This window comes from Camelus dromedarius, chromosome X (genome assembly GCF_036321535.1).
Source record: "Camelus dromedarius isolate mCamDro1 chromosome X, mCamDro1.pat, whole genome shotgun sequence".
Taxonomy (NCBI): Eukaryota; Metazoa; Chordata; class Mammalia; order Artiodactyla; family Camelidae; genus Camelus; species Camelus dromedarius.
The window spans coordinates 24,876,956-24,948,577 of NC_087472.1; the positions used below are offsets into that span (position 1 = coordinate 24,876,956).

Sequence of the window (71,622 nt, forward strand, 5' to 3'; positions counted from 1 at the left end):
TCATCTATAGCCAACCCAGCAGAGGCACCAGGCTTTGGTGCAGGGTTCTTGCGGCTGTAAAGGATACCATGTGACTAAGAACCTGGCGAAAGACTTTAAAGCAACTACGGTCAGTGAACTCAGAAGCACCAACTTTAAACATAAAGGACCATACTTTATTTGTTCTTTTCTCCGAGAGGCCATAATTAACTGGTAAGAATTGCAGGCTACTCTTGGCGCCAAAGCCAAGAATAAAGCAACATCACACCGCAAAAAACAAACTGCGTTTAAAGGCTAAGCCTCCAGGGGGAGAAAGCTCCTGGAGGAATGCCTGGAAAGCGGCAAAGCCTCCGGAGTCACTAGCTCAAAGTACAATAGTGGCTTTGCTGAGCAAGGTCGCCTTGACCGCTGGCAGCTAGCACAGTCGCCCACAGCTGCAGCCGGCCCTCCAAAGGTACCAAACGCAGGAGACACAAAAAGCCAATGTTTCCACCCGATCGATGTGTTCCTGTTCCCAAAACGCTGACCCACAAGTCCAAAGGCGCGCCGGTCGGGCCCAGATCCTCCTCCTTCCGTCCCGCTTTGGCTCTGGCCCGCCCGGTCCTCCTGGCCGAGGATCCTAAGGATAGAAACCGCCAGTCCCCGCGCCTTTAACAATACCCAGGGCGGGTGGAGAGGGGAGGGAGAGCTAACCACGTCTAGTTAAGTTTCGTTTTTATTAAAAACTTCACGTGACTGCCCGACTCTTGACTCAGCGATTTCTCTAAACAGCCTCCTTTAATTTGTTGGTTTGTCATCACCGCCTTCACCTTTTTTTGTATAGTCCTCCCTACCAGTTTTGAACTTTAATACGTTCTCCGCATTCGATAAAAGGAACAAACGAATCGCTTGTCAAATTCATCTAACCAATTCATTTCAAGCTTGCAAAATGGTAAGATCGGGGTTTTAGATAATCACTTGACACAGTTTCCTCCCTCATTCCCCGCGGAAGCAACTGCCACACATTTTTTCAAAAGGATCTTAAAAGGGCCCTCCCACCCCACTCTTTTCCCTGAGTTCTGGATTATTAAAGACATATTATTAAGCAAATGGAAGAATTAGACAAAGAGTTGATAAACAGAGGTCCCCCCCACAGGCCCACCCCAGTAGTGACAATTCTGAAACGTTTTGTGCGAATTGAATTTTTAGAACTCAAAACTTGACTTTTGTTTTTAAAAGTTTAATATTTATGATAAAATAATACACCTTTATTAGAGAAAATGTGGACGGTCAGACAATTCAAAAGACAAAAAGGAAACTATTTACAATCTCAACACTCAGAAACAATTCCTGTTAATAATTTGGTGTCTTACCATCCAGTCTTTTTATTATGTATTTTAAAAAACCATTGTCATAATACAATTTTGTTTTCAACTTCTTTTCCCGTTTCAGTGTTAGCACTTTCCCATTTGTATTAAGAACAAAACTTTTAATGACCGTTTGATAGTCCATTGTATGAATGTAACCTGGTTCACTTAATCCTCCATTTTGAGACATTCAGGTTCAACATTTTCTATTGAGCAAACTATTTGAAATAGCCCTCTGGTAAATTCTTTCTGTGAAGTGAGGCATCCTTTGAAATGCAAATAGCCACTCCCAGATCAAATCTACTTTTATAAGCGTACGGGTGGAAAACTTTCCCCTTCTAGGTTCTTTGGCTGATCTAATAATTAAATTGGCATAAGGCAGATTAACAGGAGAAAAACAAATTTAATTACATTTAATTACCTATGTATAGAAGCCCCACAAAGACATGAAGAGTCCCCCACAGTCAGGTCCTTGAGGCTTGTGTACCTTCCTGAGCTCAGGAAAAGGTGGCAGGGGTTTTGGGCTTCAAAAGGGAGGAAGACAATTCACAGGAAGATGAGAAGAGCAGATGTTTAGTAAACAAATGTCTGCCATGCCATGCACATAAGTCTTTCTGATAGAAAACATTCTCTCTGGTAATAGCTCTCTTCCTGGTACAGGCCGCCTGTCTCAATTCTTCTAGAGAGTTAAGGGGGAGGAAAAAAAGCTCTTTCTGAGACTGCTGGGTTTGAATTGCCTTCAGCTCCAAACAATCCACACGCCAAAGTGGCACATTTTGGGGTGATGTGTTCTGCTTCCTCTCAGAAGTTTTTGAACTCTCATTCTTTGGGTTTGCTTAAGGGAAAGCACACCTGCACTATTTTTTTTTTTTTTTTTTTTTAGTTTGGGAGTTGTTTGAGGTTTTTCTACAAATGTATGTTTGAAAAACCCCCAAAACTATTTTCTAAGCATCTTTGGTGTTTTTTCCAAAGTGCTTTTCGACACCATATATCCATAAGTACCTGATGGGAGAAGAGTGATTTAACTCTCTTTTCACTCATTCCTTTCCACCGAGTAGAGAAGAGAAGCTTGGAGAGAATGGGCAAGCCCCAGCACAGCAATCTGGGCTGGGGAGGAGGGGCCGCTGGGCTGAGCAGAGGGCACTAGAGGGAAGGAAAAGAGGGTACTTGCCCCCAAGTGTTTATAGGCTGCCTGGTCAAAACAAAATCAAACCTGTGTGCGATATTGGGCAGGCCGATTCTAAGTCACATGGTGTCTTGTTCTTTCATAGCCCTACCCCAGCATCTGGCCTAGCGATTAGCACAGGGAAGAGTATAAATCATTCCTTCAACAACAGTTACTGAGGATCTCTGAATATCAACTATGTACCAGGCACTATTCTTGGTGCTTAGGACATATCAGTGAGCAGGAAAGACACAAATCCTGCACTTCGTGTCTTAGTATTTTGAAGGCAGAAGACAGACCCTCAATAATAAACATAATAATAAATTATATTTTATGTTAGGAGGAGATAAGTGCTGTGAAAAAGTGGACAGGAAAAGGGAGCTTGAAAGTGTGTGTGTGTGTGTGTGTAGGGGGGTGTTTCAGTATTAAATAGAGTAGTCTGGTTAGGCTTTGTTAAGAAAGTGACATGTAAGCAAAAACCTGAAAGAAGTGACAGAGTTGGCCAAAAGGACAGCTGAGGGAAGAATGTTCCAGGCAGACGAAACAGCCCGTGTTAAGGCCCTGGGGTGGGACTGGACCTGAAAAACAGCAAAGCAGCTAACACGGTGGAGCGGAGAATTTGAATATTGCTGGAATGATATTTCATAAACAGCCAGACACTCCATTACAAAGCAAGAAGTTAGCAAGTTTGCAAAGATCCCTACCCATATGGCAAATTGAAGGTATGAATGCCTGAGCAGATGCTGAGCTGGAAAGAAGTTATCAGATAAAGATGGTTCTAGGTAAATTTCCTGGAACTTGACTGTGGAAGGGAGGGGCGGTGGAGAGGGCGTGTAAAATAGAACGGGGAAGCCTCCAACTGCCCGCAAACCCTCCAACTGCCCGCAAACCGTTGTCCAGACTTGCAGCTTTCTAGAGAGCTGGACAAGAAACTGGCATGTAGTCATATTCTGGGACTTTTAACTGGGAAAGGAAGCAAACAAACCAACCAAAAACCAAAAACAACATTTTTCCATCAGAATCTTATAAATGCCAACTTTAGGGGCTCTTTTTCCCTGAAACTGGCCAGTCTTTCATACAGGGGCTATTGTATTAGTTTTCTGTTGCTGCTTTAACAGATCACTACAAACTTGGTGGCTTAAAACAACACAAATTTATTATCTTAGAGTTCTGAAAGTCAGAAGTCTGAAAATCAAAGTGTCAGCAGGGCTGTGTTCCTTCCAGAGGCTCTAGGGGAGATTAGTTTCCTTGCCTTTCCTAATTTATATAAGCTGCCTACATCCCTTATCGCGTGGTTCCTTTCCTTTGATAATGTCACTGTCCTTCGTATTTTCTTTCCCTGCAAATTCCCTCCTCTAATCACTACTGAGGCACAAGGGATTTCTGAAAGCTGTGGGGTCCAAGTTGATAGAGCGCCTAGAAGTCACCGTATCTAACTTTTCTTCCAGTGCTGAAACGCGTTCAGCTTCTTTATAAACACTTCCAGTGACTTGAAACAAGTCACTATGGGTTATTACTTTTTAAGGTCTTAGAAATGCTTCCTTTCTACTGAACTGAATCCTGGCTCTGAGGGACTTCAACCTAATCTTCCTCTTTTCTCTCCAGAGCTCCACGAGGTGCTGTCCCCGCCGCTCTTCCCCGTTTCAGGACTTCCATTCTCCAGCCTGAGCTGTCCCCGGAGGGGAGATTTTACAGTTCCTCTCCATCCTGGTCTCCCTTTCCTGGAGGAGCTCTAGTTTAATGTCTCGAAACTGTGGTACCCAGAACTGGAACTGTGATTCCAGTCACCTCCTTTGACTCAAGTTTTCTACCGAAGTGGCCCAAGCTTGAACTTCACACCTTTTTTCTTTTAAGAGTCACACTGTTGACTCATATTGAGTTTGTCAGTAATAAGAAACTGCAGATCTTTTTCATATAAGTTTTCGCCAAGTATGATCTCTTCCATCCTGTTCTTGTGAAATAGACTGAAAAACAAAACTAAATGAAAAGCCGGCTCTATGTTTACCTCTGTTTAGTTTATATCTCACTGGTTGGGGCCCACTATTCCAGTCTGTTGCACATAGTTAGCAGTCTTGATGCACTTCAGTCTGAATCATCAGAACAGTTCAGTCTCCTAGATTTGGATCATTTAAAAAGTTTATGTTCACTTTGTTTTCAGGAAAATCTTCCTATCGTTTAAAACAATTTTCTTTTTTTTCCCCATACTTATACTCACATCTATTGCATCGGAAATTAGCATTGTCCTTTGGTGTGAATCATTAGTTTAACACTAAACAAGTCTTGGGTTTCTTTTTTTTTCTTTCTTTAGAGCAGAGGACCATAATTGCTTTTCCTATGTCTGACTTATAACAACTACAGATTAATTTTCTGCCAAAAGTATATTTTAAGCAAGTAAAAAGTGGACCACAGACTTTTCTAGACATAATTTCATTTACAACAGAGTTTCGCAAAATGTAGCCCACAGACCTCATACATCTGACTCATCTGCCTATTTTCTAAAAATGCAGATCCTTGGACCCCAATCAGACTCTCAGATTTTCTGGTAGTGAGGCTCAGAAATGGTGATTTGACATAAACCACAGGTTATTGCTATGTACATCAGTGTTTAAGAATCCTGCTTTAGGACTTCAACGCAGTGATGCAGTGGGTCTCAACCCTAGCTGTACATTAGAACCACTCACAGACCTCTTAAAACCTCTGACGCCCAGACCACACCTCTTATTAAGTCAGAATCTCTGCGGGTGGGATCCTGGCATCTGTACGTTTAAAAAAGTTCCCAGGTGATGCTAATGTGCAGTCGTTATTGAGAAACACTGATTTGTATGTTCCACAGTATAGATTTGAGGGTTAAATAATATTTAACAACTGGTCAATTCTCAAAAAATCCTTTGAGCCCATAAAATGTCACCTGTTTGGACTTTGAATTACTTGTGCTGGAGTGAAAAACGAACTTGTCATTGTGAGGAGACACGAGGTGCCTCTTACTCAGCACTAAGAATTCCAATAGTTTTCAGACATCATTAGTATTCAGATGAGGAAGGCTGATGAGCACACTCTGGGCAGCCCCAGGTTGGGCACTGTGGCAGCCCTGGAGAAAAATACACTAGTAGGGGGCACCCTCCTCAAGGAACTTAGCCTAGTTGGAGAGTTGAAATGAGCCTGGGAAAAGCTAGAGTGAAAAGCCATACAAAACCTCATGATAATGAAGCACTGAATTGTAGGACACAGGTTAAATGTTAGTTTAGAAGCTCAGCAGAGAAGGAGGTTGATGAGGTCTGCAGGTATGGTTTGAGCTGCATCTTGAAAATATTTCAGGATTTGAACTGGTGGTAGAACAAATGGATAGCTTCTTGGATGAAGGATATTAATTCAGATGACGTCAAGCGCAAGCAACAAATTTCCCCAACTACCAGTGACTTCAATTTCCAAGGACATTAATTATCCCACTTAACAAGAAGTTCAGAGGTGGGCAGTCCCAGGGTCTCTGTAGCAACTCAGTGATATCATCAATATTTTGGTCTTTTTGCTCTGACATCCTCAGTGCAACAGTGTTCTCTTCCCTCATGGTTTCAAGATGGCTGCCACAGCACCAGACATCACATCCTAACTCCAGTACCTCAAGCAAGAGGTTTATGGAGCCTTTTCCCACGTTCAGCTCATTTCGTGAGAGGAATAATCTCTCCCAAAAGCTCCCACAGAGTAGTCCTCCTCATGTGTCATTAGCCAAAACTAGGTCACTTGGTCATCCCTATATCCATCACTAGTAAAGGCTTGCATGAGTGGCTTAGAGCAATTGTGACTCATCTCTTGGGGCTGAGCACATTGTCACCTGTAAGGTAATCAAGGTTCTGCCACTAAGGAAGTAGGGGTACTCTGTTAGACAACAAACTGTGTCTGCCACAGATGTAATGTAAATGAAAACTTATGCAGCAATAAGTAGACTGCCCATGTTAGAGCAGAGAATGTTAATGTGAAGGTAAAATTGGCTTGATAGAGAGGAACTAGACTGTGGAGGCCTTAAAGGCCAAGCAGAAACATCTAGTTAATAGAGTCAGAAAGAGAGAGCTAGTGAAGGGTTTCGAGAAGGAGAAGGATGTGGTAAAAGCAATATGTGAGGAAGATCACTGTGACATTGGTGTGTAGAATGGATTGGAGTCAAGGAGGCCAGCTAGACAATGAGGGCCTGGTCTAGGAGGGAGTTGAGTGCTGTGGATGGATCCCAGAGAAATAGTCAAAGAAATGTCAGCAGAACTTGGTGAGTGGCTAGTTTGGGGTATGGAGGAGTTGGATTAAATATAATGTTAAGACATTAAAGATAATGTCTAGAAATCTTTGGGGGGACAAAGGAAATGGGGAGGGACACCTGACTTGGAGAACAAGAGAAATGATGAGTTTGGTTTAGGAGAAATGAAGTTTGAGGTGACAGCGAACTCTTTGAGTGGATATGTCCAATGGGCAGATGGATTTCAGAGATCACAACAGCACCAAGTGCTAGACACTTTGCACAACAGTGTAAAGGTTGGGAACGTGGACACTGGAACTGGATTGCCAGGGCTGGAACTTGACTCTACCACTTACCAGACATGTGACCATGGGCAATGCTATGATTGAATGTTTGTGTCCCCACCCCACCCCCAGTTCATATGTTGAAGCTCCAATGCCCTAAGCAGTGATGTTTGGAGCTGGGGCCTATGGAAGGTGAACAGGTCACAAGGGTGGAGCTCTCATGAATGGGTTTAGTGAGAAGAAACACGAGAGAGATGCTCTCTCTGCCACGTGAGGGCACAGAGCAACAGTCCCTGGCAAATAGGACATGCTAGCTATTACTATTTGGGGGGGGTGTCACCTGTTAGAGGTGACCCTAGAGGTGCCATGGACATGCTTGTCAAGTGTTCTCATTTCAGCTGCTCTTTTTAGAGCAAAATACATCAGAATCCTTCATTATCAGACAGGCTTATCTTGGAAACCCAGAAAGAACCTAAGATTTTAGACTGTTACGGCTGAAACTGACCATGCAATTTTCTAGCCCAAAGTTTCTTGTCATTTTTTAGCCACAGAGCTCCTTATTCAAACAAAATGTCACACAAAACCCCACAATCTAAAACAGAGAAAACTAGAGCCATTCTGGTTGGTGTGGCATGAAAGGCAGGATGTCCTACCCACGGAATCTCTTCCTCACGTGCTCTGAGAACCCTCCCCTGGGCCCAGGGACCCTACGGGACACACTTTGAGAAAGACTGATGTAGTTCAAAGCCTTCGACAGTAGAGGAAAGTGTGATTAAGTGGCTAAAGAGAGTCTGTGGCCTGAACAGGCCACAGAGTGAGGAGTGGCCAAACTGGGATCAGAAACCAGCTTTCCTGGGTTTTATGCTGAGGAGAGTGAGTGACTGTTAGGTGTGCACCCGGTGCTGGATGCGGCCAAATGCGAGACCCTCAGTGGGCCCCTGGGACATCCATCACCTAGGTTTTATCTGGATGGTTGGTGTCTCCATCCTGGTTCACGGGTCTCCACGTGGGTGTGTCTACCCCTGGAAGCCACCCTGGCTCTCAGAAATCACTGTGTCTGGGGAGCAAGGGTGGGGAAATATGGATGGAAAGGAAGAGGTGGAATCAAGTGAAGTGGGTTTTTTTTTTACCTCTATTAAATCCCTCATGGAGGGGTTGGCCAGATAGATGCACTGTCTTCCTTAAAGCCTGCTATAAAGCCAGCAAGGACTTTTGTGAGGAGTCAGCTGGAAAAGGGAATAAACAACATCTGGAAGAGTGACGTTGCTAGGAAACTTACACATTTCAGTTCATAAGAGTGCTAAGGTCTCCATGTAATCAGTTCTGTACCAGAACTGGACCCTGAGTGTTTCCCTGGCTTTTCTCACTGACATGAAGCTTTAATGAACGGGGCCTTTTAGAACACAGGGTTTGAGTCAACTGAGAATAGAGCACCAGGACAGAAATATAGAGGTAAGAGTTCTAGTCCCAGCTCTGATGCCTACTTGGCCAAGTAACTTGGCCTCCCTGGGCAAAATGAAAGGGTTGAATCAGACAAGAGCTCTTTGGATTTTCAGTGTCCCTCACGTCACATCAGGAGTCTGAGGTAGGTGGCTGCCATCTTAAGCCAAAGAGCAGGCTGCAGCCTTCTCAGTGACACTTGAAGCACCAGGTTATTGTTCTCATCAATAGAGTCATTAAGAGGAGGTAAGAATTTCTGAATTTGAACCTGGCCCTCCGAACTCTTACTGCAAATGGAGGGAAGGATGGGACATTTCCTCAGTGACAATCATCTCATGGCTTCATGGGTCCTAATGTCCTGGAATCACTCTCCTTCATAATCTATTGAGTTGAAAGAGGATATGGAGATTCCAGTGAAAAGGTGAGTAAGGCTGGCATGCAAGACTGTGTGTGTGTGTGTGTGTGTGTGTGTGTGAGAGAGAGAGAGAGAGATTGAGACTCAGAAAGAAAGAGAGTGAAAGAGGGACATGTAGACCGGGAGAAAGTGAGGAAGCCGCAGAAGCGGAAGTTAGACGTTAGGCAGTGGTCAGCTGACTAGTGTCGTGGAGAGAGGCATACATCCTACCACTTTTCCTGATGTGACACAGATGGAAAACACCTGGGGAATAGGCTGCCGGGGAGACCATTCCGCCAGCTCAGCAGTTAGGTCATATGATCTCCAAAAACCAAGAACCTATTCTTAGATCTGCCATTCATTTGTGGATTCAATAAACATTTACTGAGCACTTAATTATGAGTGTAGATTAGTGAAAAAAATGGCCATGTTCTCTGCCCTAAAGAAGCTCACGGGCTACTCTGGGATCTGGGCTGCTGCACAGACAATTACAGAGTGATGAACACCATGAGGAGGAGAGTCCGGGGTACCAGGGGCGCACACTGGTGAAACCCCACTAATTCAGCCTAATTCAGTTAAAGGAGATTTCTTGAGAGGAAGTCATGTCACCTGAAAGAGAATCAGGAGCCAGCCTATTGGAGGAGGTGGGAGGAGAAGGAATGTTCTGGGCAGAAGTAGGACCACAGGTTATTTTATTGTTTTTAATTTTTATTATGTTTAAAAATGCTTTATTTAGTATATTATTTAATTATTTTATTTTGGTGGAGGGGGAGGTAATTAGGCTTATCTATTTTTAGAGGAGGTGTTGGGGATGGAACCCAGGACCTCATGCATGCTAAGCATGCACTCTACCCCTTGAGCTATGCCCTTCCCTTAGACTATAGGTTATTTTAATTTTCCTCTCTGTGTTTAGCCATGTTTTACAATTGTTCTTCATCGGATATATACACATTTATATAGAAAGAATTTTAAAATCTGAAGGCTCTCCGTGGCCCTCCCTTAATCAGTGAGCACCAGTGAAAACCTCTGAGGTCTCTGACGCACTGGCGGGGAGAAGGGAATGCTACAATCACTACTACTACTAACAGTAACGGGAGTGCTTGTCGAGCGCTCACGACACATCAGCGCTTTCCCCATACCTCATTTAATCCTTACAATAATCCTAAGTGATGGGTACTATTCTCATCTCCATCTTATGGATGAGGGGGCTGAGGTCCAGCGGTCACGCAAATGACCAGTAGTGAGCAGCAGGGGCCAGAATCATCTTCATCTGTGTGTGGAGAGGACGCACACAGAGCATGAAATGACTTTCCCCAGGCTGCATGACAATCTGATGGCTGAGTGGGTTCCAGAAATCCACTTCAGCATCACAGCGGCCAGACTCCACTCTGCTCCAGCCACACCAGTGATGCTTTTCTTGTGGCACCGTTCCACTTTTCAAAAGGGCCACATAAATCTAAATGATTTATTAAAATTTGTTTACATAAATGGTGTTGTTTTGTGATGCAGTTCCTGTGTTAACCACAGGGCGATGCTGCAGACAGAGCTAGGGATTTGTTTTGGGCGGAGGGGGTTTAGATCACTGGTATTTTTATAAATTATGCTACATCTACACAATTAAAGGTTATGCAGCTATTCAGAAGGATGAGGTAAAGCTATATGACTTTTAAGGACCATCTTCAAGATACATATCCCGAACAGCAAACCACTAAACCATCTGTAGAGCATGCTTGTATTTCTCTAATTAAAACCAGAATATAAATGTGTCTGCAGGTACATGCATAATTTTTTCATGAGAGTTTAAAAAAAGAGACCTTTACCAGTTATTACTTTGAGGAGTGGGACTGTGGTCCAGGGTAGGGGAAAGTGTATTTCCTTTAGATTTTATACTTTTAAAAATTATTTGATTTTTAAAAACTTGATTTGCATTCATTCATTTAAAAACATTATTACACAAACAATTCACTTGCTGTAAAAGTTGAAATACTGCGGAAGTTAATGAAAGTCCCCTCTCCCCCACCTCTTAGTCCCGTTCTGCAGAGGACGGGTCACCCGGTTTGGGGCCTCTTTACTCAAAACAGCAAAGATCAGGATCATCTGGGAAGTTGCCAGAAATGCAGTGCTCACACCCCACCCCAGACTTGCGCAAACTCCATAGTGGGGCCCAGTCATCTGTGTTTTCAAAAGCCTTTTTGGTGGTTTTCACGCAGGCCCCAAGTTGAGAACTGCTAGCAGGTTCGACCAGGTCCTCTAAGGGGAGGTCCAGAAGACTCCTGCTGGGGAAAACAAGTAACTCCCAAGGGCATGTTTCCATGCACCCAGTGTGCTCTAGCTCAGCCTTTGGGCCCACTGTGACTTCTCTCCTGGGGCTGAGTGATGACCACACTGTCACAGGTTGGAGGCTTACCCGGAAAAGGGGGCCATGCTAGAGGGAGAACGCAAAAAGGAGTGTAGGCAACACTTTTTGCACAACTGTATGATGTGCAGACAAAAAAATGCTGCCTGCCATTTCAGTAAACAAAGAATGTTGCCCACCCCCAACATCAAGCCTTCAGCCACTGCCGCTGCCCCGACAGTGAGCCTGAGGGGACTCAGGATGGAGAAAAACAGGACACTGGCCCTAGGTGGTTAAGATGCATATCTGACGAGTAATTTCAACTAGTAGAGCTTCTTGCATCTTTCCATACACAGAAAAACACTAAAATCTTTAACCTGAGATGTCTTTTTTTTTTGATTAGCAATTATCTTTTGATGTTCGACTACGTGATTTTTTTTCCAGTGAAAACTCCCATTTATCCTGGCTCGTCCCTGACCTCTTTGGAGGAGTTCCTCAGTAAGGTCCCTGAAAAAAACAGAACTCACAACTTTGAGGTTGTGAGTTTTTCTTCAGTTGAGAGATGGCCGGTAGGTGACACTAATACTTCATTCGCTTATTTGATGTGCATTTATCCTTTTTCCATTCTAAATCTGTATTTTTATTTTCATTTCCTTTCTCTGACCCATATATTTTATTGTCTATCATTTACCAACTCCGAGAGGGTCATTATTTCTCATACCACTCAGCGTATTCACATTTAAGGACGTGTTTGCCAGTGACTCCCGGCTCCCTGGCCAAAAAGTCCTGAGCTCTCCAAGCTCCTCAGAAGGGTCATAACCTACCTAGGGCGGTAGGAGGCTGGGGCGGGGGCTGAGGGGTCTTGCACAGAGGGGAGGTAGGAGGTACTGAAGGACAGGAAGCAGTAAAAGCACTCGGTTTACAGCAGGATCAACAACCCAGTCCACAGATGTGAAGCTCAGATCCCAGGGGATCTTACAGAGTTCCTCACATACGGCACCCAGTCCCACAGCCCCATCTGTGTCTCCGGAAGAAGAGCCTGGGGCAAGTTCCTTGGACTGGGCAGGATGGATGGAGACGGTGCCGACGAAAGGGAGTAGTTCTCGCAGTGTTTGTGGGGGTGGAACATAAAACAATTTTGAATTTGGAAGCTCAGAACAAACTAAGATTTGAAAATGTTTTGCCTATTACTTCTGACAAAATAACCCATTTACTTACCTTGACTGGGACACAGTCCTTTAGAAGACAGAACGAGGTTTTGGAGGTTAAACCAGCCTTTGTTTTTGTCAGGGAAAAAGGCAGTGACAGTGAGGGGGGGGTGGCATTTAGCTTATAAGGCTGCTGTTACCTCACTGTGTTCTGTTTTTTCATTTGATGACCTCTGCAAGAACTTAAGGACAACAATTTGTTAAATGGGGTATTTGACTAATTGGAACCACTTTGTTTCCTTCTATTTTAAGCAAATATGCATTTACTTTTATAGAATCCTAGAACTGTAAAGCTGGGGCCACCTTTGAGATCACCTCTGGCCCATTAATATTGCCCTGGGGAGTGCTGAGAAAACTCCAATGCCCAGGCCCCACTCCATCCAACTGAATCAGACTCTCAAGGGGTGGCACCAAGGGGCATCTCTAGTTTCAGTGCCCTACAAGTGATCCCAATGTGCAGCCAGAATTAAGAAACAGCTCTAGTCATACTAGGTGATTTTATAGATAAAGAAACAGAAGCTCAAAGTGACTTGCCCAAGGTCACGCTGCCAGTAAGCAGTATTTTCTGCCCAACTCTTGTGACGGCCCATCTTTCCACTATGCATTTTTGTCTCTTCTTCTAGAACTTAGGGTTTCACTGAACATTAAAGTTATGCAGTTTACAACTGAGGGAGAAGGGACAGAGTCCTTTCAGTAAGAAACGGGGGCGCGGGGGGGCAACTCCTGAGTGCTGAACTCAATCATGGGTTCTCCAGGACATAGCTCCTGTCAAGCCTTATGGATAGTGAGGCAGTCAAATGACCTTGTTTCCTTGTTTTGCTAAAGGCCATGCCTAATCCTGTAGTGTATGTTAGTCCCTCGTAGAGCAAGTCACTTGCTCATGACTCAGTTTCACCCGTGACAGAACACATTCATTGCTAAGTGTTCTCACTTTCAGGAATTAATCACACTAAAGCAGATGATAGTGGGGGTAGATCAGTGGGTCTTAATATTTGAGCCAGGGAGGGTGTTAGGGTGAGGAGTCACAGGTCCCATTTAAGAGCTAGTAAAAGCTATATAAATTTCCCCAGAAAAATACAAATACATAAATTTTGCATGTAATTTCTTGGGATTCACAAACTGTACCCCCTCCCCCATCCCAGGCCCCCAGTTCATCTACTGACACCAGGTTAAGATCTCCTGGACTAGATGATTTAGAAGCTCTATTTTAGTGTTTCTCAAAGTGTAGTCCAGGGATCATAAAAATAGAATCACTTGTGGTGCTTGTTTAATAAAAACAGATTCCAAGGACTGCCATAGACCTATTGTTTCAGAATCTCTGGGGAATGAGGTTGAGGATTCTATATGTTATTAAAAATCCCCAGATGATTCTATTGGAAACATTTGAGAATCAGTGCTTTATCCCAATTTGAGATTTTTCATTTTTGAATGCTTTCATTTGTTGAGTATTTTAGGTTTCATCTGTTCAACCGTCAACGATACCAAATAGCATATTTAGTATGAACTCTAATTAAAGAATATTTACAAGTGTATAGGGAAAGGAAAAACAACTGAAATGGATACATAGATAACAGTGTTCTCTCTCTCTGGGTAGCAGGAAAAGGGATGATCTTTTGTTTTTTTTCCCCCCCTCTGTCCTATTTTATTTCTCTCTTCCTCATTTTGTTTCTTTCTGTATTTAAAGAAGACTCTTCCTCTTTCTGAGTTCAATTTCCCCATCTGAAAAATAGGGTGTTGTAACTAGTGAATTTCAAGGCCAAGCCCTGCTCTGGCGTTCAGTAACTCCATATTACCCTCTAGCTCCCTTGTCCATTTAATGGCATGAACTGCACGGCCAACTACAGTGTTTGGAGAATCGAATCATGTTTTATTTCTGTAGGTATTACGTGGTGATGCCTAGCAACCGTTTTTACTCCGGCCAAAGTATTTTCTTCCTCGAGGAGTCGGAACTGAAATGATCTCCACTACCTACCCACCTTCAAAAGTTCATCCTCTCTCTTTTGCTTCAGAAAAGGCCGTCCGCGTACATCTCTTAGGAGCGTAGGAATGATTGTGAACCAAAAAGCCAGGGCGTGGTCGCCCCGCCCACCGGGCCCTGCATCACCACCCCTCTGGCCGCTTTCAAACGCGGAGATTGGCTGAAGGTAAGAAAGAGCCCCGCCCCTGGTCTTATGACCCGTGCTGAAGCGCCGAGTCCTGGCTTTTGCAGCGTTGTGGTTGGTGGTCAGCGGCGTTCTGACTCCGGTTCCCGCGAGCCATTTCCCCGGTGTCGCTGCTCTCGTCGCGGCCGCCGCCTGCTCTGCGGAATCATGGTGTGCTTCCGCCTCTCCCCGGCTCCGGGCTCCGGGCTTTTTCTGCTCTGCCTCGTCCTGGGTGAGTTGTCGGGCCCTCCTGCTTAGTCCCTCCGTTTGGGCCCGGGGCGCACAGTTCAGAGGCCACAACCTGAAAGACTGGTCCAGGGGGAGGGGGTTGAGAGGCTGAACGACTGACACTGGGCGTTGGCGCTTGGCCCGAGGGACGAGCAGTGACCTAGAGAAGGCCTGACCGAGGGATGGCGGGGGGAGAAGGGCCCATGAGAGTAAGAAGGGGCAAGTAAGGGGGGTGGACGCCCAGGGAGTAGGTAAGGAAGAGCGAGGAGTGGAGCAGATCGGGGTAGAAAGTAACTGGGGGGAGATGCTTAGGAGTGATGAGAGTAGAAGGACGGTACGTGCAGATTCCAGGGTGGCACATACAATTAGGAGGGTCCTAGTCCTAGGATCAGGGAAGAGTTTTGAAGATGGTGGAAAACTACGGGGCGGGAGAGAAAACTGGGGAGGGAAGAGACTGCCTGCGTGGAGAAGCTTGGGGGAGGGGATCAGCAGATAGGAGTACAGTCTGAGGGGCAGTGAGAGGGTTGGGTGGGGGTGGTGTGCAGATTTGTGGCTGTGGAGGAAGGGTGAGGAACGATGCTGGATTTGAGCTTGGTACTTGGAATTTTGAGGGGGAAGGGATCTAAGGTGGCTGGGGCAGTTTCCAGGCGAAAGAACTTGGACCCAACCTCTGGAGACTAAAGGGATGAGTAGGAACTTTGGTGGGGTGTGAATATCTGGCTTGGAGGTGCTGAGGACGTCGGTTTTCTATCAGTTTTGTTACTTCCTCCCAGCTCGATACTGACGAAAAAGTCCCCAGAGGTTGAGGTTTCAGGGGTGGTGTATCTGAGACTCGTATACTGCCTCTTGGCTTTCCTTCAGAAGCTCCTTTTCTTCTTTCCTCTCACACGACTAGCCTGTTACCTCCATTACCTCGTTTTCAGGGGAGGAGGGTAGGTAACTTCCTAAGGATTGGGTTGTTACCAGATCCTAAGAATGGCTGGATGAAGGTTGGCTGGTGGTGCTACGTGTGCCCTACCCCCCATCCCCAAGCATTGGATCCCTGAGGCCTTTTATGCCTGAAAGGTGAACTTTGGCCAGAATGTCTCTTCCTGACCTGATAAATCCTGTGCTTGTTGCTACCAGACTCTTTTGTTTGTGACCTAGTAAGAGCACAGGAGGAGGAGACCTAGATGGGAGTGGAGAGGAAATAGATACGTTAGGGGCCTGATGAGAAGGCAATGAGAGGTACACATTGTGTAATTCACATTTCAGTCGAATCAAATCAACACCCTGGAATGGGGGATTCTCAATATTTGGCACTATTTGGACAGATTTTGGGTTGTCACAGTTGGGGATTGCTTTTGGCATCTAGTGGGAAGAGGCCAGGTGTGCCTCTGTAAACGCCCTACTGTTCACAGGACAGCACCCCGCCCCAAATAAAGAATTATCCACCTCAAAATGTCAGTAAGTGCCAAAGTTGAGAAAACCTGCCCCAGAGCCGTAGCATTGGAAGGGATCTTGATGATCTAGTGATTCTTAAGGATCATTTCTGGGCGGGGGTGGGGGGGTGTCTGTCAGATCAAAACTATTTTTGGAATAATATTAAGACATTGTCTTTTTCACTCTCATCCTCTTATCAGTACAGTGGAGTTTTCCAGAGGCTGCAGAAGTGTGTGATGACATCACCACTCTGATGGCTCTGATGTGTTTTATTCATTTCTCAGCTTTAATTTCTGGTACTGCAAATACCAATAGATGTAACTCACATAAACCACAGCTCTTTGAGGTCCTCAGTGGATAAGAGAGTAAATAGGTCCTAACGCCAAAACATTGCGAGTCTCGCTGTGCACACGGTGCAGGGTGCAGGAAACTCTTCCGAAGCCCTTCTGAAAGGGGGCCACGGAGGCTTTGCTTGAACAATTCGAAGCCTTCACTCCCCTGTGAAGCACTCGCTGAGGGCCAAACGACCCTAAGAGAGGATTGTTTACAACGAAAAGCACCTTATCAGTGACTAGAACAGATCTGACCAAGGCATCTGTTAATCAGTAGTTCAGTGCCAATTGGATCTGTACAAACACAACACTTACTGTTTAGAGAAAGTGAAAAAAAATCATTGTCCTACTTGTTGCCTTTCATGTCAATTTTTTTTGTTTTTTAATGAAAGCTTTGTTTTGTTTTGTTTTGTTTTTACAAAAGCATTGCTTGCTCATTGCAGGAAATAAACAGGCAAAAAGAAGCACATAAAAGAACCCATCATCAGCTCATCTGCTAGTTTGCCATTTATTGATTGGGACTAACTAGATTCATCCTCTTGAAAGAATTCCAAGATTGATTCCCTCCATTTTCAAGTCCAGAACAGGATTTGGAGAAGTAGAAGTTAAAAATGTACCTAGGTCAGCTTTTTCAAAGGTACCAGGATGAAAATGAAACCCCCTTTCCTCTACAGCTGCTTTTTCTGCCAGCTGTTGGTTCAGTGTGGAGCTCAAACTCCTGTGTTTTTTTGTTTCTTAAGATTTTAGCAGTTCTTTGGGGGAGGATATAGCACAGTGGTAGAGTGCCTTAGCATGCAGGAGGTCCTGGGTTCAATCCCCAGTACCTTGATTAAAAAAGAAATGTAGCAATTCTTAAGTTGCTTGCTGGGTTTTGCAGGTTACTTTTATTAAAATGGATACCAAGTGTAGTTTTTTGAAAACAAATATTTGTAAAGTACCTGCTATGAATTTCATGCAGAGGGAACGGGGGAAGGAGGCTCTGTTCCTGAATTTATAGTCTCATTAGGGTTAGTGCTCCAGCTGAGCCAATTTCACTTTGTAGCTTTTTAACTGTCCCAGCTCCAACAGGTAACTTTTAAAGAAGAGCTGCTTTAGAGTAAGTATAGGAAAGAATTCTGAGAGTCTCTGTCTTTTTCACAGAGATTAAATTTTGCTGGTATTTATTTGAATGAATTATAACTGAATAGAGAGCTTTCTGAAGAAACACTATAGGGAGGCAGTGTAAAGAGACCAGTGGATGAGAAGCATCCTTGCTTATGTTCCCTTTGGGACATCACAGATTTCAGAATTCTGTGGTTGTTGATTCCTGTAACTAGTCTGACTTCTGGTTTTTATAAGGTTGAGGCTTTTCTGGGTGGGAAAAAGGTAAGTGTCCTGAGTGTGTACTTCACTAGTAGGAGTCCCTCCTTCCCACAGTGTTTATGGAAAGACTGTTGTATACCAGCCTCTAGGTGAAAGGAATGGATGGAGCACTAGATGAGACAGATAAGGTCCCTGCTCTCAGGGTGCTTACATTTTAGTGGAGGAAGACTGCCCAGCAGGTAAATGATACAGTTTCAGATAGTGATAAGCACTGGGGAGAGAATGAAGCAGGTAATGAGAAAGAAGCAAAGGGAGATGATAGGAGTGGGAGGGGGCCCTCCTTTACATTTTGTGGTCAGAAGGCCTTCATTGTAGGGTGTTTGAGCAGAGACCTAAGTGTTGGAAGGAGGCCAGCCAGATGACTTATCCGGAGGAATAGGAGTAAATCTTGTCTTTCCCAGACTCAGGTTATTAGGCTAGTGTATATTTCACTCTTTTTTTTTTCCCCAGTACTGGTCAAGTCTCCCCTCTGGTGTTAGTCTCTGGGAGTGAAGACTGTCTTATGTATTATTGTTTCCCATTACCTGCCTAGTCCAGGCCCTGGTAGTACATGGTTAACTCTTAGTAAAAATTTTGAGGGTGGTCATTGGTGGGCGCTGCGGATTTGACAGTGAACCAGACCAACTTGGTCTTTTTATTCTCTGAACCTTAAATTACATTTTACAAGGTTTTTTTTTTTGTGTGTGTGTGTGTTTTTGGATTGAGAACTTCAAGATCAGTGCTACGCAGCACACATAAGTATAAACCAATTTATTAAAGTATAATCCCATATGATAATGCTAGTATCTTACCTGTACCCCTTCACATATACCTACATAGTAGTGAAACTTCACATGGAGAACTGTGAAGGAGCTCAGAAGGAGAATAAGGTTTTCATTCACAAAGAGCCAGTCTCTCTTCTTTTGGAGGTGATCGAAAAGTAAAAAAGTAATCATTAAGATTTTTCTGTAGCCTTACCACTAATAACTTTGATTTCAAGGTTCTGCTGAAATTATTCTAGTTTTAATAGAGATTCTTGAAAGGACAGGCTTATTTATTATTCATCCATTGGTCGCTGGTAATCATATCTGATAGGATTTATAGATATTCAGATATTTCTCATGAGTGCAGCTTTCTCTCCCTATATCCTTGGGTGGAATTTGTGATCAAGGATTGTTTTACAGCATTATAGCCGACTTCAGTGGTAACTTGGTACGGGAAGACTGCCCTTCTTCCTGGAGTGACTAAAGCATTCCGATCATAATTTCAGATTAAAGTGATCAGAGATCTCCTCAGATCCAAAAATGTACTTTATAAGTACTTGTTGGTATCCTGCTGTGCATTGCAAAAGAATTCTGGAGGTCTGCCAAACTCCACTCAGCAATAAGCACTTTCCATTAGTTGAATGGTGTTGAATCTTCCTTACCCACTCTCTGACCTTAAAAAATTATTTCTAGCTTAAACTCATATTATTTCTTTTTAAAGAGATTTGCCAGAAATTAAGAGTATCAGCAACTGAATGCAGTAATTGTACTTATATTAGGAACTGTAAATGGGGAACAATTTGACATAACCTATGAATTGAGAAGAAAGTGAATAGGTAATTGTAAGCCTATGTTTTTTTTTTTTAAGACCCATTCTGAATTGATGAGTTTGAGGACAGGAGTCCATAACTCACTGTGATGAAAGTAGGCATACCTAAAATTTGGGAAGCATCCCTTTAAATGCTATGTTTACTAGAAGGGAAATTTTTAAGCTGGAATCTCTAATTTGTCTGGCAAAGTTCTCTTAGCTCTGAAGGGCTTACATGCTTTTGAAGGATGTATTAGAGAGAAACACTACAGTTCTTAGCAAGGTTAACTTGCCCAGGGTCTCACAGCTGGTAAATTGGACTGCCCAATTTGAATTCTGGTTCTTTAACTCCAGTGATGGGGTTCTTAATCGCCTCATTATATTGCCTCTTAGATCATTGTCTGTTTTTCATTGGTTTTGTTTTACCACTAGTATTATGTTCCCACTCCACCCCCATCTTGTTTACAAATGTATATTTTTCAACTATACTTTGGGTCAAGTAGACTTGTAAAAACCTAGCCACTTTTTTTTTTAAACCTAGTCACTTTTCGTAGTGTCTCATGCTTGGAGTCCTGAGTTCTAAAAGAACCTGTGAATGATCTCTTTGGAAACACTATTAAGAGGATATTTGAATTTGAGAAAGTTGATGTTACCTATTTTCTTTTCTTTGGAGAATAAACCCTCAGCTCAGTAATTACACATTCTAAGATATACTCAGCTGTGGTTTTTTAATCTCATAAAGCCTTTTAAACAAAAATGGTTTGGCTATTCTAAAATCAAACACAGCAATAAGGATGGAAATGATTTGCTGAAGATTTTTTACCAAAGTGTTAATGTTTCAACTATAAACTTACCTTATGTGAGAAGCATTATTCCTAGCTTGAAATCCATGTCAAAATTTACTGAGGAGAAAAACTGACATGGGGATTGAGGGAGTATCCAGAAGACTGATAGGTTAGGTTCATGATTTGGAAGAGCTAAAGGCTGGACTTCCTGTAATTAGATTAAGCTGTGTTCCAGGTCCTTGCATGGTATTTCCACCTTGATATAATCAGTCAGCATTTATTGAGAATCTAATATGTATTCAGCGCTACTAGGAACGATAGGAGATAGATGAAAGTAACAGACCTGGTCTCCCCCCACCATGACATCTGTGATAGATGACATTCATATAAAAGACACACTCCTAGGGCCTGTGGCATAGATAAGATCAGCTGTCTAACAGCATATTGGAATTCAAATGAGTGGCAGAGACCTTATCAAAATGGAATCTTGAATCTATCCATGTATATCATTCATTCACAGGCTTTGGCACTGTTTTTTATTAGTTAACAGATTACTTGCTGTATGCTGTAATTTACCATGGCACATCAGTTTGTTGCGAAGTGACAGTTGAAAACTTGTCTTGGAGCTTCTGATAATAGGGGAGACAGGATTTACAGGCATAAAATAACTGAATAATTCAGGATAGTGGAAAATATGTGGGGATATGCATTATGACTGCTCCTTGAGGGCTTTTATAGTCAAGGAGATCTTTATAGAGAAAATGGCTGCTGAAAAATGGACGACATCTCATTAACTGTAAGCAACAGAAATAAAATCTCATTGATTTTAAGCAGAAAAGAAATTTATTAAAAAGATGTTGGGACATGTGCATACCTGCTCTTCCCCAGTCCTATTCCCAGGAAACAGATGACCCTGTATCTCAAGGCAGCCAGTATTCCCAGTGGCTTCAAATTTGGTGCCAAGAAACCCAGGCATCTGTGTTGACCTATGAGCACATGTAAAGAGACCTTCCCCACTTTTTAATTTTTTTAATAGACATACTAGCTTTCAGCAACTCTGCACAGGTGGTCACTTCCACGTTGGCCCATCTTGTGACCTCCTCGTCTTGAGCCTACAATTTCACTCCTAGATACATATCAAACCAGCACACATACACGTGTTCACCAATGAGTCCATCTGTAATAGAACCAAACTGGAAACTATCCAAATGTCCATCAGCAGTAGCATAGACAAGTGGTGCAGTATTTACCCACTGACAGAAGGCTATACAGACAGTGAGAAATGACAAACTGCAACCACACACAGCAACATGGGTGAATCTCACAAATGTAATATTGAGTGAAAGAAGCCAGCTACAAAAGAGCATAGTGAATGATTTCATTTACATCAAGTTGAAAACCAGGCAAAACTGATCTATACTGTTAGAAGTCAGGATGGTGGCTGCCCTTGAAAGGGAATTAGTAACTGGAGGAGGGAACAAGGGGACTTTGGGGAGTTCTTGGAGTGTTCTGTTTCCTGACATAAGTCGGTTCATTTTGTGAAAATTCTTTGATTTGTATACTTTGTGCATTTTTCCCTTTTACGTGTATGCTGTGTACTTTTCTGTATGTATGTTACACATCAATAAAGTTTTACTTTACTAAAGAATGTACGTTAGGTACCTCAGAATTACCGGGGCTCTTAACTATATATTGCAAAGCCTAGTTTGATACCCCAAATCTCACTACTGAACTGCACTACCACTGCCAAGCAGTAAACTGTATCCTGCACCCCTGGCCACTGCTGCTAGCTTGCTGCCCTTGTTGCCTGGGAGCCTGATCCTGCTGTAGCTGCTTCCACCTGAGGGTGATAACTCATCCCTGCCTCCATTTCGCTGCCCTGTTCCAAATCTGGAGTGGATGCCTTTATTAGATGGAGCCTAACACAAGTGCCCATCCTTGCCTCAAGGGAGGCTGGGAAAGCAAATATCCAACATTTTCAACTGTTCTAGCAGGTGCTGATATCTGCCAGAAATTTAAAAAAAAAAAAGGCAGAGTAGGGGGTTCTGTTTTAGATTTGGGGGCAGCCAAAAAGAGTGAAATCCCTCCTGAGGCAAACATTTAGGTCATAGAAGAAAGTCAGTTTCAAGCGTAGGAACAAGAGAAGCCTGGGGTAGAGGTTGATGAGAGCTTGGGAATGGGTCCAGTGGAACAAGTTTAACCAGATTAAAGGGTGTGTTCTGGGAGTGTGGCTTGAGAGAAGTTGAAGGAATAGGGCGGGACAAGATTAAGGATTACTTTGAAAGTCAGGCACAGGAATTTAAATTTAATGTGGGAATTTGGGAGCCAGGAAAAGGTTTTGAACAAGCAAGTGTCCTGAGAGGAAGAGGTATTTGAGGACCATTAACCCCACAGCACCTCTAGGGGCGGCTGGAGGCCTCTGTAGTAAGTTAAGGGTGAGGTGGTGGATTGGGAGTAGAAATAAAAGGCAAAGACTGGGTTTAAGAGGGAATTTGAAGGAACAAAGTCAATAGGACTTCACGAGGAGGATGAAGTAGAAGCTAATTCCCAAAACCTTGTGAGCCTGAGTGGCTGTTCGAGGCCTGCCTGTCCTTCAGAGCTACTGAGGCTGCGGAGGGGACCAGTTTGGAGGAAGTCAAAGAATGAATTTTAGTTTTGGGATTGTCGACTTTGAGGTGATAGGCATTGAGTAAAAGTGGTCTCTGTGCAATCACAGATGGAGATGGAGGAGTGGAGGAAGCTCCAAAAGGCCTAACTCTCACAGGGAGAAGGGCTGGGAAGGCTCTAGAACAGAAGGTGCTGGGCCCTCAGGGCATTTCTCAGGCCTCATTTATAGGCTGGCAGGTAGGCTGTGCTGACTTAATGTCCTGGTGACCTTGAACCACAGCCTGTGCCTTCTGCTCTGTGAAGCTGCCCCCCCCCACACTGATACTCTCCCTGTTTTCCACTGTTTTCTTCCTGTTACTCAGGTATCTTTGGAAGGGAAATGATTAATGCCTGCCAGGCTTCTCTCTGTGTTTTCTAATAGTTTTGAATGCTTTGAATGCAAGGAGGATATGTTAAAGCCAGGGCCCTTCGACCAGACCAAGAGAGATGGCATACAGAAAGCAGGCCTCCGGTTGATTAGAAAAAATATAAGCTGCAGATCTCAGCACCGCTCCAGGGTAGCCTGGGACCAGTGATGACAGCTCCATTCCACATGGTACTTAGATGTGGGGTAGAATGGCTGGAAAGCCTTCCGAGGCTTCCCAAGGCCCTTTCAAGCCTCGGCCGATACATCCAGGCACTGTCAGTCACCACGAACTCCGTCTAGCATATGAGACTCAGGCCTGGCGAGGCAGCCTGGTCTCCGGAGCATGACGGCGGCTTTTGTGTACGGCTTGAAAGCTGTTGCTGAGGCATGCCTTCTTGGTATTCCTCTTAGGACTTGATTCTCTGTAGTCTGTAGCATGTCCCTGCTTGTAGGTGACGCTGGAGTGCTCAGATATCATTCAGGGACACACAGCTCTCTTAACAGGATACAGCTCACCCCTTGGGTGGGGTGTGAGACAGTGAAGAAAATCCTCAGATGGCTGCTCGTCATTTATGCTGCTGTTGTGTTTGCTGCTGTATCGTATTTTGAGTCCTGGGGCTCTTCCGTGTAATAGGTTATGTCCCTGTGCTTAACCTAGTGTAGAAGATCAGAGTCAAGTTAGCTGAAAAGTCCCAAGACTTTTCTGTCCCTGAAAAGTTTGTCTGCTAAGAGAGAGGGAGCAGGTTGAGAATGTAGGAAGTGACTTTCAGCCCATCTCAAAAGATTAATTAGGCATTCTATCAGTTGGATTTTTAAATGAAACAAAAATGATGAACGTGACATTTATAAAAATCAACCTTTTGCTTATGGCTCTAATAGCCTTCACAACACTTCCTTTGGTCACATGGTACACATGCTTAGAAAGATTTATCTCACATCTAATTCACGTCAGAATAAAATTGTTTGTCAAGACATCTGAGTGTCATAGGTCATGTAGCTTGTGACAGGATTTAAAGCAACAAGACCGCAGAAATAGATCTATCATAATTTTTGCAGAGAAAATGCCACCAGCTGACTTCAGAGAAGCAGGAGTTTAACACCCCTCCCACAACTTCCCCTTAACCTCATTTACCTTAAAAAATGAAAGTCCTAACAAGTAAACTATAATTGCCTAAAACAAAACTAGCAAGGCACAGATGAGTGTGGAAATGATTACTAGGAGGTAGAAGGCAAATGGCACCAGTCCGTGCCATTACCTAAACATCCTAGGTTGAGTAACCCTTCCTTTGGGGTGGGGTAGGTGACTTTTATCAACAGGATTCTGATAAAAGATCAAACCAATCACCAAGGTAGATACCATATGTGTTAAAAATACTTTTGTTTCATTTGAGAGCCGGTTGAACTTCAGTAGTAGACAGAGCTTGTTTTTATTTTATATTGTAGTCCAATTTAAAAATCTTAATCTTTTCATCTTTTTTTACTGAGTTATAGTCGGTTTACAATGCTTTGTCAATTTCTGGCATATAGCACAATTAAAAACCTTAATCTTTTTACTAAATCTAGGAGCTGTCTCATCTTATGCATTGGAACTTAATTTGACCAATTCGGAAAAAGCCACTTGCCTTTATGCAAAATGGCAGATGAATTTCACAATACGCTATGAGACCACAAACAAAACTTTTGTAAGTATTTTTTTTCTCTGAGTTTTATATAGTAGGAATTGAATTCTACTCTTTTTCATCCTTTTCCATGCATTTATACAAATAAGATTTCATATGTTAACTGACTTAACATGTAAATTCTGTGAAGCTATTTTAACATGTACACCTAAAAGTATTCTATTTAGTGTTGGAATGAGTATTTTAATTCATCAGTTCCTTGGAGTTTATTTGTAGTTGGTTAAGGGCATATGATCTGAAGACTGGTGTTTCAGGTCTAACTACTTCTATAATGTTTTAAACATGTACTAACATCAAAGCTTGCCCTTGTTAAAAATAGCTTACCATTAAAAAATCTCCTTTGAGGGGGCGTGCATAGCTCAGTGGTTGAGCGCATGCTTAGCATGCACGAGGTCCTGGGTTCAATCCTCAGTACCTCCATTAAAAAAAAAATCTCCTTTTTGGGGGGAGTATCTTTCAATCCTTTCACCTTATTTTCTTTTGGTTGAAGTCCTGCCTGCTTAAAGCCTGATTGAAAAGAAATCAGCTTAACAGAAGTTCAGGCCAGTTTTCCTTTTCCTTTTAGATGTGCATAAATTTGTTCAGAGGGACTGGTGTGTGGTTGAAGAATCTGAGACTGGTCAGCGCAGACAGAGGGCAGCCTGGCAGCGTGTGTGTGCGTGTGTGAGTGAAATAGACTTGAAGTGGCGTCCCCTGTGGAAATGCTTGTGCACATTGCTGCCTGTTTGTGCCTGACCCCCGAACTTCTTTTTCTTTTAGAAAAATGTAACCATTTCAGACCATGGTACTGCCACATATAACGGAAGCTTCTGTGGGGATGACCACAACGGTCCCAAAATCGCTGTGCAGTTTGGATCCGGTTTTTCCTGGACTGTGAATTTTACAAAGGAGCTGTCTGCTTATTCAATTGACAGCATCTTCTTTTCCTACAACACTAATGATAGCACAACATTTCCTGATGCTAAAGAAAAAGGTAACTTTAAGAATTGGATTGTGTTGTGTTCTCTTGTTCTTTATTAATAATAAAAATGTAAATCATTTAAAGACCATCTTTTTTGCACATCCATCTTCCTAACTAGAATAGAGATGTCATATCTTTGTATCGTCTTGCACAGCACAGTGTTTGACACAGTGATGATATTGGCTGTCACTGCCAGGTGCTTTACTCTGTACCAGATGGTACCCTAAGTATGTTGCCAGCAGAATCTCAATCCTTAACAGCAAGTAGATATTATCTCAACTTTATAGGTAAAGGGAATGAGGCTTGATGAGATTTGATATCTTTCCCAAAAGTCACACAAGCGAGTAAGCGTGTGAGCTGGTGTTTGAACCAGTCTGTTGAGCTTGTAGGGTCCATGCACTTAACGATTATTTATTATCATTTATTTCATCCAGTAGTGGGCAATCAACAAGTGTTGAATGAATGAGAAAATCCTTTACTAATAACTATTTTAAATGTGTACAAGTTTAGTAGCCTGAGACCAGCAGAAATGCTTCATCTTCATATCTTTTTTACCATTTAGATAGGATTTTGACTGAAAAGTGAAAAAAGGTAAGATGGCTGAAGTAGACATTTGCTGCTATTTTGAAACAGTTTTACGTCACAGTGAACTTGGGAAGGCATTGGCAATTACTCCATTCTTTTAACTACTGGAACTGAAATGTGTATTAAAATATTTTGAGATATGGATAATGGAGGTTTCAATTTTGTTAGGGATGTAATTCTCTCCTTTCTCCCTGCCCCACTGAGATTGGGTTATGAACATGGTGTTTATAGTAGCTTAGCATTTCTCACAGTTACTATTTCATTCTGACTCCAGACGCACAGGTAGATGGCCTTTAGTTTCCTGAACTGGGGGATGAGTGACTCATTTGGATTTATGGATATCAAAAGATCATATTTTAAGGACCCAGTAGTGAATGAGCTCATGTAAAATTTGGCAGGTGTCACTGAGACTTGAAAAATCAAATCCTAGATCCTCTTACAAATCCTAGTTTTCCTTTTACTGATCTCTTAGTTTGAGAGGATAGCTAAAACAAGTGTGTTATTGGCTATCTTGTATATTTAGCTTTCTGCCCTATATTTTCTTTCAGAACTAGTGTTAAGATTTGCCCCTGGAGGGGGAGGGTATAGCTCTGTGGTAGAGCGCACGCTTAGCATGCACAAGTCCTAGGTTCCATCCCCAGTACCTCCATTAAAAATAAATTAATTAATTAAACCTAATTACCTCCCCCTTGCTGCCCCCCAAAAAGAAAAAAAATGCCCTTTTAACTTTTAAGGAGCTTAAAAACTAGTTGGAGAGACAAAGTGAAGATGTTTCCCCGAGTTATATGGAAAAATTGGAAAGCATTAAGATCAATGTGAAGTTGTTGTTTGTGTTTTGGGGGTGGAGGGTTCATAAGTCTTTTCTGACAATGTGAGGAAAGCTCTAGACCCCCTCTCTCAAAATACAGAGTAAACTTTGCATATGGTACATAGCCCCTGAGCCCGTCTGTGGATGCCTGTAGACAGGTGGTCCTGATGAGGAACAGAGGTCAGCGTGCATCAGAGGAGTGAGAAAGCTTGGTGTGAGGAGGATCTGAGCTGAAAGTAGACCCAATGGTAGAATTTGAGTAAGCGGAGAATTTTGGGCAGAATATTTCCAGCAGGGGGAAGCATAGTATGTGCAGCAGTAATTGGAGAGCTGCCCAATTAAAATAGAGGCTGTGTGCGTAGTAGAAGGAAGATCAAGCTGGCTAGGTGCAGTGGGTCTAAATTATAGGGGGCCTTGGAAGCCAAGGAAAGGCATTTAGCTTGATGGGATAGGCACTGGGGAACCATTTTAGGTTTTAAAGCAGGAGAATGATATCTCAGGAGCAGAGAGTAGTTTATAAAGAATGTTCTGCAGGATTAATTAGTAAGTGAGGAGACTTCAGGCAGAGATGCCAGCGTTAAGAGGCTGTTATAGGAATCCGGGGATGATGAAATGAGTACCTGGACCAAGGGGGGTGGCAGTAAAAGCAGATGAGGTTTAATCTGAATGGTTTGATTGAAAAACTGGGCTCTGAAATGGTAACACCTGTATCTCCCTCCTTTTTAACAGGGGAAGATGCAATTTTATTACTAACTTATCTGTAATATTTGAGATTTAAAATGGTTTCCTTAAATGGACTGTTGACAGGTTTTGAAATAATTCAGTGTTTTATTTTTAGGCATCTGATAATTGAAGTGACTTTGAAGCTGCTGTTTTCTATAAAAAACTTTTTTCATGATTAAATTACAGAAAAGGACAGAATAATATAATAGATCCACACATGTACCCATTACCCACAACTAATTAATGCCATTTTTCCCATATTTGCCTCATCTTTTTTTGATATCTGTATATATATATATTTTTATTGAATGCCTCATCTTTTTATTTAAAGAAATAGAACCTTACAGATGCCCTCAGTTTCCTTTGTACCCACTCCCCAGAGCCATTTTCCTCCCTGCCTCCTGAGAGGAAATCACTCTTGGGAATTTGGGGCATAGCCTTGTATTTGACTATGTATATGTTCATAAATAACACATTGTTTGAAAAATGACATAGCTTTATGTGTAACTCCAGTATGTCTACAACTTGATTTTGCACTCACTTTAAAAAAATTAATTAATTAATTTTATTTTGTAGGGAGGTAGTTAGGTTTTTTTTTTTTTTTAATGGAGGTACTGGGGATTAAACCCAGGACCTTGTGCATGCTAGGCACACACTCTACCCCCTGAGCTATACGCGTCCCTTGCAGTCATTTGTTTTTGAGATCTGTCTATATTCAGCCAGTTCCTGTATCTATTTACTTATGTTGACAGTGAGAGACAGTATTGGAGAAAAATATTCCAGTTCACTGGTTAGGAAAAAAATTGTTTTCCCCTTTGGCCAGTAGGGGGTGCCAAGGCAGCAGAAGTTAGCTGCCTTGCTACATGATGGAAAGGCACAGAAGGCAGCTTATATTAAGGACCTTGAATACCTTCCTTCCTTGCTGTTTCTCCAAAAGGAACTAAGCCATTTGGGTGGAAAAGTGTGATCTTACCCTTTTGAAGTTTCACTACATGGATTATTATAATAACTCTGTACAGAATGGCGGCAACTTACTGCTTTCACATTCTGACGATTTCCTGAATTGGAATAGTCTTTAAATTCTATCCAGGAAGAGGTTCCAAAAAGTCATTTTAGTTACTGTAAGTTACATTGGGATAGTAGCACAAAAATAAGGATTTACTATAAAATCCTTGAATATTCCATCTCTCTTCCTTGCTTCATCAGTATTGATTCTACCTCAGCTATGTGCTTTCACATTTGGCCTCTTTGCTGTCTTTCTGCTGCCCCTCACTGTCTTGATTTAGGCAACCCCTACTCACTTTTCACCTTAACCAAGCCCCTCAGCCTTCTAACTAGTTTTCCTCTTAAGTAACTTTACTTAAAAGTTTTCTACTCTGCCTGTCCTCTACAATTTTGCCATCTTCCTTAAAATAAATGATGTGTTATTTCCAGCTTTAAAAACTGAAGCTAACCTTCCATTGCTAAGAAAATCAAGCCCAGACTGTCCTTAGATCATAGAAGATGCATCAGTGTGTGACCACCTGCGACTCACCTTTCCTTCCTAATCCCCATTACGTCTTTCTTCTTACTATCTATGTTTCAGCCATAGTGAATTTGTCAGTCCCTGAACAGGTCTTGTCCTTTGTCACTTCAGGGATGGGATGGGGTCAGGCAGCAGAAGAAATGAAAGTCCAATGTGTATTTTTATACGATCACATCCCTCCTACCTTCTTGGAAACAGCTATTGTTAATCTTGTTTTACAGAAGTTTTTACTGTTTATGACCGTGTGATGTTCACAATTCCATTGAATGACATCTTTAGATGCAATAGTTTATCAACTATAGAACAGAATAGTGTTGTCCAGCACTACTGGGATGTTCATGTACAAGCTTTTGTCCAAAATGGCACAGTGAGCACAAAAGGTGAGTACTTAAAGTGGATATTTCGATGCATGGGTCCTAAGTTAAGATTACAGTATACCGGGTAGCTTTAGTTGAAATTGTTATTTCAGAGCATTTGTATGTTAAGATTTACACTGGACTATAAAGTTTTTATAAATAACAGCAATTCTTATTCTTGGAACTTGCAGTTTTAAGTTTCTCATGTACATGTGTTGGGAGAGTCTTTTAAAATGCTCTACCTGTTGAGTTTTCAGCTGATAAAACTTAATCATTGTTTGAGCAAATCCTCAAATAACATTTGATCCTTTTTAGCTTTTGAAGATCCAAGACAAAAGCTTAGAAATTGGATTTCTGTGTTCTAATCTTGACTTTTATAAATTGATTTTATAACTTTTATATGACTTCATGAAAATAAACAATAATTTCTCATTGAGTTCTGAAAAGCTACCAGCACTTCCTAAGAAGAGGTTGAAATGCCTGTGATTTGCTGTAAGGGTAACACAGGTAAAAGGTTTATTTGTGTTTACATCCCTCAATGATTTCTAAACTATTTTCAGGGAAACACTCTCCCTCCTTAGAGTGCTTGTATGTGGGAAAGGAGAGGGCAGGCCTAGGTAGGAGTGAAATGTTTTCAAACTTTAATCTGATTTTCACCTCAAGAGGCGGGTGATTTTTTGAGGAACAAAAGGACTCAAGGGTCTGAAAAGATGCGTGTGTGGCCGTGTGTGAGTAGGTGCAGCATTTGTATGTGTTGGGAGCCTATCGGCCATGTCATAACTCTTCACATTATCTACATATGAAGCAGCGGTTTGAGAACCTCTTCCCTGAATACAACCCTTTTGGTCTTCAATTGTGAGAAATATTTCGCTCTTCCCTGGCTTTATGAATTAAGAAAAAGTTTACTGTAGCTTATTTTGTTCTTTGTCTCAGAGTTTCTGTGTGATAAAGATAAAAGTGCAACCACAGTGGTACCCGTCATTCCCACCACTGCGCCAGCTCCTACCACAACACCCACTCCAAAGGAAAAACCCGAGGTTGGATCCTATGCAGTGAAGAATAGCAATGGTACCTGTCTTCTGGCTACCATGGGGCTGCAACTGAACATTACTCAAGATAAGGTATAGTTGCCTATTTTTATTGATACATTCTTTTTAATTATGTATTTATTACTTCTTTTTATTGAAGTATAGTTGATTTGCAATGTTGTGTTAGCTTCTCGTGTACAGCATAGTGATTCAGTCATACATATGTATATATACATATTCTTTTTCATTGTAGGTTATTACAAGATATTGTATATAGTTCCCTGTGGAATCAGAGATTTTAAAGAATAGATTTGATCTAAGGCTAAGAGGTAGAGTTGGAGCCCAGATATAAAATAAAGGCTTATTTATTGATACATTCTTTTTATATCTCCTTTCAAATGTAGTGGGTCCAACCTTCAGCCCAAGAGTAGTGTTATTAGAATGATGCAGAATTAAATAGAGATTTGATGTTGACTTGTAGAGTTTTGATTAGTTAGGAGTTACTATAACCATGAAGAGTTAATGTTGCTATCAAGGCATTGTCTTGGCCAGCAGGAAACCTAGCAGTTTAAAGGGCTCTTGGGGGCTTAGATTCTGTCTGCCATCAGTAGATCAGAATCTAAGTGGTTGATCTTTATTTCAGTTAGTTTAAAATATAAACTTTTATCTAAACCACACTGTAGGTTGTATGGAACAGCGCCACTGTTTCTCTAGCTATTTGCTGGCTTGAATGGTATGGCTGGATAGATAGGTAATAGATGTGAGTACACGATGGCACTTCTGGTTGCAATGCTTCACTGAGACCACAGAGGTCGTGCTGACCAACCAACCCCATTTCCAGAGTCCTGCGACTTAAGCCAGACAGATGGCTTTTGTGCTCCATTAAAAATGTGTTCTTTTTTGGCTCATTATTTGAGGAAGCTTCCCTCTTGTCTTCTTTTTTTTAAAAAAAAAAAAAGTCTTCTGAGTCATAGCTTGGGGGCCTGTGCCAACTTTGAAAGTAAGACATCATACACTTATATCCGTGTCCAGACACAAGGTGTTTTGTTCACTGTGAAGTTGGTGTTATTAGAATATAAGCTTTTGCTGTAGATTTTTATAGTTCATCCGTATCTTTCTCACCTCTTCTCCTAAAGGTTGCTTCAGTTTTTAACATCAATCCCAATACAACAGACGTGACTGGCAGCTGCCACCCTCAAACTGCTCTACTTAGGCTGAATGGCAGCAACATCAAGTATCTTGACTTTGTCTTTGCTGTGGTGAGTAACATATTTATCTAAAATTTAGGTTCATTCTCTTAGAAACACATCTGAAAGTCTAAAAGGGTGTGTTTATTGATGGGGACATTCACCATTTTCACCATATTTTCCATTTCAACACTACTTAAAAGTGTAGTCCATTGATCCCTGTTAATCCCTCAGGGTCACCTTGATTTCTGTGGGCTGGACTTTTACATTAATGTTCACCAAAAACAGCTATTCTGCTGTTAATATAGACCTTAGGGTAGGAGCAAGAATTAACCTATATCAAAAAATTGTCTAGTCTATCCATGTAGATATATGTGATAAGAAAATATATATATAAAAGATACAAAGTAATTTCCATAATATTTTCTCTATTATTGGTTAGAAAATTCTCATGTTTGTCTATTATAATATTTGAGGCTTTTGGGGAAGCTACACTGCTTGTAATAGTATCAGTCATCATGATAGCTAGCTTTCGTTGAGTACTTGCTATATGTACAGGGCTCTGGGTAAGTAAGGACTTCACAGGCTTTAAGTCAAGGCGGTATATAATGGCAGCATTCAGGTTTTTGTTGCTCATGCTTCTATTAGGGGCTGAACCCTAAATAGAAGTTTCTAGGTTAAGCACGTGTGTTCTACTTCTTACTAGCATAAATTAATCATCAGGGGCCTTTAATTCTACCTTCTCAGAAACAATTGTTATTCCTATAATTTTTGAAGGGTGTGTGTGTGTGTACACGTTATAGCAAATGGGAATGGGAAAGAGGGGCTAGCCATCAATGAGGGAAACGGGTCAACCACCAGTAGTTCTCAAACTAAGAGCTATTGTATATGTGGATAAAACAACTGTTCTGCTTTTAAATCAGATTACTCCATCTAGGGATGGGGAAACATTCTCAACATGTGATACATAAAAAGTTAGGTATGTATTTGTTTCATGTCAAAACTTGGTAAACTTGGTATTATGTTGAAACTTGGAGTCTAAAGCCTTTTTTATTTTGGAATATATGCTGACTAATTGAGGATTATATTTTAGAAAGGTTTACAAAAAACTTCCCTTTTCCAGCACTCAAATAACTCTTCTGTTATAGTATATATATGATCAGTGAATTACTATTTTTTAAATGACCACTGAATTACTATTAAAAAAATGGTTAAGCTTGTCATCTTGAGTGTGGTAAGAGGAGGCTTCCCGTGTTATCACACACAGATTATATTATAGTCAATAAGAATGAAGAAAGTAACATTTTAGATTCATTCCCTTTTGAGTGGTTGAGTTTGATCTTTCTAGCTGAAATAGGATCCTAAAATGAACATGGTTTCTTCTGGCTCTAATGGGGAAATATGTAATATTTAATAATTATGTCACTTAATTGCCCAGCAGACAATTCTAAAATGTAATCCAGAGTAGTGACATTTTAACCATGCTACAGGCACTGTGAAAAATCAAGAAACACCTGCAATGTTACCAGAGATAAGTGGGCCCCATCTCACCTTCATCCCTATCATGAGAGATGTGTCTAAGGATAATTTATTGAATTCGGTGTACAAATATAGGATGCTATGGTGGGATACAAAGAAGAAGGCCTGTATTCTTAAGATGCCCATAGTTTATTTAGTGGTAAAGATAGCAATATAGAAAAGATCACTGGTTCTGTGGAAGGCATTGAATGCCATGCTGGCTTTTGGATTTGATTCTGTGGGCAGTTAGAGGACTGTGGAAGGTCCATGCAAAGTGGGATGAGTGCCAGACCAGAGAATACAAAGCACTATGGGAGTGTAGAGGAAGGAGCAGTTAATTCTGGCTGGAGGAGAGGCAGGAGGGTTTAACAGAAGAGATGGCATTTGAACTGGACCTTCAAGGATGGGTCAGATTTGTACACATGGGGGATAAGGAGAGTAAGTGAAAAAGTACAAGCTATCCCTGGACACACAATCAAGACCAGGTGGGAGAATGAGGCGTGTGGCACGTGTAGTGAAAGGTAAGTGTGAAAGAGTAGTTGGGACAAATTGTGGAGACCGTTGAATGTCGAGCTGAGGAGAGACGTGTTGAGGTTGTTGAGTCCTCCTCAATGCTTCCTCCTGAAATTGTTTTCAGTCTGCCCCCTCGTTTTTATTCTCTACTGATTCCAGCCTGCATTCCCTCTTACCTGGAGGGTTCAAATAGCCTCCTAACTAGTCCCACCTCTTCCTCCCTCCCCCCATGTGCTTCTGCGTTGGCTTACCTTCCTGCAACACAGCTCTTCCTCAGAAACCTTCAGTGATTCTGTTTTGCCCTCAAGAAAACCTACATTCCATGGCAGGATAGATCAAGCCTCTCCCTACCTCACCCCACCCCCCATGCAATGTAACCTGCATATCCAGCTTTTTTGACTCTGTTCCCTTCTCAAGAATCTCATGCTTCCCTCACCCCATCCCCTGTGCACATCAGCGAGGTAGGAGAGCCTCGTGGTAGCCAGTGCCTGCGCTCTGCAGCCAGACTCCTGGGTTCGGATCCCAGCTCACTGACTGCTACTAACTAGATAGCCTTGGCGAGGTTGCTTAACACCACCTCCATACTTTGATTACTGCATCTCAAAATAGGTATTGTAATTATTCAGTGAAGCCTCATAGGTCAAGTCTTAAGGTCAGCGCTTGGCACTTGGTGAGTTCTAAAATGCTAGAGTACTTGTGCTGAGGCTTATTTTCGACTACCTTCACTCGTGCTGTTGCCTTCTCAAACACTCCTTCCTGCTTGTCTCTTAATTGAATCCTACTCAGTGCAAATGGTCCATCCCTAAGCTTGTATTATTACTTTTGCTCCTCCCCTAGTAGGAAGTAATTTCTCTCCTTTTAATTTTCATAACTTATCCCTTTCTTTTTTGAATATAGTTCATTATGTATGTATTTATCTTTTATCTGGCAGATGGCAAACACGGGGGCAGGATCCAGGCTCATTTGGCTATCTCCCTGGAACACTTAGATATGTTACCTTGTTCATACTGAGTTCTGAAATAATTAGAACGACTGGCTGATCAGATGAGTGCTTCAGAAAGATAAGAGCAGTGAAGGAAAGATCCGAGTTGGAGAGGCTGAAAGACAGGGGGCCCCGGGAAGAGGCTGTTGTAATCCAGGCTGGAAGTTATGAAGAGGTCTCAGAAAGTGACAGGGAGAACAGAATGGAGGGAGTGAATTACTGAGGTCCTAAGGACCACATGAGTACACCTGCTCCAAAAGTTGGAAACAAAATGCAGAGCAAAAGGCTTTCTGTCGCATTTTGAGTCCCTTTCCATTGGCTGCAGTTATTCTGCTGGCCCAGGTCTAATGCATGGTTTTGCTTCTGCGTGATAGGATTTGCCTGCTTTTCCTCTATAGATACTAACTGTACCTGTAGACAGTTGTGCTGTGTCGATTAACTGGAGCTCTTTTTCACACAGAAAAATGAAAACCGATTCTATCTGAAGGAAGTGAGTGTCAGCATGTACTTGGTTAATGGCTCTGGTAAGCAAAACCTTCGGCTCAGGAAGAAGGGTATGGGTTACACTGAAGGAATGGCAACTGTTACTGTCTTATTACCAAGTAGTACCTTATTTAATGGAACAGAAGCTTCTGTGTGAGAACTGGACTTTGACCATAACTTAAAACCAGTAACTTAGAACTATAGCATTCTATCTTTTGCAGTATCTCATATTTTCAAAGCAGGATAGATAAGAGTTAAGGATGTGACTGGGTTTTAGACTACAGAAACACCTATAGAAAGATAGGGAACCCAGTGATCTTAAGGATTGCTTTTTGGGTAGGGTAGGCCCTGTACCCCAGGTTCCCATACTTCGCTGAAAAATCCTGAGGACTGTCCCACTTTTATGTTGACAGGATAAGCAGTTACTAACATGTGTTTTTTTTTCTTTAAAGTTTTCAGCATTGCAAATAACAACCTCAGCTACTGGGATGCCCCCCTGGGAAGCTCTTATATGTGCAACAAAGAGCAGACTGTTTCAGTGTCTGGAACATTTCAGATAAATACCTTTGATCTAAGGGTTCAACCTTTCAGTGTGATGGAAGGAAAGTATTCTACAGGTAAGAAGCAAGCAAGGTTTATTAATAATTTATGTTCTTATCGTAACTGCTAGGTGGCTTTTCCTTTGAGTCATGGAAATTTAATCATCAAATTGGAGAAATATGAATTCACCTCTCGACACTGTTGTAGAGTTCTCATAGCCTTGAGCAAGTTTGTGTAACTCTATATTTGGCTCATCATTTTGCTCAGATTAGGGTTTTTTTCTTTCTTTTTTTTTTTTTTTTTTTTTGGTGATCTGAAAACCTTTGCAACAAAGTTCTTAAAGCTAAAAACTGGTAAGAGCTTTAAGTGATCTTGACTGAATGTACAGACGCTCCTCTGTGGGTTTTAGTTTGTGGGAAGGATGGCACTTTGGGGCAGCAGTTTTTGAGCATCTTGCATCTGCCTTCTTGGGGCCATCTTCTGTCTGGGAACATTTTCATACCCAAATTAAAGCAGTTTGGTTGTATTTTAAGACAAAAGATTGCGGTAGGTAAGCCTCAGATATATTGACCTATGTTTTGGCCAGCCGGCATCATCTGGAGAGTTTGAAAAGCATGTGCCAGTGTGAATGAGGCGTTTTGAAGGTCTACTCAGAGTTAATGGTGGTATTTATCAGATTTTTAGTGAAACTTTTGGAAAGGGCTCATTACAGTGTATTTATATGAATATGAAAGATGCATTTGGCATTACAAGATTAAAATTTGCACAAAGAAGAAAAAGTACATAAAATTCCCTAATTGACTTTCCTTTTAAACCAATTACTTAAAATTGAGGGTTTATGGAACACAGCTTGGCTGAGCAGAGCCGCTCCAGTTGTCCACATCCTTTTTAACAATTAATTCTATGGTTTAGAAGGCATTGTGGAAGCTGAGTTTAAAAGTGAATATGCTGTGACCTGTTGAACTGTTTTGAGGTGGTACTGAATACCTAGCCTGACTTGGTTTGGCGCAAGTAAATCCGGCTCTTCACCTTACCATTCTTGTGACTAGAGAGGTTAATCACAGTTTAAAAATACTTTCAAGAATTCACTCTCCCCTTTGTCAGTTTTGCTTATGGACTTCAATTATTTTGATTCTTTAGTAGTTTTATTTTTGAGTCTTTATCTAGCTCCCTTACATCATTACCCTAATTTTAGGTCCAGATTTGTGTTTAGAATTTAAAATCATTTGCAGTATAAAATGAGCTCAAGCCTGTTTATCTAGTCAGCTGTGATAGAGATGACCTGTGTTTCTCCTCTAATTTGAAACTTTGGTGTTTATGTTCATAGTATTAAAAATGTCACCCAGAGGAGTAGACAACATTTAATACTGATAACAAATGCATAATCTATTTGTGGAGCTAGGTTCCTGACTGTGGGTACCTATAAATACAACACACTGGTTAAACTTGACTATACAGGAAGAGGAAAGAGATTTTCAGTAAGGTCAAAGAGTGTTGATTGGATTTTACTGGATCAGACTACTCTGGAAATAGAAAAAAAAATCCCCTGTGGGTTGCCAGCCCTGAGCAGATTGACAAATGTAGTAAACACACTCAAAATTAGTAAGGACTCCCAGTTTCTTGACTTTTGCAGCCACTAAAAGCATGTATATATATTGGAAGTCAGGAGTCTGCAAATTGTTTTTGTAAAGGCCCAGACAGCCAGTTAAGTGTTTTGAGTTTGGAGGCCATATTGTCTGTCACAGCTATTCAGCTCTGCTGTGAAAACAGCCATAGGCAATAAATATGAGTGTGGCCATGTTCCAATAAAGCCTGATTTATGGATATTGAAACTGGAATTTCATGTAATTCTTATGAGTCACAAAATCTTGTTTTTTTCTGATCATTTAAAAATGTTCAAAAGGCATTTTTAGCCCTTGGGCCAGATTTGGCTCATGGGCTATATTATAGTTTGCCAACTCTGCTCTGAAGGATTCCAGAGCCAGCCTGGTTGTTTAATCCCATGATTAAACCTTCCTAATCTTCTCTCAGTTTCCCAAAAGACATTTACTCTACCATAAAGAGTCAAGTCTGCCTATGTAGAAATCTAGCTAGATTAGCTCTCTTCATTTCTGTTTAACACTCCTGTTTTGGAAAGCACTCGGATATAAACAAAGAAACAGACACACGTGTATGCGTTTTACTCGTAGATGTGAGTATGTATTCATAGATATGAATGTCCCTATACACACATACATGAATGAAAGGACATAAGTTTAGGATTTTAATTCTAGAATAATCCATAACTTGATGTAGCTTTATCATTGAAGTATACCTGTCTTAATTACTTAAAGTTGATCTTATAAGAGCATTTCTGACTTTTTAAATCAACATTTTTTACTTGTGGACATCATTTTTTATTATACTCATTATTTGTTACACACTTTTTCTCACTTACAGCCCAAGAGTGTTCGCTGGATGATGACACCATTCTAATACCAATTATAGTTGGTGCTGGCCTTTCAGGCTTGATTATTGTTATAGTGATTGCTTACCTAATTGGCAGAAGAAAAAGTTATGCTGGATATCAGACTCTGTAACACTAATCCACACGTGACTCTGTTATAAAACAATGAAGCAAGTACAAGTTCCAACATGCAATACTGTTCAATCTAAGGTGTATTTAGTTGCAGTTCTGATCTTAGAACAGATAGTATGGAGGATTTCAAGCTTAAATAGATAGAAATACCCCCAAACCGATAAAATCCATATTAGTCACATGATCTTGGTTTTCCCAACGAAGGAATTTAAAACTTATTTCTGTAGCAAAAAATATGTGCAAAAATCACGTGGCTTATAAATTCTATTTTATTCTGAATTAGTATTTCAGTCTTTTCATTTTAGATATTCTAACTAGAAAGACACAGTTTAGGAAAAAGTTTTTAAAAAGAGATCCCTGTCCTCCCTTCATGTAGTTGAATTGAGACAACACATTCTGCAGTGGATTTGTACTTGCTCCTTTTGCATTTTTTGGTGATTTTGTTTGCAGGTTAACTTAGCTGCTTTGGCTTTGCTGCATATTTGACTATGAGAGATTATACCAGTAGATTTGAACAGGGTCTAGTATTTTTCTGTTCTTAGCAATGAATGCTTTCCTACTGCCTTTTGAATAGATTTGTATTTAATGTGGCTATAGTGACAAAAGATACAAGAGCTTTTTAAATTTTAGAATAGATGCTAATCTTATTGTTTAATCCTTTTCATAAAAAAACTGGATATTTCAATCTTTCAAATTGTAAGACACAAGACTATTCCAACTGGGCATTTCAATGCATTTTCTCTAGATGCTTTAGAGATAATTGCTAGGCAGTGCCAATTTAGGGCATTAGTCTTTTGTACCCATAAATTGGCCTCTACATGCAGTGCTAAAACTAATGTAGATTTCTCTTTAGCCCTTCTAGTATCCTTGTTGGTGGTAGATTGTTTTATTCTTTTCTTTTTGTTTCCTTAAAGAAGAAATGCCAGTATGTCCTAGAACCTAAATACGGAAGTGCACTTACACTTAGAAAGTAACTTGCACCTAACCCGAAAGTCTTGGTCTTCTCTTAGTTCATTAGGAACCTGTTCTGTGTTTCTAGCTTGCATTGATTGCTACAACATTTACTAATTTGGCGTTTACATCTACATAGTTCTATACTAATCAAAGCTTACATTATTATTGTTCATTATGGTAGAATCATTAATTCATGTACTTTGTGTTCACTTTTATGCTCTGGGGAGATGCGCCAATTGTCCATTTACTCTGCACCACCTGATGTTTATATGAGAAAGCAAAACATTTCAGCTTGATGGCTAACACATCAAGTATTTCTTGCTGCTTCTAGGAGGTTTGTTTTTTGCGGCTTTTTGGTATTAGGATGGCTGAGCAAATATTAAAACATCGTTAATATGCAGCCATATATGGAAGGTTCCATGTTTTGGAGGGTGGGAGATTATGTCTCCCCCCCCCCCCATTTACTAGAAAATGAGATATCTGGATTCCAAAATGTTATTTATGTTGAATTAATTTGGTAATCTAGCAATACAGACACACACAGAGGCAACTGCATGTTAGCATGTGTACGTCTATAACTATCTTTCGAGTTATATTGGCATGATAAATGTTTTCTTTCACTTAAATTTGCTCTCTGTTTAGAGTAGCCTGAAAATAGTCCTGGCTCAGAATCGGACTTCTGACTAGCCCCTCTCTTAAAGCTACATTTAGCTGCACTGCCAGCTTAAGGCACTTTTTAAAGGCTAAGTAGAAATCTGATTTTTAAAAATTATTTTTTATTTAAATAGTATTTTAGTGTAAGATTGTTAACCTTATAAGAAAGGATAATGCTTACAAGAATGTGAGCCCTAGATATTTCTCATGAGTCAAAACAAAGCAGCAGCTTTTTTAAAAAAATAAAAATTGGAAGCACGAGTGGGTGGCACTGGCTTAACGCTGTTAATGTTTCTAAAAGTTTCTACATTTAGATTATATATCTGATTCAAATTAAAATACCTCTAATTAGCACTGTTTTATAGAAAATCTGACTTCATTGAGTATTTTTGTATTTTACATGGGCCAGTTTACATACTGTTATTTACACTGTTATTTCCCATAGCCATGTGTTCTTTGTACCTTTTGTAGTTTTATTTGTTTTATTGGGTTTACACCTCAATGGTCTAACACTCTATTTGGTTCTGGGTGTTTTTCATGTGTTAGCATTTGTATAAAGAAACTGGTCCATGTAAATACTTCTCATGTTTTTTTCTGCAAATGTTTAAACCACTAGTTGATGTATGGTGTTTCTCTTTAGATATTTGCCTGTCCATTTGCTCAAAATATTGCTTCTAAAACAATAAAGTTTCTTTTATTTCTTAAGAAAACTTGCTCACATTTTTTTCCAGTTGGTTAAAGTCTAGATTTTATATACTATATAATGGCAATTTCTTCCAAAAGGAAAAACTTAAGAAATGCTTAGAAGTAGAACTAAATTATTTCCAGAATGATCCGTGTATTACTATGTGGAAGAGTGGTCCCATAGATCGGTCCCTTTTGATGCTGAGGTGGCTATAGAGTAAGAAACACAGGAAGCTAGTTACAAAAATTCAAATTTCAAGCTCCACTCCTAGAGGATTTAGCTTAGCAGGTCTGGAATGAGATTGTGTGTGTGTGTGTGTGTGTGTGTGTGTGTGTGTGTGTGTGTGTAAGCTTCCCAGGTGAATCTGATGTGTAGCTAATTAGAAAACCAGTGGTCTAGAATATTTATTTCATAGTAAAAGCGGCAGAGTATCTCTGTACACTTTTCTCAACTCCTAAGCTGAGGCTGATACTGAATATCTGTATGTAGCAGCTATACATTGCAGCCACACAAACCGAGCTATTGATCTGAACCAAAATAGGATTGTGTGTAATCTTTCTCTCAGATCACCCTAAAATGCTTTTGAACCTTCCAATTTCCAGATAGCTTCCCAACCCACTTTCATATATCACACACAAAAAAACTTGGCAGCCTGGCTAGTAACTTTCCTCTGGATGACCCAGTTAAGCCATGTGACTGCCAATTAATCATCATAGCTCCCAACTCTACTGGCTGAGTTGCCATGTGACCTTGGTCAAGCCACTCAACTTCAGAGGTCTCAGTTTTTTCATCTGGGGACTGAGGGCTTTAAAGTCCTGTTACTCTTACTTCTTTGAGTGATAGGTTTTTTTGTTTTGTTTTGTTTTTGAAGTATAGTCAGTTTACAATGTTGTGTCGATTTCTGGTGTACAGCACAATTCTTCAGCCATATACGAATATACATATATTCATTTTCATAATCTTTTTCACCGTGAGCTACTACAAGATATTGAGTATGTTTCCCTGTGCTATACAGTATAAACTTGTTTATTTTATATATACCAGTCAGCATTGAGTGATAGTTTTCATTTCAATGATGATAAATAAACATTTGAGTATTTTTAGAAAGAATCTGGTAAGAAGCCACTTGTTAGGTATCAAGAACATATTTACATACAGTGTAAAGCACACCATCTGAAGTTTCTTGCAGTTTTTAGGAGGAATTCTTGTAAGACTCAGCTATTTTTAAGATTATAGCATTTTATCTGTTCAGTTGGGTAGACAGTGTTACATTGTCTTGGGCTCATTTCTCTCACTACCTGTCTCCTGAGCTTTTATCATGGTAGCTAACTTTCTGCATCATTAATTGCCATATCTTGTTTTTGAAACTAGTGTAGACATGTTTGAAGCTAGTACAGAATAGCTTCAAGTATCTTTTAAGAGTCATGTAATGTACTTCAGTTTGACTATAGATAAAAGGTATTTAATAAAATGCCACATAAGAATGTGCTTCTTAATACTGATTCTTCCAAAGAGAAATTTAGATACACTGGTTTTAAAGAAGGGTTTCCTTTATATTTTATAAATGTGTATCTTAGCTTTCCAACTCTCACACTGAAAATCGTATTTGAAAAGTTTCTGAACTAACAGAAAATTGAAGATTAACAGAATTTTAAAAATCTACATGAACCTTTTCATTGAAATTTCAGTGGCTGTGAAACTTTATCTTTTAAAAATGTCACTTTCTGTGACTATTAAACTCTTCTACAAATAGACTTTTCATTATGGTCTCAAGTGTACATTAGGCAAATAGGTCAAGATGACTTACAGAATGAGGTTTTCTTTCAGGATGTGATCCTATTCAAATTATTGTTTTACCCAAATTTCTTTCCATTACCTAAAGAATTTTTAAAGTTTAATAAATTCATAAAATCAATAGTTATTATAAATTAATACTTCACATGCTAATTGAGAGCATTTTAAGTAAGTGACAGAATCTAGAAAGATCTTTGTATTAGCAGAATTGCCTCTTTGATCTACTCTGGTAATATTTGTCTTGCACGAAAGCCTTATTGGCAGTATTTATGAGAGTCATTTCAGTACTAGGTCAAAAACCCAATTTGAGAAAGAGAGGACTTTGAATTCATTGCCAGAATAAGAAATTAATCTACTAATGAATTTTTAAGAAACCAAGTTATATTAAATCCAAGGCATAATCCTTTATGGTTCATGTCACCTGATAGTTTATATGCTGGGTGGTAATTTGGGAAATTGAAGGGGAGAAGCTACCTGGGAGCTCTTAACACCGTATATTCACAAGTCACATCTGGCAACCTCAGCTATCTGGATTTTTAACAGAACCAAAAAGCAAGTAAAAAAGACCACTGAGCTGGCAGCCAGAGTCAATGTCTCATAAAATACATAAACTCCAGGGTTGCATCTTGTTCCCCGTTATTGCCTCAGAGGCTAGCAAAAGACTGGCACGTTTCTTACATGCAAGCACAATCAGATTTGCCTTGCAGCTATTCATTTTAATTTTCGGCAAATTCTGATAAGCTTAATTATCTGATTTATCAGTCCCTGGTAAATTGAAAGCCAGGAGAATCAATAAGAGGCAAGGAAATGGAAAATAGTGAGAAGTGATGGTTCAACACCCTAGCTGCCTTCTTCCCCCTCTGCAAACGTATCTCCATCTGCACTATTCCTTTCTTCTCCAGTCTCAGTAGGTTTTCTTTTCCTGGCCAGTGCTTCTGGAATCCCATTTCTCCTACCTCCTAGGAGACTGTACCATTCAGCATCTTCAGCCTATAAAATGCTCCTGCTCTTTTCCCTCATCCTTTTCCACCTGAAGATAGTCTTTCTTGACAGTACATCCCACTTCTAACTATCTACCGTTTGTCCTTCTAAACTGTTCCTCATTCCAGGTTCTTGAGCTCCTAACCAGTCACTTCCCATTCACTCCTAAACCTGTAGCAATTTGACTCCCAGCTCCCCACCCTCCATATCGCTAGATCCAATGGACATTTCTCTGGCGTCTCTAATGTTTTACACTGTTCTCCCATGCTAATTGAAACTGTTTCCTTCCTTGGCTTCTGTGGCACTATTTTCTACCTGCCTTTCCTAATTTTTTTCCTTCCTTTATTCTTCAAATATTGGTATTCCCAAGGGTTTTGTCTCTGGGCCTCTTACTATTCCATCTGCCCTTGCTGAGAAATATCTTTGTTCTGGTTTGAAATATCACTTATGTACATCAACTACTTGGTTGGGACAGAGGTATCTTAAACTCAGCAGATCTAAAACTGAATGTCTTCCTCTTCCACATATCCCTCTCCACCCTCCCCCGACACAAAAAATTTTTAAATTAAATTGAAAAGAACTAACCCATACAAACAAAAGTAACTACAAACCTGAAATGTGTGCATTCCTCCTGTGTTCCCTATCACGAATGGCACCAGCATCTATATGATCACTCAAGCATGGGATTGGAGGCCATTCTATTATCTCCTCCTACCACACCCCCTACATCCATTTGGTCAATTCTGTCTTCTAATTGGATCTCTAGTCAGTCCCTTCTGCGTCTGCACTTCATTAATCGAGTTCAGGACCATATTACTGGTCATCTGGCTTCTAGCAATAGAGGCGCTTCCTAACTTAATACCTCCAATCTTCCATCTGCCATAACTTCTGACAAAAATACCCTGCTTAAAATTCTGTCGCTTTTTTTTTTTTGCCATCAGTATAACACCAAACTACCTCGAGCATACAATGCCTTTGTGAGCTGATCCTAGTACCCTTTTCCTACCTCTTTTCCAATAGTACCTTTTGATCCATTGTTTTAGCTACGACAACCTGCTTGCGTTTCCCCTGAAGTGGTATGTTTTCTGACCCTCCATATTTTTGTCTGTGCTGTTTTCTATACCTGGAAGCCCATTTCCTGCATGGTTAATTTGGTTAATTCCTATTCATTCTTAAAAACTCAGCTCCAGTTTCACCTCTTTCAAACTACGTCTTGTGTAACAAGGCTGAGTTGTGTGCCTCTGAAATACTACCATGACACTGTGTGTTGCCTTCCCCCGTTATAGCACATTTTGAAATGAAAACCGCTGATTTCCTGTCTGATTCTTACACTAGACTGAACATCTTGAGGCAAACAGTTATGCAATCAGGGCCAGTTTGTATCTTTTCCTACTATTAAATGACCCCCATATTGCTGTGCATTGAGTTCTTATATGTGCTTTGTATGGTTGTTCATTAATGCTTCACAGTCTGCAGTGTTCCAGGCACTGTGCTGCTTCCACATCTTTACCCTTTGCCTCTGAAAGCTCACAGCTTGATCATCAAGGAAAGTCTAATTGTATTTCTCCATTATCTTCTGTTTAAGAAATCCGAGAAGTATGCGATCACTTTATATATCTTTCATCCAAAACGACTGCATTTGGTGGGGGTACTTTAAAGTGCATGATTTGGTTGTTTGGAAAGTCACTTCTGTGGACCATCTCATTTGCTGGTATCAATGCCAGTGATTTGTTGCCTTGGTATAAAAAAACAAACTATGTGTTGGGAAGTACTATCATTTTAACTTAAAATGTGCAGATTTGACATTTTGTCACTGTTTCTGTTCTCAATTGTCCTTTCTCCACATCTAGCTCAAGACTGCAGTGCAGATGACGACAACTTCCTTGTGCCCATAGCGGTGGGAGCAGCCTTGGCAGGAGTGCTTATTCTAGTGTTGCTGGCTTACTTTATTGGTCTCAAGCGCCATCATGCTGGATATGAGCAGTTTTAGAACCTGCAATCTGATTGATTATATAAAAATACATGCACATAACAAGATTTTCTTGCCTTTCAGTTTTGAAACACTTTGTTCTTTAAGATGGATATATTGAAACATTAATTCAAATCAGTCCCAGCATTTTGGGATAATTCTTCATTAATAAGAACTGTCAATAGAACAGCTTAAAATTTTAAAAAATGTTGTGTTTACTGGTCCTGAAGACAAACTTGTTAAAAAGAACATCGGTGTGCAATGTTTTAAGATCTGTCTTAAGAAGCCTTGGCCAAATTTTGATTCTAACCTAAGATACCTTAAACTTATTAACATGGCCATTATGAGGATAAAATATGTAGTTGTCTCTTAATGGAATTAATAAATACTGTTTCACTACCGGTGTTCTGTTTCAATGTATAAGAACTATCCTGATTTAAACTCATCACAGTGCCTTTGCATCTAGTTCATTAAATAAATATTGATGTGGTCTAAATGCCCATCAGCTATGCTTAAACTTGGTTTTTAGTTGAATGTCCTCAGGACCATCAGCATTTTTTAGCTTACGTGACTTTGGCTGATTTCTCAAGTTACAAATAAATTCAGTATCTTAGGCTTGTGATTTTTCCCTAGGTAAAAAACAGACCCAAGAGGCCACAACAGAACTTAAACTGGCTTCAGTTTTAAAAAGTATTTCTTTTTCAGCAAAAGACTGAAAAGATTCAAGCATGTTTAACCATTTGCCTTTTTTTTTCCCTTATGTTTTTCTCTTCCTTGGATGCCTGATTAGCATTGAAAGATAGAAATATTCTATGAACTAATTAGGAGAGATTGTGTTGTGTTTCTCTACCTCATATTGTTGATCTCTAGAGCATTAAAATCTATTTAGTGTTGTCATCAGACTAGTACTTATGAAATGTAAGCTAACAGCAATCTCAGAAGGGAGGCAGTGAAGCGTAGCAACTAGGCTCTTGCTTTTGCCAGGATGGCCCCTGTGGGGCAGAGCATAGATGGGGGTGTAGAGAGAAGCTGTTGGCATTAAAATGAACTTGATAATCAGCCCCTATTGAAGCATGCTCCGTGTTAAAAGTGCAGCACAGATGTTGAATATAGAGATAAATAAGAAGGAAGCTTAATCAATAGACTTAAGGAGACTTTCACATTGAAGTGATTATTTTATTAATTCATTCTATGTATATATTGGCTTGTTCAGACTTTCTGTAACTCACTGATTACAGTATTTTGGTACCCAGATGTCAGTCTCTGAAAGCTTTCAGTAAAACAGTAAAACTTTCAATAAAAGCTAATGTCATTACTGAAATTCATGATGTATACTCAGAACCTTAGCAACTGTTTTTTTTTTAATGAATGACAAAATTGCAAGAGGAGGAAAAGATAAAATTAGAGGAAAAAATGCAAGTTATTATTCAATCATAAATAACACCAAACATCACATTTTGTTAATTGCATTAGACTTATGCTGGAAAGGAGCTTAAAGATTATTTACTCTAACCCCATAATTTTTACAGAAAGAAGAGTGACTTCACTGTGGTTACATATCTAGTGGGCAACAAAACCATTAGTAGCATTTTGATAAAAATTGTCCCAATGAAACCTAGTCACTCAATAGTAAAACTAGTTTAAGCTTGAAACTGTGAGGTCAGAATTGGGCACTTTGAGTTCCTGCACTAAGTACTACTTCAGTAAATGACACATGATACCAACTTTGTTTGCTTAAGTATTTTTAAAAGTACTGAATATTGGCTTTTTCAGTGGCTCCTATTTTGATCTCTGTTTGCTACTTCAAAACCTGAACCTTGGATGGGATCAAAAACATGGGAGATATGCATCACATACGTTAGAAATAAAGTTGTTTTGAATCCTCAGATATCTTATAATATAGGTATTATTATCCCCCTTTTACAGATGGGGAAAATGAAACCCAGTTAATTCCTTGACCAAGGCCCATTAGCTAGTAATTGAAAGAGTCAAGATTCAAATTCAGTTCTGTCTGAATCCGGAGCTCAAAATCGACATTGCACGTGCACACCGCCTTCCTGGTGGTCCAGTGGAGTGGACTGCAATGTCCACTGGATTTTGCTATTATCTGCCCAGGCCACTATTCAGCTGAAAAGAATTACATATAACCTGATAGCTACCTAATACTTGTGTGAAAAAATTATACTGCATTTTCTTGATCCTAAATCCTTTTTAACTTAAATTTTATTTTTATTACCCATACAGAATTATTTATATTTTCATGATAGTTGTGGCAGGGGAGAAAGGGAATGGGGAAATATGCAGGCAGTGGTTTTTAAGTGAAGATGTTAGCCTTTTCCCCCTGGTGCCATTAGACAATTCACCATAAAATCTTCCCATATTAGGCAAGCACAATTCTGTTTGGGACCCTTTCCCATTCTTCCCTTACCTTCTGCTTTTTATACTAAGGAATTAGGTGTGATTTGAGATGAAGTGACAGATACAGGCAGATCAGTTGCTTGGAAATATTTGGGTGGATATAGTGAAAATAAGAAAATAGGGGGTAATGCTCTGAAAGACTAACCTATGTACACTTTGAAAATGCTTGTTTCTTGTTTGTTTGTTTCTGCTTAATTGCATTCCTTACTAATTTCCTTTCCTTGCTTTCTGTCTCTTTTCTAACAGCTGAAGAATGTTCTGCTGACTCTGACCTCAACTTTCTTATTCCTGTTGCAGTGGGTGTAGCCTTGGGCTTCCTTATAATTGTTGTCTTTATCTCTTATATGATTGGAAGAAGGAAAAGTCGTACTGGTTATCAGTCTGTGTAATTAATTAAATCTAGTGCTTTTTTTTTTTTTGGCCATCAAGTTACGTTTCAATTGGCTAAAAGCCAGGAAATGCTGTGCAATCGATTGTTTAAGATACACAGATTAACCTAAGTGAGTTGCTAGCTAACTTGAGCATGAGTAGCACTCTTTAAGAAAAAAAAATGTATTAGGACCAATTTCTTCCTTTTTTTTTTCCTATTTTCTCTTCCTTTGTAAAAGTGTAATTGAAAGAAAAATTGTGGCTTAGAATATGGTTTTTTAGTAAATAATGATTTTAAGCCTCTGGATGCAATTATGAAAGCATTTCTACTGAAGTATGATTTTATATGTTGCAGTTTCTTGTATTTTGCTTCTTTGACATTATTTGCAAAATCAAAGCTGTTAGAGAATTTACCTTGCTTCAGGAAATAAGTTCAGGAACACAGTGAATTCATTTTCATTGGTGGTAAACATAAAATTTGGTTTGTGATAATATGACTCAGTTTCTCCATCGCCTAATCAAGGTGATTTAAATCTGTTTTTCTGCTAGTTAAAAAAAAGAAAAGAAAGGGCTTCATAGTACTGTGTTTAATAGCAAAAGTCTGGTTATTTTCATTACGGTTAGTAGCTACTACATTTTAACAATGATGCTTTTTGTGGGGGGACCTACTGGAGTTTGGAATATATCGATTATCACAGATTTGCCATTTATGCTAAGATCTTCAGCTTTTTTTTAAGGTGTTGACATAGAATGGGTTATGGTTTTTTAGAGTTATGATTTAGAGTTTTTTTTTTTTCTTAGAGCCTTAACTTGTTCAGAAAGTTAATTCATCCTCCAGTAAAACAAAACGAAGTGTCTCTGTTTTGTGTGCCTCTTGCACTCTCTCATCCCCTATATGAATAAGTTTTGACTGATATTTTTAATGTATTGGTTTCTTTTTTTTTTTTTCTTGCAGCAGCCAAGTGCTAACTCTAGAGGCTAGTGGGCCCTGAAGTGTCATCATGAGATGACTGCCTGGCCAAAGCTGGACCAGGATTATTCTGTAATTTGTTGGTCTTGATACAGCCTTCTATCCCTAAAGGGACCTCTAATGGCTCTGGCTGCTGGAGTAAGGTACTAGAGACCACTCATCCCAGTGTCTGCTTGATTGGCTAGGCTAGTGAATTGTCTTTTGATTTGGAAGCACAGCGTTGTATTTCTGTAGTGTCCAAATGGTTGCTTTGCACACTTGTTATTAGCATAAGGCAGATGTTTGTTTTATCGAGCTGTTTTATCTCTATATAACTAAAAAACAACAGTTTCCAAAGACCTGCCTTCACTTTTAAAATGTTCCTTGGATTAAAAAATTAAGCTTAAATCTTAAGTTAGTTATTAAATCCAAGGATTTGGTTCCCATCTACCTCTCAGCAAAATTCAGATGCTCACCACTGTATTGCTGCCATTAACTGATGCCAAAATTCTTTGGCAATAATTGGAATTGGAAAATTTTGTTTAAAAAAAAAAGAAAATTCATCAACATCTTTCTTTACTGTCTTCATATGTGCATCTCAAAAGCATATATTCCAAACTGGAGTAGGAAGTCAGATTGCTCAATGATGTTTCCCTTAGAACTCTGACTTGCAGACTCAAGCTCTTCTCTATTTGCTAAGTATATAAAGAACATTTTCTTTTAAAATGTTCTCCTTTGAAAACAATTGCTTATTTGTTATTTCGTCAAAAGATGGCACCATAAAGAACAGTGGCTTCGTTTCAATAAATATTTTTGAGATGATTGTCTAAAAGCCCGATTATTTAAATCAGCTTGTGACCTTGCCAGGTATGTGGATTGGAAAGATCATATACATTCAGAATTACGGTTTCATTTAAAAGTTTTTTTCTACCTTTTGGGTAGGAGACTAGTATGACTAATTCTTCATTAGGTATCATGATTTTATCTTAGATAATTAGCAAATGTGTGTTTAACTCTTCTTTGAGAATTAAGATGAAAAACACAAAATTTTAACAGAAGGTTAAAACAAAAGTTGCTTCAACTCCAATAAAATAGGAAGCCCAAAATCTACGAACTGAGTGTTCAGTTAGCTTTGCTCACTGAGTTCATTTTTATGTCAGTACAACAATGGATCAGATAGTAGGACTTTGAACTCATGAATATAAAGAATTGTTTTTCACCCAAGCTTCTTTGGAAGGACTGATGCTTGCTGCTACCTAAAGTTTTGGATGTATCAATATAGTGAACTAATTAATACCTGCTAAATAAAGCATACTGTGGTACTCCTGTTTGATCTGATATGTGTGATTTTTAGATTGATGGATTAAAATATAATAAAGATATAATCTATATCACTATGGATAACTTTATTTTTATTCCATGTTCTTAGTATTAAGAGCTTGGATTAATTTGTATCATCTAAGTTCCTCAAGTTCTTGTTTCTTGAATTGTCAGTAGGACTCATGTGATCTCTTAGGTCTGCAAATTACCAAGTGCCATCATTAAGAAGACATTAGAACCTTTAGTGCAGACACTTCAAATGTGGGGGCCTATGTGGTCATGAAAATTCCAAGAAAATATTGGAAGTAAAATATGGAAATCTAACAAATGTAAGAGTTTCATAATAAATGTACTTTTAGCATATGTCTGCATTGATAAACCACTCACTGTTGAAATTCATTCCATTTGGAGCAAGATAGACCTCAGGGATGTGGGAGGGGCACAGGAGGAGCTATCCATTTTCTGAAAATTCCTTTAAATTCCTTATAATCCAGTCTAATGCTCAAATGTTATATGCTTGGATTAAATGACGACATTCTTTTTTACATGAGGCATTTTTGGTGGGAGAAGGAAGTAAACTTTGGATCTCTCCATAGTTCCTGAGTAACAGGGTTTCATTTTCTGATTGTTAAATGTTTAATGGCTTTTAATTCAGTCAAAAAATGGCCTTACCTTGCATTTGTGGGACTAGGGAGGGAATTCTCAATAGAACCTGTCTTTCTTGTCTCAGCTTCTTCGCTGAATATATTTCACAACTGCACCTCACAGGGCCTCTGAAAGAAGCACTGTAAGACTTAAGCAAGAAGAATGGTTCTACGCATGTTGCCATGTATCTAAAAAGTCAACTTGGACATCCATCTTTAACAGTTCAGTGTGTACACTGTGAATGCTACAACTGCTTTTAGCATTCTAAGGAAACTTGCTTTCTCTTTGCTCTTGATGTCTGTATGTATTTTGATGGCAGGATAAATTTGAGTCCCTTTATTTCAAGAGATAATAAACAGGAGAAATCCTGGTACACAACACATTTTTAGTAGGAAAATGCAGCGGTAGTTTTATTGAGCAGTTACAGTGCTGTGCACTTTATACACATTTAACCCTCACAGCAACTCAGGTTGGGTGGTATCATTTGCAATTTACAGAGGAGGTAACAGGCTTGAGTTGGTTACTTAACCAAAGTCCCACAAAGAGTAAGTGACAAGACTGACATTTGAGCCCAGCTCTGTCTACCTTCAAAGAACATTGCTCTTAGCCACTGTGTGTCCTGGCTTCTCGGAAACCATAGATTTTTTTAATTTTATTTTTTATTGATTTACAATGTTAGTTTCAGGTATGTAGCAAAGCAATTCAGTTATACATACACATACATATATATACATATATTTTCAGATTCTTTTCCATTATAGCTTATTATAAGAAATTGAATATAGTTCCCTGTGCTATAGAGTAGGTCCTTGCACCATGGATGGACTTAGAGATTATCATATTAAGTGAAGTAAGTCAGACAAAGAGAAATATATGATATCACATGTGGAATCTGAAAAAAAGATTTTTTAAAAACCTTATGGCTTGCATTAAATGATGACAGAAGCCTGACTTCTGTACTCTTCTGTCCTGCATGTAGTCTCCCTATGCATGTTCTTCAGTATTCTTAAAATAACCTGAATTTTGTCCAGCCTGCTTGAGGGGAAGACGGAGGTTGTGCCTTCTGAAAGAGCAAACCAAGGCTGGTTTGTGCTACACGCCATCAGTAATGTTAAGCCCTGAATGTCACTTTTTTGTGGAGTAGGCTCATCCAGTTATTCTGATCACGTATCATTATCATTCTGCCCTCAAACTGTTCTGCACCATGAATCATTTGGACTGTGCATTAGTGTGTTTAAGAGACTAAATGGAACTGCCTCTCTCCTTACTTTGCCTAAATTAATGCCATGCCAACCCCCTCGCCGTGTCCCAGCTTTAAGTGCAGTGTACCCGTGACACTCAGCAGTCCTTGCTAGATGCCTCTGAGCCCCAATGCACAGTTCCTACTCTTACATCTAGAGCCTTTTTGACAGGGTTTCAAGAAACCCTTATCTACATACTTAGAAGTTTCCAGCCATAATCTGCAACATCCTCTCTCCCACCTCCTCTGTTCTGTACTCACTCCACTGCTGCCATACTGGCCCTCTTGCTACTCCTCAAAGACCCTAAGGGTGCCTTCACTTCAAGGTCCTTACACTTGCTATGCCTTCTCCCTGGAAAGATCTTCCCCCAGCTGTCCTCATGGCTCACTCTCTCGTCCCATTCAGGTCTCTTCACATCACCTGGTCCGAGAAGCATTGCCTGACCATTCAATCTAATATAGCCCTCCCTGCCCCCACCACGTCCCACTCCCCTTGCTCTGTTTCACTTATTACTTACTACCTACTGCCATCTGACAAATGATATATTTTATGTGTTAATCTGTATTTCATGCGTGTCTCCCACTAGGAGGTAAACTTCATGAGAGCAGGAATTTGTGCTGTGTTTACTACTCTCTCCCAGTCCCTAGAACAGTGCCTGACACAGTTCACACTGAATAAGCATTTACTGATGGATGAGTGGTCATCTTATGTAATAGCTAAACACTTATTAGGCACTTAATATCTTATTTCATCAAATCTAAGATGTCATCAGTTGTAAGACAAATACTGCCAATTAAACTGTGAGAGGCCAACTGGTTTCAAAAATGTGAAAAAAAATGTACATCTTAGAGTCACTATGTACCAGGCACTATGGAGAGTTGTGCATGAACTATAACACCTACCATTAATCCATTGAATGCATCTGGGATTCAGACCCAAGCAGTCCGAGTCAATGCCTTTAAGCACTCTGCCATTAGTGTGACATACTGCTTCTTGTGTCATCTTCAGTTCCAAAAACAGAAGTATCTGTGGTTGCTATGATTTTCAATTTTAAAGGAGACAGAATATTTAATATTCATGTTTCCTTCTTTTAAATGCTACACAGTATAGCATGGCAAGTATATCAGAGCAGAATTTGAATCCTGGCTCTTACCACACAGTAGCAGTGTGACCTTGGACAAGTTACTTAGCCTCTCTAAGCCTTCTCTGTAAGATGTAGATGGTACTACTACCTATCTTGTAGGGTTTTAAATGGAGTTAAATAAGATAATGCCACCAGATATGCGTAGTAAGCAATAAACATGAGCTTTTTAAAAAATGATAGATTGGGACCTTCTTGCTAAAGATGATAGATGTCAAATGTTTAGACACGATCACAGAAGGAGCAAGTGAAGCGGGAGAATAGGGCTGAGATAAAGCCTTAAGGAACAGAAATCCACTCAAACTAGGTTTAAAAAGAGGAAAGAATTATGAAGTGATTGGGTAAGTCTCACAGAATCCAATTGAAGGGAGTACATCTGGTACTCAAAGGAATAGAGTTAAATTATAAAGCTTCAACTGAGAATAATGGTGATGACCATCAAGAAAGTTTAGAAAAAAGTGAATAATGAGTGTACTGCATTTATTAAAATGTGTTATAAAGCTAGGATCAAATGTTAGATGGGTATAATAATAGAGCAACAATTTAATGGACAATACACACACAGACACACACACTGTGTATTTAGTATTTGATAAAGATGCTCTTTTCAGATCAACGGGGAAAGAATGGAGCGTTGAAAAATGGTGCTGAGTTACTAGATTATTTTGGGAAAAAATACATTGAGACCTACCTCACAAAAAGTACCAAAATAAATTCAAGGATGATTAAAGAGTTAAATTTTAAAAAACTGTAAAAGATACAGAATCAAATATAGATTGACTGTATTTTACCTCAAAATAAAGGCCTTCCTAAGAAGAAAAGAAAAAAAAGTGACTGGAAAAGATTTCAATGTATAAAAATTTAATCTGACCATCAAAAGGCCACCAGACACAAATTTAAATATAAATACAAACAAGGGAAAATACTTACAATCGTTAAGTATGACAAAGGGTTAGGTTAATATCCTTACTATCAAATAAATACAGAACAAGATAAGATGAATAGTCCATGAGTATACTCGAATAGGGACATGAATAACTAAATCATGACAGAAGAAATACAAATGGATAAGTAATTTGAAAAAATATTCCATCTTGCTAATAAGCAAAGAAATGTAAGTCAAAACAAGATATCTTTCAAACTGGTTAAGATGTTTTTAATGATGTTATTTACTCTTGGGCATGGTAGAGAAAAGTGCACACTAACATGGTGTTGGAAATGAAAATGAAAATTTGGAAACTGAATGCCAAATAAGATGGAACTGGTTAAGTAAATTGAAACACTGACATGAGAGCATGTTCCATGACTATTTAAAATCACATTCTCAAATAATACAAATATGAGACAACATTCATGTCTTACTGTTAAGTGGAAAACAAATGTTGGAAAGAAATACGCACCATTACTCTGTTTTGGTAAATAAATCTATATACATCTGTAACTGCTCTGCCACCCAAGAGGTGCTTCTCCCGATCCCTACATTTCTCCGATGCTGGGTGCAGAGCCCACCACAGATGGGATCCAGATTGGAGCCACTACTTCTACAGTTCAAGAGGCTACAAAAAAGTATGTACCATATCGTGTCTTCATATGTATGTATGTGTGTATACATATACATAGATGTGTGTATAAAGTAAATAAAATCTAAACAGCAGTCACCTCCAGGTTTTGGGATTGTGCTTGGCTTTAATTGCCTTTCCTACTTCTGTTTTGGTGAATCCAGTTTACTTTGATCATCAGAAAGGGCCTCAGGAAAATGATTTCTCAAGGGAGTGGGTTTTGAGTCTCCTTGGTTCTCTCTTGCATTCTACTCATAAATAAAAGTTGGCTCTGTGAGCCAGCAAAGCATCCACTCCTACCAGGTATCAGGGCTCTCCCCTCATTTGAAACTTGTTTTTATCAAAGAAAACTTTGTTTTATTTGACATTGCTCATTAGTCCAGAGAGCTTGCCTTTACCACGCATCATGCACATCTCACCCACCAAGGATGCAGAGGCACATCAGTCATCGGTCTTTTGTTGCCTCCTGTGACACCTGAGAGGTGCTTCTTCTCATCCCTGTGCTTTCCACATGCTGCCTGCAGAGGCCCCCGCAGGAAGGCTGGGATTGGAGCCACTGCCTCTGCAGCTGAGTGAGACAAATGGGAGTGGAACTGTTGATGGCAAGGGGCTCTGTGGAGGTGGGCGGGGAACATGTCAGCCACTGCATGCTGCTCCGCTTCCTGCATTTCTGTCTCTGCCGCTTTTACCAGGCTGACACCCCTGGAGCCATGTCAATGCTCCTCTTCTTCCAGCACCTTCTTTTCTAGCACCAACACTCTGCGGCAACCAAGCCTGACTCTCTTGCCATCTCCACTTCCCTCTCCACCAGACTGCCTATGTGACTCAGAGTCCTTCCATTATAGTCAATTAAATCCATCAAGGTACTGACAGACCGTGATAACTGCTGTTAATTGGTAAGGGTAAAAGGTTGAAACTCTGTGATATAGTAGAAAGGGCAGGGAGCTTGGTGCCAGGCAGATTGGGGTTAGAACCCAGGCTTCACCAACTCCCAACTGAATGGCTCTGGGTAACTTAGTGAGCTGCCACCTTTGTGAAAATGGGAGTAAAATATCATCCTTGAGCTATTAATAGAAGTATCTATTATACCTCTACAGAGCTGTGATGGTCACCAATGAGATAATGGCCACAGAGCGTCACTCAGTGGTATAAGGCACACACTGGGTATCCTTTAGCCCATTACCCCATCATCACAAAGCAGAACCCTAAGCGCAGGGGAAGGGAGCCAACACTTTTTGGGGATCAGAGAAATTCAGTAGCTTGTTCAAGGTCACACAGTTAGTGGATGGCCAAGCAGGTGTATGAACCTAGGTATCTCTGGCTCCAAAGCCCAGGCTCTTCCTTTAAACAACTTACTGCCTTTACCTGCATGTATCCTGCCTAGAATGAAGGGATAATTGACAGCCTCAATGATTCTGGCCAAAGATTCAATGCAGGTTGCTATGAAAAAAGTCAGCCCTGAAATATTAGGTGATCACATTGAGCTATGGAAGAGTTATGCCCAGAGAGTCTTATTTCATATAGAGCTACAGACATTCCAATGGACATCAGAGTGTGTTGTGAAGCCCTAAATGAACCAACCAACACGAGATCCAGGGTGATTTCTTCACTTTACACTATGGATTAGAAACAGGTTCCAGAACTTTAATAAGCACTGGAAACACCTGTTAGCCCCCACCCTGCAGAACTTCTGGAGTCAGGAGGTCTGAGGCGGAGCTTGAGAATTTGCATTTGTAATAAGTTCCCAGGTGATCCTGAAGCTGCTGATTCAGAAACCATGCATTGAGACCTGACAGATTAAAATGTACTACAACATTCCCAAGTCTCATCTGTGTCCCATCCTCCCAGACTTCCAGGGAGCTAACAGCGCACACAAGAGTATTGCAAAACCAGCCTCCAACCCAGAACACCCAGCTTTGGGTTGATGTCCCCGAAGGTCCCCTTCCTCCCCAGTGCCCTCCCAAGTAGCCAAGGCTTCCCCGTAATTAGGACTCTGAGGGAAGAGGGAATGCTGGTGGGGCAGGATCGCTTCTGTTCTCTGCCCCATCCCGGTCTCTATACCAGGCAGGTAGCCAGAATCCTGAGCACCTTGATGGAATTCTACATAGGAGGGAGGGGACAGTGACTTGCAGGGCAGAAAGGCAGGGGAGGAATTTCTGTCTGACCTCTGGGAGGCAGGGCCTCAGGGAAATGGCTTCTTGGTGCACGTAGGGAGGCTGGACACCAGGCAGGAGGGCTCCCAGCCTAGGCAGAAGCCCCCTCCTCACCTCACCTCTAGTGCCCCACGGGCCCAGGAGTAGCCGAGATGCCCGCCTTCAAGGGACCATGTGGACTTGGACAGTGAGGGGAGCGGGGACAATCGCTTTGGAGTGAAGACCCTGTAGAATATCCTCCGCCCTCCCGTTCTTGGGTAACTTGCAGGACGAGGTGGGGCCCTTCAGTACTGAATGAGGTTGGCCTTTCCTTCACCTCAGAGGGATGGAGATTAAAAACTGCCGCTTCTGAGCAAACCTGCCCCCAGACATACACTACACAGGAGACACAGCAGGAAAGTGCACACATTTTTAAAAAAATTTTTAATTTAAAAAATTTTTTATAACTTTTTATTGAGTTATAGTTGCACACTTTTTTTTGCGAGTGTGTTTATTTATTTATTTAAACATTTTTTTACTGATTTATAATCATTTTACAATGGTGTATCAAATTCCAGTGTAGAGCACAATTTTTCAGTTATACATGAACATATATATATTCATTGTCACATTTTTTTCTCTGTGAGCTACCATAAGATCTTGTATATATTTCCCTATGCTATACAGTATAATCTTGTTTATCTATTCTACAATTTTGAAATCCCAGTCTATCCCTTTCCACCCCCACCCTTTGGCAACCACAAGTTTGTATTCTATGTCTATGAGTCTGTTTCTGTTTTGTATTTATGTTTTGTTTGTGTGGTTTTTTTTTTTTTAGATTCCACATATGAGCGATCTCATATGGTATTTTTCTTTCTCTTTCTGGCTTACTTCCCTTAGAATGACATTCTCCAGGAGCATCCATGTTGCTGCAAATGGCGTTATGTTGTCGGTTTTTATGGCTGAGTAGTATTCCATTGTATAAATATACCACCACTTCTTTATCCAGTCATCTGTTGATGGATATTTAGGCTGTCTCCATGTCTTGGCTATTGTAAATAGTGCTGCTATGAACATTGGGGTGCAGGTGTCATCCTGAAGTAGGGTTCCATCTGGATATATGCCCAGGAGCTGGATTCCTGGGTCATACAGTTAAGTCTATTCCTAGTCTTTTGAGGAATCTCCATACTGTTTTCCACAGTGGCTACACCAAACTGCATTCCCACCAGCAGTGAAGGAGGGTTCCCCTTTCTCCATAGCCTCTCCAGCACTTGTCATTTGTGGATTTTTGAATGATGGCCATTCTGACTGGTGTGAGGTGACACCTTATGGTAATTTTGATTTGCATTTCTCTGATAATTAATGATATGGAGCATTTTTTCATGTGCCTATTGATCATTTGTATGTCTTCCTTGGAGAATTGCTTGTTTAGGTCTTTTGCCCATTTTTGGATTGGATTGTTTGGTTATTTCTTATTAAGTCGTATGAGCTGCTTATATATTCTGGAGATCAAGCCTTTGTCGGTTTCATTTGCAAAAATTTTCTCCCATTCCGTAGGTTGTCTTTTTGTTTTACTTATGGTTTCCTTTGCTGTGCAGAAGCTTGTAAGTTTCATTAGGTCCCATTTGTTTATTCTTGCTTTTATTTCTATTGCTTGAGTAGACTGTTCTAGGAGAACACTTTTGAGATGTATGTCAGATAATGTTTTGCCTATATTTTCTTCTAGGAGGTTTATTGTATCTTGTCTTATGTTTAAGTCTTTGATCCATTTTGAATTTATTTTTGTATATGGTGTAAGGGAGTGTTCTAGCTTCATTGATTTACATGCTGCTGTCCAGTTTTCCAACACCATTTGCTGAAGAGACTGTCTTTATTCCATTGTATATTCTTGCCTCCTTTGTTGAAGATTAGTTGACCAAAAGTTTGTGGGTTCATTTCTGGGCTCTCTATTCTTTTCCATTGGTGTATATGTCTGATTTTGTACCAATACCATGCTGTCTTGATGACTGTGGCTCTATAGTATTGTCTGAAGTCTGGGACAGTTATTCCTCTAGCCTCTTTCTTTCTCTTCAGTAATGCTTTGGCAATTCTAGGTCTTTGATGGTTCCATATAAATTTTATTATGATTTGTTCTAGTTCTGTGAAATATGTCCTGGGTCATCTGATAGGGATTGCATTAAATCTGTAGATTGCCTTGGGCAGTGTGACCATTTTAACAGTATTGATTCTTCCAATCCAAGAGCATGCGATATCTTTCCATTTTTTAAAGTCTTCTTTAATTTCTTTCATCAATGGTTTATTGTTTCCTGTGTATAATTCTTTCACCTAGTTGGTTAGATTTATTCCTAGATATTTTATTACTTTGGGTGCTATTTTAAAGGGGATTGTTTCTTTACTTTCTTTTTCTGTTGATTCATCGTTAGTGTAAAGAAATGCAAGTGATTTTTTTAATGTTAATCTTGTAACCTGCTACCTTGTTGAATTCTTTGATTAGCTTAGTAGTTTTTGTGTGGACCTTTTAGGGTTTTCTATATATAGTAACATGTCATCTGCATATAGTGACAGTTTTACCTCTTCTTTTCCAATTTGGATCCCTTTTATTTCTCTCTCTTGCCTGATTGCTGTGGCTAGGACTTCCAAGACGATGTTGAATAGGAGTGGTGATAGTGGGCATCCTTGTCTTGTCCCAGATTTTAGTGGGAAGCCTTTGAGTTTTTCACCGTTGAGTACTATGCTGGCTGTAGGTCTGTCATATATAGCTTTTATTATGTTGAGATATGTTCCCTCTATACCCACTTTGGTGAGAGTTTTTATCATAAATGGGTGTTGAATTTTATCAAATGCTTTTTATGCATCTATTGAGATGATCATGTGGTTTTTGTCCTTTCTCTTGTTGATGTGATGTATTACATTGATTGATTTGCATATGTTGAACCACCCTTATGTCCCTGGGATGAACCCCTCTTGGTCATGATGTGTTGTGTTATCTTTTTTATGTGTTGTTGATTCTATGTGCTAATATTTTGGTGAGGATTTTGGCATCTATGTTCATCAGTGATAAGAATTGGCCTATAATTCTCCTTTTTGGTAGTGTCTTTGCCTGGTTTTGGTATCAGGATGATGGTGACTTCATAGAATGAGTTTGGGAGTATTCCCTCCTTTTCAATCTTCTGGAAGAGTTTGAGAAGGACTGGTATGAGTTCTTCTTTGTAAGTTTGGTAGAATTCCCCAGTGAAGCCTTCCGGTCCTGGACTTTTATTTGTAGGGAGGTTTATTATTGCTGTTTTGATTTCATTTCTAGTGATTGGTTTGTTCAAGTGGTCAGTTTCTTCTTGATTCAGTCTTGGTGGACAGTGTTTCCAGAAACTTGCCCATCTCCTCTAGGTTATCCAGTTTGGTTCCATATAGTTTTTCATAATATTCTCGTATGATATTCTGTATTTCTATTTTATTTGTTGTAATTTCTCCATTTTCCTTTCTTATTTTGCTAATTTGTGCTCTCTCTTTTTTCTTCTTTGTGACTTTGGCCAGAGGTTTGTCGATTTTATTTACTTTTTTAGAAAACCAGCTTTTGGTTTGATTGATTTTTTCTATTTTTTTAATCTCTATTTTATTTATTTCCTCCCTAATCATTATAATTTCCTTCCTTCTGCTGCCTTTTGGGTTTTTTTGTTCTTCTTTTTCTAGTTCTTTCAGCTGGTGGGTTAAATTGTTTATTTGAGATTGTTCTTTTTTGAAGAAGGCCTGTATCATTATAAACTTCCCTCTTAGCACTGCCTTTGCTGTGTCCCATAAATTTTGTGTGGTTGTGCTTTCATTTTCATTTGTCTCAAGGTATTTTTTAATTTCAGCTTTGATTTCCTCATTGACCCATTGGTTTTCTAATAGTATACTGTTTAATCTCCATGCTTTCCTTTTTTTCTCCTTTGTTTCTCTGTTGTTGATTTCTAGTTTCATGGCATTGTGGTCAGTAAAGATGCTGGAGATAATTTCTATCTTCTTAAAATTGTTGAGGTTTCTTTCGTGCCCAAGTACATGATCAATCCTAGAAAATGTCCCATGTGCACTTGAAAAGAATGTACATCCTATTTTGGGGGGGGTGTAATGCTCTGAAAATATCCACCAAATCTAATTTTTCTATTGTATTATTTAATTTCTTTGTTGCCTGATTTATTTTGTGTCTGAAAGATCTGTCTAGTGATGTTAATACGGTGTTAAAATCTCCAACTATGATTGTATTCCCATCAATATCCCCCTTTATCTCTGTTAGTAATTGTTTTATGTACTTAGGTGCTCCTATATTGGTGCATATATATTAGCGAGTGTAATATCCTCATCTTGTATCACTCCTTCTTTATCTTTCTTTATGGCCTTTGTTTTAAAGTTTATTTTGTCTGAAATCAGTACTGCAACACCTGCTTTTTTGGCTTTTCCATTTGCATGGAATATCCTCTTCCATCCTTTCACTCTCAATCTATATGTGTCCTTCTCCCTAAAGTGGGTCTCTTGTATGCAGCATATTGAAGGTTCTTGGTTTTATTATCCAGTCTGTCACTCTATGTCTTTTGACTGGAGCATTTAGTCCATTAACATTTACAGTAATTAATGATAGATTTGTGTTTATTGCCATTTTGAACTTAACTTTGCAGTTGATTTGGTATTTCCTCTTTGTTCCTTTCTTCTTCCTTTTGTGGTTTGGTAATTTTCCTTTGTATTATCATGGATTTTATTTAGTTTTTGTGACTCCCTTGTAAGTTTTTGGCTTGTGGTTACCCTTCTTGGTAAGTCTATTAGCCCATTACTATAACTATTTTTATTAAACTGATAGTAACATGATCTCAAACCCATCCTACCGAAAACAAAAAATTTGGGAATGGTTTCTCTGCTTCTTCATCTTGCTATACCTCTCTGGCACTGTGGTTTATGGAGTATCAGTTATCTATTGTGGTCCTTATGGAGTTTATTTATTTATCTATCTAATTAATGCCTATGTAGGAATAACACTTTAAAAAAAGAGAGAGAGAATTTTAAAAGAAGGGAGAAAAAAGGGTTTGAAAACAGTGTATAATGAATAATAGAAGAGCAACTTGAAGCAGAATAGCAGTCGGGTTGAGACGTCTTTTAAAAACCTTTTAAATAGGAGAAAAGAGGGAAAAATGTATTTGAAACCTGTGTATAATCAATAACAGGACATCAAAACCAAGAGAAATAAAAATGAAATGACGTGGATTTAAAAAAAATAATAAAAATATTTTTAAAAAATTTAAAAGGGATTAAAACTGGGAGTATATATAATTGTTTAAGAAGTAAAAATTAAAAGGGTAATAGAAAATAGAACAGGTAAAAACAGATTTAAAAAAAAAAGGGGGGGTGTTCTCCTGGAGACTGTGTGCTCTTAATGTGAAGTCTTTCTGTCTTCGCCCTGTTTTGGAAGCTCAGCTTACTGTTTCCAGAGGCCCTCCCTTGGCACTTCGTCTGTGCTGCTCCCAGTGCCCGTCAGCATGCAGCTCGTGCCCCCTCCCAACACTGGGTCAGGTGCAGCTCTCCTTTGCTGTGGGCGAGCGGGTCACTGCCCCTCCTGACGCTGCAGTCAGATGTTGCAGACTGGCCAGGTAGGAGGGCAGGTCGCGCCCCCTCCTAGCACCACGATCAGGGGCTGCGTTCCTGCCAGAAAGGTGGGGAGCCGCCCACCCTCTCCCCGCGCCGGTCGGTCGGGTCGCTCCGCAGCTCTGTGCTGCTGCGTGCTCCGTAGGTGGGCTCGGGGAAGACCGAGGAACAGCCCCATCCCTGCTCCGGGCCAAAACCCAGCTCCTTGTTTGTCTTGGCAGAGCAAGTTCTCTGAGGGACCAGGACAGAAGGATCCTATCTGCCTCCGGCTGTAGACAAGTCTCCGTCTGGCCCTTGAGGCTGCTAAGCCCTTAGGTGCAGATGCAGGTTTCACCCCCGCCCCCGCCTGGGTGCTCAGTGCTGCAGGATATGGCGGCTGTGCCTGAGCCCTGCCTCTCTTCCCCCGAAAACTTTCCGCGGGTTTTCAGAGATGGGGGTATGCACCCTTCCCCTCAGGGCACACTAGCCATGTTGTTTTACGGAGGGCCCAGGTTGTTCTGCCCTGTACACCCACAGCCATGGCGCGCAGCCCCCTGCAGCCCCCTGGGGCTGCCTCAGTGCAGCCGTTCCCGTCCTCTGCCCCGCTCGGGCAGCCTGGCCCAGCCCCCCTCTCGGGCTGGGTGTCACGGTGACCCTCTTTTTAACTTAGTTCTGTCGGTCAAGGGCTGCTCTGTACAGATCCAAGCCTCGGACACTCCCTCTCCATCCCACTGGCCTCGGTTGGAGAGGGGAGAACCAGCGAACAAGCACCAGTCCTCCTTTGCCGTTCCCTCCCCACGGGACCCGTCCTGCACTGTTTTGCGTTTTCTTCTTTCTTTTTTCCTTTTCTCCTACCACACTTTTGGCATCTCTGTCTTTTGAAGAGGGCGATGTTCTGTTGGAGTTCCACAGGTGCTCTGGTTGGCTGAGTGGGATGTGGATGTGAGTCTTGGTGTATTTGTGGGAGAGGGTGAGCTATGAGCATCCTTCTACTCTGCCATCTTGGCCTCCTCCCTAGTTGCACACTTTATTACTAGTAAGAATCAGAAAACCTCTGACAAAGGTGGAACTTGGTAAACTGGGATCTCCTGGGGGAACTGAAGAACACTGTTCAGATTGGAGGCTGATCTAACTTCCCACGCTCTGGGCTCCACCCTGGCTCCCCACTGCTTGCAGCAGCTGCCTCAGTAGAGCAGAGCCTGCAGAGAACACACCGAGTGGTAGAGAAGGGGCCCAGTGGCATTCCCAAGAGTGCTTGTCCCTATCTAGTTCTAATTTTAATCCGGTATGCCCTCCCAAGGGAAACACCATCCATAGCATGATGCCTGTCCTTGGAAACCATTTTATTTTATTCTTCACCCACTTTTGACTGGAAAGGGGCTGGGGCTAGGGGCAGACTGAGGCTGAGGGCTCGAGTGTGTAGCCAACACTCTCCCAAACGATGTCTTTCTTAAAGACAACCCAGAGGTCTTTCAGACAACCAGGAAAATAGCTGTCCCTCGCAGGGGAGGAAATCAGCAGGAGTATCAGAGAAGTCCTGCCTGTACTTTTGTGAGGCCACTTTGTCAATACTTGCCCCTGCCCATTCATTTCCATTGGGATTAATGTGATGAACAGTTTAGTCATTCAAGTCCTTCCATGATGGTCTCTTTGACATTGCCCCCAGAATCTTAGAAACGGACCTTGACTTTATTTCAGTTGGATTTATCCCAAAGCCACACTATGTGCAAGGCAAAGAAGTCACTACTGATATAATCTGTATCCCAAATTAGGCTCTCTCCTGTCATCTAATCAAAGTCACCCACTTGGGTTATAATGTGTGCATCAGATGATAACATAACAGTAGTTCCTAGCACATACTAGATAATTAATAACCACTTGTTGAATGAATTAATGAATGTAATTTTACAAACTTGGGATAACCCCTAAATTTAATACGACCCTCCCGACCCCCTTTGAAACTCTGCTACATCAATCCTTTTTCCCCAACAGAAGGATTACGTTTAACAAAATCTGTCTGCCCTCCCTTGTTCCAAGATGTGTGCCAGCATGTCTCCTCTTCCCTGATTCCTTTATACGCTTTAGCTCCAGCCAGCTGAGATCTCACTGAGGTGAAGGCTGCTGAAAGCCAGAAGGGTACTTCATGAGGATTTGCACACTGGGAGCTGGACCTTCAGCTTCACATGAAGTTCCTGGAGCTTAGAGACACAAAGAACAGGCCCTCACCAATGAACATTATAAAAACAAATCAAGAAACAAGTATGAACATTGCTGTGGTATACAGCATAACAATAGCATTCTCAAGGAAAAGTGTTTCTAGAATAAAATGTATCTTATGTTCTAAAAGCCTGGGTATTCTCAGTCAAAGACCTGGTATTACGGGAGAGAGGAAGTTAGGAAAATACAGAAAGGAGAAAAAGAGAATGTTTCATTTCAGCCTCTGTAGGGTTTCAACCAATCGGTAGCATCCATCCAGAGTCCATCACCTGTGAACTTAAATGCATTTGGGAGAAGTTTTCCTTTAAAAATTAATTAACATATTCAATAGAATCTTATCTTTCTTTAAAACAATGCATATTATATACACTCATACACATGTATAATATGAAACTGGAGGAAAGATCCATATGTAGAAATAGATATATTAATGTGTTAAAAATGGTTATTGCTCGATGGTAGGATAATGAAAAATTTTGACAGATTTTCAAATTTTCTATGATGTAAATAAAAGAGTTTTTAATCATATGGGGGCATCCAGAAACTGATTTCTCTTTGGAATATGCCTCCATTCTTTTTCTACATCCCTGAATTCAGTGAGGAGCTTGCTTTGGATTAAGGCTCCCCACCTCATTTAGTATCCAGATTTTCTTATATTTATTACAAGCCAAATGTCAGGAAAAATTAGTCACATTCTATACCATAGGCAGTCCCAATCTCTCCTCCTGAGATCTGGGGCAGGTTTCTCGTCTTGCTAGGGCTTAAAGGCTTTCTTACCTTCGAGTGGCCTCGGCATCTGTTCCTGAGGTTGTCGCTTGGTTGGGTCTTCTTGGCTCCAGCTGTGCCCTGACGGATTTATGAAGTAGGGCCTCACAGGACCTTCCTGTTGGCCTTGGATCCTCGGGTCCCGCTGCAGGGCTACCTCCTCTTGGGACACAACTGCAGGCCACATGCCAGGTGGGTAGGTGCCCCCAGCAGGCATCTGGGGTGGGAATGCTGCTGCTGTTGCTGCTGCCGCCGCCGCCGCCGCCGCCGCCGCTGTTTCCACTTCTGAGACCACCGTAGGTGGGGGAGGTGGTGGGTATGGGAATGGCATGGGCAGAGGGGGCTGAGCCACCTGGGACCAGGGAGTCGGGGGTCCCGGCATGTAAAGCAAACCGCCCGTCGAGACATTCTGGGCTTCCCTCTGGACCTCCTCCATCTGCCTACGCTGTGATGTCGCCACCAGCAGCTTGTTTCTCTCCTCAGTGGTCAGAGGCCACGCTTCAGCCCCGAGGTGCTGGGCTTGAGATCGGGGTACGACCTCCTGGGGCTGCCTCTCTGCCTGGAGCAGCTGCCCACGCAGCTCCTCGCGCTCGGTCAGCGCCTGCTGCAGGTCGTTGCGTGTGCAATGCAACTGCTTGGCCACCTCCTCGCGCTCCTCGCGCAGCCGCTGCAGCTGGGAGGCCAGAGCCCAGGTGGCCGTCTCGCGCTCCCCAACCTGCTCCTGCAGCCGCCGGACTCGGCGGGCCTGCTGCTCCCGCTGCCTCGTGGCCACACGCACACTCAGGGCCAGCGCGCTCCAGACGCAGGCCCTCTTGACGGCCGGCGGCACCTGCAGGTCGGCCAGGATGGACTGCAGCTCATCCTCGATCTCGTTCCAGGGCCGCGAGCGGAAGGTCGAGTAGAAGTCTGGACCGCCGCCGTTACTGAGCACCTCTTCGTTGATGAACATGACCACCTCGTTGTGGCGAAAACCGCTCCTGGGGTCCCGGAGGTCCACGGCCATGGCCGCCGCGGCCTAGTCGGCAGAGCCGCCGCCGCTGCTGTGGTGAGCGGTGGCCGCCAATGGATCCGCCCCTCCGCTCCTCACTCAGTCCTCCTTCAGTCCTAGCTCAATCCTAGCTCAGTCCTGGCCTCCTCCTCGGCAGCCTTTCCCTCTCACCCACGCGCTCTCCTAACAAAGAGCGAAGCGACCCGATCACCACACGAAACCCCGCCGGGCGACGCGGTAGCGCGTCAGAAATGCGGGCCCCCACTCTCGCCGCAAGGCATGTTGGGAGCAAACTTACTCGGCTGAGCGCCCCCTGTTCGGCGAGCAAGTTGGGTGTCTGCTCCTGGCTTCAACTAGGACGCACCTTCCTAGGCACCACGCCACCTACAGGGCAGGCTGGCCGGGTGACTGTGCCAGGGACTGCTGTGCGCCCCCAAATGATTATTTCGAAGAGCTTCTGAAGGACGGCACTTGGATACGCGGAACACATTTGAAACCTGGGAATCTGGTGAGTGGGTGTATGGGGGGCTCTTTTTGGTTCATCTCTTGCTTGCATAACTCGGAGCTACTATATCAAACTTCCTATATGGTATCAAGCTGTCTGCACTCTTCCCTTCTCATCCTAAGCAGATGACTTTGGAGTTCCTCTCATCAACAAAATCAAGTGATTGAGACAAGTCCCTCAGTTTTCCTTGCTAAATCCTATCTTCGTGCTCTAGATGGGTCCCTCCTATTTCGTTTTCTCCGGGACTTCACTACATCTTATTCCCCCTGTGTTTCCTATATCTCTGCCCCCATCCCCTCCTGTGCTACTTGGTATTTTTCTCCCAGATGGTAAACCTGTTCAGGTTCCCTCTGTACTTGGAATAATTTCCTCCCTCTAACCTATGTCCTGGCCTTTCTCTCTTCTCATTAGATAATAACCTACACTATGGCCACTTCATTGTGCTCCCTTCACTATTCAGTCTGCTGCATTTTGGTTTTCACGCCCTAAAACGTGAGTGAAAATTCTCTGATAAGGTCACCAGTGATACTTCAGTGCAAAAGCGAGTGGATACTTTGAAAGTTAGTTTTCATGTGATTCTTCAGTAGGGTTTAAGCCTCTCCATCATTCCCTCTTTGAGACTGCATCCTGTCTTGGTTTCTGTAGCATCAAATTCTGTGGGTGTTCCTCCTATCCCTCTGGCTTATCTTTCTGTTTCTGTGAACTATTTGTTCTTCTGCCCACAGCCCCATAGTTAGTGTTTTCTCAGTTTTATTTTCTGACCTCTCCTCTTTTCATTCTATATGTTCTCCTTGGATGAGCTTATTCACTCCCATAATTTTATCTGATTTTTGTTTTTTCTCTGGCTTCAATTCCATCAGCTGTAAAATGAGAATAAAGATAGAACCTACCTTATAGAGTTGTGAAGGTTAAATATAGTAGTCTATATAAAGTGTTTAGAATAACATTAGTTCTTATAATGATTAGATAGTTGCTGCTAATAGAAGTCAAATAGTGGTGTTGGTGGGGTGATAATTTTAACAGTCTATGCCCAATCACAGCCCCAGATCCTGTCTGGTTTTATTTATTTATTATTTATTTATTCATTTACTATTATATAAATATTTTTAATGAGATGCAGTTGATTTACAGTATTATGCACACACACATATACATATATATCATATCTTCTTTATCCATTTGTTGATGGACACAGGTTGCTTACATATTTTGGCTATTGTAAATAATGCTGCTGTGAACATTGGGGTGCTTGTATCTTTTCAAATTAGTTTTTTTTAAATTTTCTTCTGATATATACCAAAGAGTGGAATTGTTGGATCATATGGTAGTTCTATTTTTAGTTTTTTGAGGAACCTCAATACTGTTTTCTGCAGTGGCTGCATCAATTTACATTTCCACCAACAGTGTAAGCGGATTCCTTTTTCTCCACATCCTCACCAACATTTGTTATTTGTGTTCTTTTTGATGTTAGCTATTCTGACAGGTGTGAAGTGATATCTCATTGTGGTTTTGATTTGCATTTCCCTGATGATTAACAATGTTGAGCATCTTTTCATGTGCCTGTTTGCCACCCGTATGTCTTCTTTGGAAAAATGTCTCTTCGGGTCTTCTGCCCATTTTTCAATCAGGTTGTTTGTTTTTGATATTGAGTTGTATTAACTGTTTATATATTTCGGATATTAAACCCCTATCGGACATATAATTTGCAAATTTTTTTTCCATTCAGTTGGTTGTCTTTTTGTTTTGTTGATGGTTTCCTTTGCTGTGCAAAAGCTTTTAAGTTTAATTAGATCCCATTTGTTTATTTTTTCTTTTGTTTCCTTTCCATTAGGAGACAGATACAAAATAAAATTGCTACAATTCATGTCAAAGAGTGTTCCACCTATTTTCATCTAGTTTTATGGTTTCAGATCCCAATTCGTTTTGAGTTTATTTTTGTATATCGTGTGAGAAAATGTTCTAATCTCATTGTTTTGCAGGTAGCTGTCCAGTGTTCTCAGCACCACTTATTGAAGAGACTGTCTTTTCTCCATTGTATAGTCTTACCTCCTTTGTTGTAGATTTATTGACCATAAGTGCATGGGTTTATTTCTGAGGTCTCTATTCTGTTCCATTGATCTATGTGTCTGTTTTTGTGCCTGTACCACACTGTTTTGATTATTGTAGCTTTGTAGCATAGTCTGAAGTCAGGGAGCATGATATCTCCAGTTCTGTTCTTCTTTCTCAAGATTGTTTTGGCTATTCGGGGTCTTTTGTGTTTTCATGCAAATTTTTAAATGATTTGTTCTAGTTCTGTGAAAAATGCCATTGGTATTTTGATGGGGATTGCATTGAATCTGTAGATTGCCTTGAGTAGTATGATCATTTTAACAATATTAATTCTTATGGATCCATGAACAGGTATATCTTTCCATCCATTTGTATTGTCTTCAGTTTCTTTTATCAGTGTCTTATAGTTTTCCAAGTACAGGTCTTTTACCTTCTTATGTAAATTTATCCCTAGGTATTTTATTCTTTTCGATGTGGTTGTAAGTGGGATTATTTCCTTAATTTCTTTCTGATAGTATGTTGTTAGTGTAGAGATATGCAATAGATTTCTATATATTAATTTTTCATCCTGCAACTTTACTGAATTCATTGATGAGCTATAATTTTTTGGTGACATCTTCAGGATTTTCTATGTATACTATCATGTCTCCTGCAAACAGTAATGCTGTCTCAGAGGTCTCTTAAACCGTAGTCATTTCTTTTTATTCTTTTTTCTGTTCATCTTCAGGGATTTCCATACACTGTCTTCCAGCTCACTGATCCTTTCCTCTGTATCATTTAGTCTACTGTTGATTACTTCTAGTGTTTTTTTAATTTCAGTTATTGTATTCTTCATCTCTGTTTGGTTGTTCTTTATATTTTCTAACTCTTTGTTAAAAACTTCCATCTTCTCACTCTGTTCATCCATTCTCTTCCCAAGTTCTTTCATCATCTTTATGATCATTACCTTGAACTCTTTCTCAGGTAGATTGGCCTTCTCTACTTATGTGGTTTTATCTTTTTCCTTCATTTGGAACATAGTCCTCTGTTGCTTATTTTGCCTAACTTGCTGGGTTGTTTGTTTTTTTTTTTTTTTTGATGTATCTGGTAAGTTGATTATATTTCCTTGCCTTGGAGAAGTGGTCTTTTGTAGATGTCTTATGTGTCCCAGCAGCACACTCTCCTCTGGTCACTAGAGTTACAAGTTCCAGGGGTGCCCCCTATGTGGGCTACTTGGGTCCTACTGTTGTGGCAGGCTGACTACTGAGGGCAGTCTGGTAGACTCAGTTGGCCCCTGATCCAGTTGGTTCCAGGCCTTGCCTTTTGTGGAGGCTGCTGACCTTTGCTTGGTGGGGCTGAATCACAAAGCAGCTGGCTGCAAAACCGTGGTGGCTCCTGGGGCTAGTGCTGGCTCACTGGTGTAGAGTCAGGGTCCAGGAGATCCCAGAGCTGGTGACTGCCAACTGGTGCACGAAACCAGATCCTGGGGCTAGTGCCAGCCTGCTGGTGGGCAGAGTGGGCAGAGCCAGGACCTGGGCTCTGACTGCAGGGCCCAGGGGTCCCAGAACTGGTTCTTGACACAGCTGGCTGTGGGACCTAGGGTGTCCTGAAGCTTGTGTTGACCTACTTATGGCCATTCCCAGGGCTGATGTTGGCCTGCTGGTGGGTGATCTGGATCTGTAGGCTGCAGGGTTGTGGTTTTCTGGGGTCTGGTGTCTGCCCCCTGATGGGTGAAGTTTGTTCCACAGCTAGAGGAGGCTTACTGGTAGGTGAGGCCAGGGCCCAGCTGGTCCTAGGGCTGGACCTGGCCTGCTTGTGAGTGAATTGGGTCCACAGGCTGTGGGGCTGTGGTTTTCATGGGGCTGGTGTCCACTTGCTTATGGGTGAGGCAGTCCTAGGGCTTGAGCAGGCTCACTGGTGGGCAGGGCCTGGGATTCGGGGGCTGGTGTCTGCCCACTGTTGGGTGGAACTGGGTCCCAGGATCTCTGGTTGTGAGACCCTGGGGGTCCCAGATCTAGCACAGGTGCATTGGTGTGTGGGGCCTGCTCC

At 40.9% G+C, this 71,622-nt stretch overlaps 2 protein-coding genes across 4 annotated transcripts; one reads left to right on the forward strand and one right to left on the reverse strand.

Annotated features, from left to right (window-relative positions):
* Window positions 1-14,545: 14,545 nt before the first annotated feature.
* Window positions 14,546-50,840, forward strand: LAMP2 (lysosomal associated membrane protein 2). 3 transcript variants are annotated; one of them, XM_010991652.3, is made up of 9 exons: window positions 14,546-14,746; window positions 24,771-24,889; window positions 25,646-25,859; window positions 29,710-29,868; window positions 30,778-30,965; window positions 32,009-32,131; window positions 35,533-35,596; window positions 36,008-36,172; window positions 45,592-47,042. In XM_010991652.3, the coding sequence occupies exons 1-9, from the start codon at window positions 14,683-14,685 to the stop codon at window positions 45,729-45,731; spliced, it is 1,236 nt and encodes a 411-aa protein (XP_010989954.1). In that variant the 5' UTR covers window positions 14,546-14,682; the 3' UTR covers window positions 45,732-47,042. The 3 variants fall into 3 exon arrangements, with proteins under 3 accessions (XP_010989954.1, XP_064338864.1, XP_010989955.1); XM_064482794.1 differs by lacking the exon at window positions 45,592-47,042 and adding an exon at window positions 48,375-50,840 and having other exon boundaries at window positions 14,553-14,746; XM_010991653.3 differs by lacking the exon at window positions 45,592-47,042 and adding an exon at window positions 38,535-40,991 and having other exon boundaries at window positions 14,554-14,746.
* Window positions 50,841-64,455: 13,615 nt separating this feature from the next.
* LOC116150736 (testis-expressed protein 13D) lies at window positions 64,456-67,272 on the reverse strand. The gene is made up of 2 exons (XM_031445423.2): window positions 66,065-67,272; window positions 64,456-65,268 (listed from the first exon to the last, which is right to left on the reverse strand). Exons 1-2 carry the CDS (start codon window positions 67,053-67,055, stop codon window positions 65,174-65,176), a joined length of 1,086 nt encoding a protein of 361 aa, XP_031301283.1. The 5' UTR covers window positions 67,056-67,272; the 3' UTR covers window positions 64,456-65,173.
* Window positions 67,273-71,622: the final 4,350 nt, after the last annotated feature.

Bases quoted from the DNA above. Each gene is read 5' to 3' on its own strand.
- LAMP2 (XM_064482794.1), top strand. From the start codon at position 14,683: ATGGTGTGCTTCCGCCTCTCCCCGGCTCCGGGCTCCGGGCTTTTTCTG. The intron at 14,747-24,770 runs GTGAGTTGTCGG...TACTAAATCTAG, and splicing joins TCTGCTCTGCCTCGTCCTGG to GAGCTGTCTCATCTTATGCA. The intron at 24,890-25,645 runs GTAAGTATTTTT...TTTTTCTTTTAG, and splicing joins AGACCACAAACAAAACTTTT to AAAAATGTAACCATTTCAGA.
- LOC116150736 (XM_031445423.2), bottom strand. From the start codon at position 67,055: ATGGCCGTGGACCTCCGGGACCCCAGGAGCGGTTTTCGCCACAACGAG. The intron at 65,269-66,064 runs GTAAGAAAGCCT...TGTGTCTCTAAG, and splicing joins GATGCCGAGGCCACTCGAAG to CTCCAGGAACTTCATGTGAA.